A 72,089-nucleotide genomic window follows, 5' to 3' on the forward strand; every position below is an offset into this window, starting at 1 on the left:
GCTGCGCACATCTTCACGAAGGCTCTTGGAAGAGACTTGCTAGAGAGGCATCTTCATCGACTTGGCATTGGGCCAAAAAAGTAGTTCACTTACGGGTGGACATTGAGGGGGGGTGTTAGATATCAATGCTCCACTCTCATGTAACTACATGGGAACCAGCTAACTCTACCTGTAAGCCCCCCATATGAGGAGAAGGCATTTGAGTAGCTAGGTTATCTGGTAGGTCCTGGTTTGGACACCAGATGGGGGCCATGTGTGGCCTGATGGCTGGACGACTTCAGATAGAGTTGGCACACTGCCAACTAGGCTACATGCAAGTGCGGGAAGGCATCCCATGACTGACCGCACTGAGGGTAGATGGAGCATTTTACGGGACAGCCCGCTCTCGGGTTGCGGGGCCCGTTTGGAGCCCCAGATTATCTTGGATGGCTCTGGGCCGAATGGATACCATAGGTTAGTTGCTCTATTCTGTGCCACGGTTCTAACGTGTGGTCAGTAGCCCGAGTCGGCCATTTTGGGCCCACTGGGTCGGTCTCTCAATTGGGTCTAACCGACTACGACTGGTGGCTATATAAGAGCAAGCCCGTGAAGCCCATATTTATCATTGGCTACAGCAACCCTAATTCCTTAGCATCGAGCCTCCGTCCTCTACTGTTTCCAGCATGCCATCGAAGCTTCTCACACAGGAGCGCATGGCTAGGAGGCAGCGCCATCTATTGTATCAGTTTTACAGTTATCAAATTTTTGATTCTCCATACTATCTGCTTTTCTCTCTTGCATACGAGATCCTATTATCTGTTGAGCACAGATGTTGTATTGTTTTCTTACAGCTGACACCCCACATGGCATGGAAAGCCTTTCTATTTTATGTACCCTTTCTTTTTGGAAACTTTTAAAAGCTAGCTATCTTTTGATCCAATGCACGTATTCAAAAAAGTTTATAAAAGACTATGGAAGAATATGGTAGAAGATAAAGAGAATTGGAAGCAACGAGAGGACTTGATGTATGGAATAAAGAGGAGCATGTGGCCAATAGAGGTAAATGGGAAGGTGAAGCTACCAAATCCACCATGGGTTTTTACTCAATGGAAGATACGTATGTTGAAAGTGTGATTGTGAGCATGAAAAAGCAATAGGGTATGTGCATTCTTTAAAGGATGCTTTTACTTCCACAATGACAGAAGAGTGAGTGGCACATGATGTCCCAAGATGTTAGAGGTAATTGTAATCTATTTGGTGTATTTCACATTTTCATGCCATAAGCACCTCTAAATAATATCCATTGCCCATATATTTCTAATATTACTTCGAGGTTGCTCAACAAAGAGGTACCAACAAGCTATGCTCTTTTGTGAGGTGTGCATCTCAAAACGTGATTCATGAGCCGATGGCTGTACAACTTTCTGAAGATACTGATAGTTTAAGCTCTTTAGATCATTATTGAGACCTAGATGTGTGGGATCTAGTCTTTGATGATGTGAAGGACATATAAGACTTTATCATATGATGAACATGATGGTGTCGTGTTTAATTAGAAAATCCAAAGATTTATGTAAGGATTCACATAACTGACTATGCAACACAAATTTGTTATACCATTCTCATCTTTCAAGAGTTCATGTATTCATGGCTTATATTATGGTTTAAATCTAGCTTCCCTTTATTTTAAAAAAATATTTAGAAAAGCTAGTAACATTAGAGTTAGGATTGATATGAAATACAAACTCACATTGACATTATGATATTTGCATTGCCATTAATAATGTAGAAGAACTTGTTCTGCTTATGAACACAAGTTTTATTAATAAAATAAACAAAAGGAAGCCAACTTTCATTAAGAAAAACAGGTTGGTCAAGCCCAAAAATGCCCTATACAAAATTTGGCCAATATATGCAACACCCCTAGGTCTATGCTAAAAGCAAATCCAAGACTCCATAAGGAAAAAACTAATCCCCTAGAAATTGGGTCACATCCATCAGACACTACGATATTAGACTATCTGATTTTTTGGCAAGACCCAGTAGTATCGACCTAAGCAATCCCAATATGCTATTCTCCTTGTGCACCCAAGTGCATGGGTGCATGTGACCACACAACTTTTGGTGGACCATAGTTTGGTGGGAGTCTGAGCCACTCTTATAAATTTGTCCATTTGAGAATGGAGATATATCATTTTGTTAGTGTTATCTCTCTCTTGGTTCACAGTCTATTTACTGTGGCTTGCACACACTCATGGTTGTGAAGTACACATAAGTAAAGAAGTTTTGGATTCCATAGTTAATCACTTCCACGTGCATTGCTGGGACGCTCTATCAATCTTCTGCTGGGGGATAACTTGCATCGGAATCATTTCTAACATCTACAACACATATTATGTATTGCAAATGAAACATATGAAAAACTATATTGAGAAATACATAGAAGCAATGGATAGTGTCTTAGGAGTCATTGTTGTCTTTGAAATATGTTTGATATTTGTAGTTGCCGTCCACTAGTTTGCCTGGTCGATCTTCTTGGTGAGAGGTCACATGCAAGATCATTGGGTGAAGGCAATGGTAGTCAGTTGTTAGTGCAAGAAAGGATGTTGGCATTGCAATAGCAGTAGAGCGATAGAAGTTAATGTTGTAACACATGATGAGGCACATGTTAGTATAATGGCATAGAAAGACGTTGAGAATGATCATTGGGTGAAGGCATCCGCAGTCAGTTGTTGGTGCAAGGAAGGATGTTGGCATTGCAATAGCAGTAGAGTGGCAGAAGTTAATGTTGCGACACATGGTCAGACACATGTTAGTATAATGGCATAGAAAACCGTCGAGAACGATGTAGAAAAATGTCTAGAATATAATACCTAGTTAGAGGCAAGAAATGCATTGTGTTTATGTCTTCATGGATTGACTTCTAGACGAGTATGATACTCGCAAAGAAAACCACATCCAACCAAGCTTGTTCATTTTCATAAGAATAATTCGAAGAAGACTAGGGATAAAGTAAAGAAAATCCTTGACAAGCACAAATAAAACTACAATGTGGCAAAAGTCACATCGAAAAAGTGGGGCAATCCTAGTTTGGATCAGAGAGCAAATAATGATTTATGGAATACTTTGTAAGTGTATCTTTTCTTCCTTTTTCATACATATCTTTCTCTACATTTTTTGCCTTCTAGATCTATCTCAGGTGTCTCACCATCTAATGTTTCATGTGTATAAGTGGCAAGCCAAGACTACATGCCTCAGAATATAGGTATGCATTACCGATGCTCTCTTCCAAAGATTGAGCTCTATAGGTGAAGAGTTCCATGGTATTTTAAGAAATTCTTGAACCTTAAACTCAAACTTTAATCTATGCAGACATGCATGGTATCAAGAGAGCGTCTAAATATGTACAATTTGTGTCTTTCATGTGTAGACTCGTGAGGTCAACCTTCCTTCCATGAGTAATGGTTGGCAAACATGGAGAGCAATGGCTAATGTGGGTGGCCAAGGTGATGATGAGGATGAGTCGTCAACCTTCACATCCATGAGCAATGGATGGTGCGGGTGGCCATGGTGATGATGAGGATGAGTCTTGGAAGGAGGACTTGATTTCCAAGTGGCTTGAGTTAGACGAGCTACCCAATGACTTCAGCAATGACTTAAAGGAAGGAGGAGATGACTCCAATGAGGACTCAGAGGAAGGGGAGATGATGATGGCCCCAATTGTGAGTAGCAAGGATGTCATGCTACTTGGTGGAGTGTTTTAAGTGTGTAGCTCCTGTGGTAGAATAGGCTGACTTGTCCTTGAATGTATAACAATGTGCCTTTGAGCAATCCTTGTACACACACACACACACACACACACTTGCTATTCCTTTTTCCTTTTAACCATACTAATTATTTTTCCTTTTGACCATACTAATTATTTTTATCCTTTAAAAACATGTTTAAACTACCTCTCTCTCTCTCTCTCTCTCTCTCCCTAGAATTGCTCCCTCACTCTCTCTCTACCATTCTCTCCCCTAACTTCTAAACTTTTTTATTCCTTAATTTTTCCCTAATTGTCTCTTAATTTATAGTATTATTCCCATTCTCTCCCAAACTCCCATTAGTCCCACAATCTCTTCGTAATTGATTCCTACTTCTCCCTATTTCTCTTAAATTTTCCTAATTACTCTAATTTCTCCCTATTTTTTCAAAAAAAAATCCTATACTTTTCTTTATTTTCCCTATTTATCCTCCTTCAGAATTGCTCCCTCACTTTCTCTCTACCATTCTCTCCCCTAACTTCTAAACTATTTTTTTCTTAAAATTTCCCTAATTCTCTCTTAATTTATAGTATTATTCCCATTCTCTCCCAAACTCCCATTAATCCCACAATCTCTTTGTAATTGATTCCTACTTCTCCCTATTTCTCTTAAATTTTCCTAATTACTCTAATTTCTCCCTATTTTTTCAAAATCCTAAACTTTTCTTTATTTTCCCTATTTTTCCTTTTATCCTCCTTCTCTAGAATTACTCCCTCACTCTCTCTCTACCATTCTCTCCCCTAACTTTTAAACTATTTTTTTTCTTAAATTTTCCCTAATTCTCTTAATTTATAGTATTATTCCCATTCTCTCCCAAACTCCCATTAGTCCCACAATCTCTTCGTAATTGATTCCTACTTCTCCCTATTTCTCTTAAATTTTTCTAATTACTCTAATTTATCCCTATTTTTTCAAAAAAAAATCCTAAAGTTTTCTTTATTTTCCCTATTTTTCCTTTTATCCTCCTTCTCTAATTCTCCCTAATTCCTCCTAAGTTCTAATTTCTCCTAATTACCTCCCATTTTTCACTATTTAACCTAATTTTTTTCTAATTTTTTCCTAAATTCATCCTAAATTTGTCCTAACCTCGTCCTTAAATTTTAAAATAAATTTTCCAAAAAATTTTCCCTAATTTTTTGTTCTCTACCCTTCTACTCTCTCTCTCTCTCTCTCTCTCTCTCTCTCTCTCTCTCTCTCTACACTATTTTATTCTCACACTTTCTTAATTTCGATTACTAATGTCCCTAATTTTCTTACATTCTTGCCTCCTATTTTTATTTTTTTTTAAATTTATTCCTAATTATTACCTTTTTTAGTGTCCTTTCTATTCGTTTTTTACATTTTTCATTCTTTTTTCTTTTTTATTCCTAATATTCTTTTGTTTTTTCCCTTATTCTTTTCTTCCTATTTCCTTATTCTTACTTTACTTATCTTTCCTAGTTTATCTTATTTTTCCCTTATTCTTCCCTTATTGTCCTTTAAAAAAAAATTTATTTATTATTTTTAGCTAAATTTTTCCTTAATTTTACCAATACCATTAATTTTTCTATATTCTTTTTTCTTACTTGAATTTCCCCCGAGTTTATTCCTATTCATTCCCTTTTAATTCCCCGCCCCTCCCGCCGCCCCCCCCCAACTCCCTAGTTCTTCAACTATTTTGCTTCCCTGACCCTTGACCTTCACACACTACAAATACCCCTCTTCTCCCAAGTTCAAACCGACCAAATCTTGACTAGCTTTAAATACTGCCCCCTCCTCATCTCTTTCCTACCTATTGCCTGTCTGTGCTTGCTCTTTCAAACATCAAGTGTGCTGTCTACTACGACATCCTATGAAGTTTCGGCAGCATGCTACTACTGGCCCTTCACCCGATTCAACCACTCATCCTAGTTTCTCTAAACCCTTGGCCCTTATCCTCCTTATCTCCTTCACATCTTTTTACATTTAATTACCCCCTTCCCCCCCATTATTTTTTCATTAATTCCCCTCCCCCTTATTTTTACATTAATTCCCATCTTTTTTCCCTTTTTCTTTCTATTGATTTGTATTATATTTCCCTCTAATTTTAAATTTGGCTTGGTTGTTTAAAACTAAACCTGCTAGCATCACTATTCCTCTTCCACACCTCTTCCATGCACCCCTCCCCTTCCACATTCTTGTCACTTACCCCTTCTACTAAGTTTTAATATTTTATTCTCTGTAACCTTCAAACTCATTCCTCTACCCAAACAATTTTGTTTTTACATTAAGGTTGATAAGCGTATGGCCAAGTGTTAATTTTTATTGTGACTCCGATAACAAGGGAGGGGTGTTTATGACAACTGTCTTCCCAACTAAAGTTTAAACTAGTTCTTATTGTTTTGCTTGTTGGATGGTGGCAGGTAGGCAGACTCCCCTCTTCAATAAAAGTAATGCTTTTGCCAGGACTTATCCAAGCTAAAATTCTATACAATTTCTACAAAGTCATTTCTACAAAATAGCCCACTGTTGGTTTCCTTCATAAACAGGGATTCACTAACTTGTACAAACTTTTTCCGTTAATGCAATAAGTCATATTCCATTGTCTAGCTTTGCTCTTTTGTCTTTTCACTATGCAAAGGGGTGTTATCAAGTCTTCCACACACACACACACACGTGCGCATACATGCATGCACACATGAACTCATGCGTGCACATAAATTTACGGTAAATTTAGGCTAGTTTAGCCCCCCAACTTCCCCCCCCCTTTTATTAGTCAGTGTTGATATAACCACAAAAATGTATTGCATTTACTAGTAATAGCATCAATATATCCATTGATATAAGAATCGACATACAAATATATCAATGTTTGTATTTACAGTTATATTGATGATTATTTCGATGCTTCCTTAATGATGCTTATATCCACGCTTATTTTGGCACTTTTAGTATTTTACACAAAAAGTTTTTATATTGTTTCCATCAAAATAACCGTCACTAATGTTGCAAATGTCTGCAGTGCATGGAATCAACCGCACCACAACCATCTTTCTTGACAAAAATTGGCTTAGTTAGGCATCCCTAACCATCCCTAACCAAACCTCACAAAGCATAACCTAGTTAGGCATCCCTAACCATCCCTAACCAAAAATTGGCTTAGTTAGGCATCCCTAACCAAACCTCACAAAGCATAACCTAGAGCATGTGCCATGTTTATTGCAAATTCAATGAATCACTTTGCAATAATTGCCCATTATGAGTCATGAAAGAAACACTACATAATCATAAAAAGCTAGCCAAAACATGAAAGAAAGTGGACTTTGTAACATTAGAAATGGCTCTCATTGTCCTTCAAAAGGAGAGATATAAGTTATGTAATACCTACATAATCTGGTACCATGTTTGCATGATGCACTAATCTATTAAGTCACTTGGATCAAAATGGATATACCATATGGCCTGCATAGAAGCTACATTGCAATAATGTATAGTATTGTATTGCCTTCTTAGTGAGAGTATCCTATTAAAGGAGAGGTGGAAGATCGACATTTTACATTAAGGTAATAAACACAAACAATATTACTAGACTGGTGTTGCAAAGCTAACAAATGATCTAATTGAGTTTAGTGTTCAAGAAAGGTTCATGGTATTTAGTTGCTTTAAAAAACCATGAAATTCAAGAAGATGACCCACATACACTTTGTAAACACCTCCAACAAGTACTCATTTCTAGACTTGATGAAGAAAAGTTTTGACAAACTCAAGAAAGTCGATAAGAGATGTTTATTTAAGTCTCCCCCAAGATGAATCATTTAAAAGTTATATAGTTCCATAAAATGTAACTTTGAATAGATTTATGATAATGCAATCTTGAGTCCTTAGCTTGTCAATTGCATCTAATATTGAGAGCTTCATCATACGACCACTCCTAGATGCTTCCATACTATAGAGGATTTTCCCTTGGTGATAGGGATAAAATATCACTACTTCAAATGCATATAAAAAGCTATATAGAGGTAAGTGAATCCTCTAGAGTTACCTACTCCCATCACCTTGTGGTACATCTCTTATAGCTCCTATGCTGAGGGAATTTTGATCGCTAGTCAATTGCAACAAAATATCAACCAATTCTAGTGCATTTATTGAGCTATAGCCTAGCTTAGGCTATTGTGCCTTTCTAGTGTGATATTTTCATAATCCTTTAGCCTTGGATCTCTAATTAGTGTTTTATAATTTGGGACTTATTGAACAAATTTCTTGCTTTTATATGTGAATCTAAGGACATACAAATGCTTTTTTCCTAATGTAAGCAAAAGAAGTAGGAACATGAGAATAACTCAAAGCTATCTTCATGACCCATAGGATAATTCTATACTCATTTTAAGGATCTATCAAGGTGGGGCCCTTAAGAAGACTCTAAAATCATGTACATTTAAGTTGTAGTGAGCTCGTTATTCTAAAGAAGCTTACTTAAGACAATTATAAAGTGTAAGCAAGAAAACAAAAAATGGCTTCTCATGTACTCTCACAACTAAGCAAAGATGAAGTGATAGATAAGGTTAAATTATTTGATAAAAAGATTTTGAAATTAAGCTTCTTGAAGGTTAGGGAGATGTCCGACAAGAACTCCTATACACAATAATCATATCTCTTTGTGGTGAAAACCTAATAGGAGTTGAGTTCTTTAATTTGGAGCCTTCACTAATATTAAGATTGATGTAAGGGAAAAACACAATGTTCAAAGGAAAAATAGAATAATACTAGTTATTTTCCTTGCTTATAAGTAGGAATTAATGTCTGGCACAAGTACCTTGGTCGATATGGTTGTAGACTAGTTTCAATCTAAATGTTTGGCACAAGTACCTGAGTCGATATGGTTGTAGACTAGTTTGAATCTATTTACACTCATGCATAGGCACAAGTACTCTAGTCGATATGGTTGTTGACTAGTTTGAATCTATTTACACTCAGTGTAGGCACTATCTAGTTTGAATCTATTTACAGTCATGCGTAGGCACTATTTGGTGGATTTGCTTCAAGTGGATGGGACAATGGTGGCTAGGTGTCATCCCTAAGTGTGGGAGGGATGTGAGGAGAACCAACTTCCATTACCCAATCCACTATATGCAAAGTTGTTGGGCCATCCACAAGGTCATTGTTTCAATCGTAAGAGTGATGGGGTCCCCATCCCCTAACCCAATCATATCTTTGAGTAAAGTATGTCAATCAATGATTATAAGATATTGGACACGAGGTATCATGTTGATGTCTCAGTGCTTGGATGGCCTCAGGATGGAGGCACTTGGCCACTTGTCAAAAGGTTCCCATTCATTATTGAATGTATGTGTGCTATTATTCTAATTTAGGCGTGTGATCATAAAGACAAAGGGTTAAGGAAAAACCTCTCATTTTGCTCCTTTGTGTTTCCTCCCCTCTCTCCCCCTCTCCATATTCCCTTGCATTTGAATCCTTTCCCACCTCCACCCTCGTGTTGCGGTTCCTTTACTTCACGTGCGGGGTGCGTCGATCGAGTCATTGAGTTGTGAGAATACGAAAGTGAAAAACAGTAGTATTTACGTACGTGTGAGATACATTAGATAGTCTTGGCAAAGTCCATATTTGATTTAGGTCATCCTTGGAAACACTAGACTATTGTGATGCAAAGTCAAGCACACTAATGGTTGTACCCATGTCAATGTCACTGCACTGTAAGCAAGATAACTTTATTTAGAAATGTATCAAGTCCTTGCAATAACTTATCTAAGACAATAAAAGAGAAATCATTTTCAATTATAAAAGGTGTTCACTAGAAGAAACATAGCCTAAAATATCATACCATAAATGATTCCATGACAACATTAGCTACACATTAGGAACATCATTTAAGCTACCGTAATGAACCATACGACTAACCTAACACAACTACCTTAAGCTAAGCATACCATTAACTTGACTCTAACCTAAGCTATGAACGGCCATTGGAAAAATGAAACGTCGATAGTGCAGTTGAGTATCCACACAGCAAGGAACTCGAGTAGAGGAGCAAGACCCAAGAAGGTGAGCTATATCTAGAGTTGGGATGCCTAAAATCGAGAACGTATGTACATAGAGCAAAATATTTGAAGGGGCTAGCACATATTGAGCATCAGTCTGATAAGTGTAACATTTCCAAACACAAGTTGAACATGCTCATCAATCATCGTGAATGTCTGGCAACTTCTTATCATGCTTTAGAGCATGAGTGTCACGGTTGGTAACGATAGCAAAACACACACGCACACACTTTTTTTGTGTGGGGATTCTTCATAAAATTCAATCTAATCTCTCCTATTCACTCCCTAAAACTCAATCTCTCTCTCTCTCTCTCTCTCTCTCTCTCTCTCTCCCATTCAGTCCATAAAATTCAATCATTAAACTCATCTATCTCCTATGCTCTACCTCCCCCTGCACCCCTCTTCTCCCGTCCCTGTGCCCCTCCTCACCCCCTCATTGCTCCCTCTCTCACTCTGAGTGCTCCCTCTCTCCCCTCTCCCTCCGCTCAGCCCCCCTCCCCTCTCTTCGCCTTGGCTCTCTCTCCTCCTTCCTGCTCTCTCATATATACACCCGCTGTGGGTTGTCTTACCTTATTTTTTGCCATTTTGCGATGGGGCCCCCCACTACAAATTGTAATGCCCATTAGGGGTGTGATGGCAATGAACCATGGGTTGGTTAGGTGAGAGCTATGGAGCAGGAATAAAAAATGGGGAAAAAAAGGAAAATGGAAATTGAGAAAGGGGGCTTGTCTGCTTCTTCTTTTTTGCTGCTTCTTCTTCTTCTTGTGCTCTCCATTTCAAGGTAAGCAAGCTTCCTTGGCTATGGCGATGGCCATCTTCCTTTCTATTCCCTCTTCCTGCCCTAATGTAGGTTCTCCTCCTCTATTCTTCTTCTTCATTTGCAGGTCTGCATTGCCTTCCTTCAAGAATTCGCCACACTATGAGCCACCCTGCTGCCGAAGACGAGGTTTCGGGCCGCCCCAAGCTCAGTTTGCAGCCCCGCGGTACCTCCGTCGACTTGCCTTCTCCTACCACCCCCAAGTCCTCTAGGGTACGCATTTCATCCGTCCGCTTGAATTTAGGTTTTTCTCCCTGCCACCCCTTGCCTCCGACATGCAATAGAATTCGGTTTATTGCTTTCCTTTTATGCGTGTAGTATTCCGGTAAGTTTTGAAGATCTGGGGACCTCTGGGCTCAATGGGGTCTCGCAAAAGGGTTTAATATCTTTCGAGAATACCGTTCTTTGTATTTGAGATTTGTTATCCCAACAATGCCGAAGGTGGGTCTCTTGAGAGCTTCGGCTATAACGTAGTACCAATCCTGCGCTGGCTAGGCACAAAGCATGGCTCGTGAATTTGTTGGTCCTGCTTCTTTGAGTGACGGACAATAAGAAGACAGTCACGTGTGAACGAACTAGCGATGTTACGCGAGGTGGCGAGAGAGGCCAAAATCGCCGTCTTCGCAGAGACACCGCTTTGTGTAGCTGCCTAAGATTTTGACCGTAGAGGCCGGGGCAATTTATGTATAAGAGCTGATAGTAATCGTAGGGGGAGGATTTTGCCTGGGTCGAGTCGACCTGAAGGAGAAACATCTTATATCATCCGAGACACTTTCAAGAATCGATGCCCTGATTAATCTTCTACATGCGGCAAAACTTCACCGAAAAATTAAAAGTCCAGAGACAAGTTATGTGAACTTTGCAGTACAGTATGGTTTGAACGACCACAGAATTTTCGCATGGGAATCAAAGTAATAACCTGTCTAGCCCTTTGCTGCAGCTTGGTCTGTATGCAAACACATTATCGAGCATCTCTAAGTTAGGGACTATCGTGAGATTGAAACTGCACTGTGTTGTGTTTTAAGAGGATGAGTTTGGGAATGTTCCTGGGTTCATCTAGGTATATGTCTAAGTTAGTCTCGACTCTTGCCATTCTTCATTATCATTGAATTCAGACATAGGCAGCATTCAGTTTTTTTGATAAATTCTAGTCGAGTTTATGCTTAGTCAGAGCATGGATGGGTCGCCTGTGTGCGTATGGGGGGGAGATTGTGGACTCCTCCATGATGATTTCACGCCATGGCTGCCCTGCGATCGTTCTCACACTGATGAAAATCCTCTAAGTTTGGAATGATTGAAGATGATGCTTCCAGTACCATGAAATTTTGCTTGATGCCTCTAGCTGCAGAGCACTTCGAAGAGAGAGTGATATCTTAGCGTTGTTGTAGAATGCAAGAAGAACTTGAGAACTGGTAAACATAAGTTTTGAAATGTTCACACCTTTGTCCCCTCTCATATGTTGATATGCAGTTCTGTATTTTTAATTTTCATATGTTTTGAATCTTGAGAAGTTTGTAAATGGAAATGATGGTGTTGTTGAATTTCTGCTTTAGGAACAAACGATATTGTATTTGGACAGAGTAGCCTCTGCCCCTTTGTCCTTCTTTACTTAATGAAAACAGTCTATGGTCTCTCTTGTTGGAGCCTCGGCACAATTTCTGCAAATTAACTGTCTTACGAGTGACTGTTGGAGTTCATATTTTGGGAATTTCTCACTAGAGAAATTTTACATATCTACTCATGACTCATTATATATTATTTGTCTTAACAAACTGCAATTCTATATGATTTTCTTATGAGCACATGGTACGACCTTTGCATACAAGGTACATGACGATCAATGCTAATGTTTCTCATGCACTCTAGAATTAAGGTGATAGGGATTTCAGGGCAAACGATCTACTGCTTGGCAGGTTCATTAACCCCTCATGTTGAATGTACTTGGCATGTTGATTGATATGCTATATTAGTCAGTAGATTGCAATTTCAGCGAGGGAGACATAAATATGCTGGGAGGGGCCATAAATGGCATGCTTCTCAGTCTTTTGCAAGTGGTACAGTACAATGCATAGAGCAATAACCTTTCATGAAAATGGCCACTGTTTACAGGCTCCATTTTTTTAAAAAGTTGTTTCCTGCACTGTTGGAAAACAACCCTGCCCTTGCCTGTAGCATACCATAGGCTCCTCTTTTTGTAATAGTTGTTTCCTAGCATACCATAGCTAAACATAATGCGTTGATAGAAGAATGTCCTTGCAATAACCAACTATGAATGCAAGACACCTAGTGGAGAAGATATGCTGTGGTACAGCACTCACATATCTCACTTTGAGAGTTTGGCAGATACAAGAAGATATAGAGAGCACTTCAAATCAGAGAGATAATATATGCAGATGTACAGCCAAAATAGGCCTCATCTATCGATATAGATATCTGTACAAAAGAATCTCCAACACCTGCAGCAAACACCTGCAGCAGGTGTTTGCTGTACAAAAGAATCTCCAACACCTGCAGCAAACACCTGCAGCAAACATCGGCTGATGCATGGCACCAACATGAGCTCTGTTTTCTGAACCCTCTGCAGTAGAACCCCTCCTTGATCACCATGTGCTTCTTGTAGGCTTCAGTTGCTTGCTCCAGGGTGAGCTTTGCATGCTGCTCCCTCCTGAACCAGCTCTGGTGGCCCACGTGGCTACCCTAGGAAGACTTTTGATTACTGCCCATGTGACAGTCTCTCTCTGCCCCTACACGTGCCCTGTGGCACAATCTACATCCAATATCATGTGTTGTGACAAGCCTTGTTACTCTCATTTGGCAGCTGACAGGTGGGGCATTGACCCTAGACTTCCAACATGCGGACTGCTTTTTGTTCCATAGATGCTCATGCTTGCCCATCGTGCTACACTAGAACTTATATTCTTCCAGTTCATGTGGAGAGAGACCCAGGCCTTCTTGAATATTGATCTTGAATCAATCAGATGGCACCCAAGGACATGCAGGTATTGGATCTCGGTGACTTGGGTGGCAGAGTGTTTTATGCTTGTACTCTTTTTGAGGCAAAAAAAGTAACATCCTGCAATATTCGGAACAGAGCCCACAGTGACTGACGAACTGCTCCCAATTATTAAATAAAAGCGTAAGCTATCTTGACTAGCACTTGAGAGGCAAGTAGCGTTATAGATGCAAGCGTTAGGGGAATTTTGGACTCAAAAAGGGCCTCATAAGGGGAGGATTAAGGGAAGATTAGGGAAAGGGTAATCTTCTTAATTTGAGGGGGAAAATTCAAATTTGAGGGTGGTGAAATGTGTTAAATAAAAGAGATTCTTACGATTTTTGGGTGTCAGGACTTATGTGGCATTGTTTGGACGGTCGAGATGGAAGAAAAGCTTTGATCCAAGGGAACAAATGCATCAAAGATGCGCGTGAATGGAGGCCCTTAGATCATTTTTCATCGAAGGGCTCGCAAGGAGCGCCTGACAAGTGGCCCTTAGATCAAATCATTGATCTAAGGGTGGAGAGGCGCAACTTTAAATGTGGTTGCGACGCGTGGCGCCATGGCAGTGGACTACCTAGAAAGGGCTCGCAGCCCTTGAATGGAACTCCGATCAACGGTCCACGCGCAGCGCTGAATTCCCACGATCCGATCTACATGCACGATTTGACGGCGCGCGATTCACACCATTCCTCAACCATTAGATCTTCTCTTGATCTAATGGTTCCTATGCCCTGCTCGCGTAGACTGCCACTTTCATTAAAATAGCTTACCATGGCCGTTAGATCATGTATCATCCAATGGATCTTATTGATCCAATTTCAAAACATGTAATTTACCATGTAAATTGGGTTGTTTTGGAGTCGGTGTCAATGGGACCATGTTTCTCCATGAATCAAGAGGAAGGAAAAATCCTCCATGTTTTTAATGCTCCTCATTGGCCTACACCTTAATCCACATTTTTAAGCCCCTAATACAAGAGGCCCTTTCTGAGTCGAAACCTCCCCTAATGCGAGTCCACCTCTGAGGGGCAAACAATGAATTTCTGGGACATTGAGTAGTTGGGCCAGTTGAGCAGAGATGCTACCTTAGCGTGCGTGAGCTGGGAATTGCTGGCTTCTTCATTGAATTCATCCCTAGTGTTAAGCATGAAATTCACATTCTATGAGGGTGTACCCATTTGGACCAAGTGTGGAATGATGAAGGTGAGCAAATAGTCATTAAGGTGATTGCCACCTTGGTTGATCTTCAAAAGAGCATAGGCTTGCCGTGCAGCAATTTTGCAGCATGGCTGAGCAGAGATTGTGACGACCAAGAGCAGCAGTTGGATCAAAGGAAATGTGGTCTAGGAGACCCACAACGTCAAGAAGGCGGAACAAAGGCATAGACTTGAGTGCACCCCACTAGATATCTCATTCCGGAGGAAGCCAAAGGGACTCTCGGAAGACTGAGAAAGTGAGCACCCAAAAGAGTTTGAGTACTCGGAGAGGTCAGTTCCAAACGAGAACCCAAGAAGTAGCCAAGAACCTATCCACGAAGTATAGAGTGAGAGTGAGCACCGGAGTATTGCATTGTGCCATGAGCAGCTCGCGAGCCTAAGCCTTGGATGTCGAAGCCGATTCGAAAGTGGCACCACAAGTTAGCAAAAGCAACATCGCCACTATGGATCAAGGTGAAGGTCCAAGATTTTAGGGGGTTGGAGGATGAGGATCTTTTCAGCCACCTCTAGAGCTTCTATTGGGTATGTGCTATCAATGCATGTAACACTGGGGGGGAATACATGAGCTTCTATTGGGCATGTAACATTGAGGGAGACTACACGAGCTAGTTCCCCTGCACACAGATTTTATTCTTGTTTTGATTTGTTTGTTTATTTTTGCTACGTTACCTTCTTCCTTTCTTGTTATCTTTCGCTTTTGTTTAGTTGACATATTTTAGTAAGCATTGGGTTTGCCCAATATAGCTTCTTATGCTTGGGCACTGGTGACAACATAAGCATTGCTTTGCTTGCTAAATATGTCTACCTTTTGCTTTTCAAAAAAAATTGTTAGCTCATGTTTCTTCTCTTTCGTTTTCTCTTTTATTTTCAGTAGAAAATATTGACTTTAGAACGACAAAAATCTGAATTTGTACGATTGGATATATTCTAGTTTTACAAAGGTATATGCATATATATATATATCAATGAAGGAGTTTTTTGAGGCACCTTTCCTTACTGGTTTTGCATTTTGGTAATTGAGTAGGTTGAATTTTTGTATATGTGTATGGCTTATGTGTCTCAAAAGTTTTTGTATCATTTGGGTCTGTCATGGTGTATGCGTTATCTGCATACAGTTGAAAAGTTATCTTTTGGTTGTGTATGAGATCTGATTTTTGTGTCCAGCCAAGTCCTTTTGGGGCCGCCCGCCCGAGGGAGCAAGTGATAGCAGAGAGAGAAGGCAAGAAAGAGACTGAAGTATTGAAAGAGCAAGCAAAAAAGGAATGGAAGCCTCAAGTAAGCCTTTCGAAACTTGTCCTTTATTGCAATTTGACTTTCTCTTTGCCAGATTGTTTATTGTTTCTCATGAATGCTTAGAAATATGTCATCATCAGAGCTGCCAACTGAGCATTCATATAGTCAGCATTTTTCTACATTGGAAAGGCCAAGCATGCTGCCATGGAATGTTAAATTTATTTTTTGGAGTTGATATATTCATATCATTGAGGGAGCTGCTATGCATGAACTAGATGAAAAGACCAAGTATGCTGCCGTGGAATGTTAAATTTGTTTTTTTTGGGTTGATATATTCATATCATTGTGGGAGCTGGTATGCATGAACTAGATGAAGCAGTGATTTTTGGCTTTTACTGCAGTTATGCATGGATACAATGAATAAAAGTTTGTTAGATTACCTTCCCTGACATATATAATCAATGGGAAAAAACACTTTAGGCTGTTTTGATTTTTGTTAGAACATTGTTAATTTTGGTACTTGTAGTAACATCCAATGGACAAAAAGGGAATCTTTTTGGTACTTGTAGTAACATCCAATGGACAAAAAGGGAATCTTTCAGGTTAAAAAACCATTTTCCTTTTTTAATCAAAGGTCCTGTCAAATCTCTCTCTCTCTCTCATTTGCTGCACATGTGGACTTGGATGTGGTAACTTGTTACATACATCCCCTTTTTCTCTCTCATCATCCCCACCCCATAGCGCAGACACAGTCCCGACGCACATCCATGTAATCAGGGCAGAATTTGGTTCCCCTGTCCTCCTCTTCTGTTTGTTCCTTCTTCTCGATTATTGCCTTTGTTTCTCAGCACTACTTAATGTGTAAGATGTGTATGTCAATCTTGCAAAGGTATGTGGATTCTGGAATATAGACTTGGTGCATGGATGGAATTTGCGTCTCTAAAATCCAGGAAGACTGTTCCAGCATGTCACATTTCAAGAGAGAGTCCAGGGCATATCTTAAAGTTCTCATTGTGCTAAGAGTTATGACACTTTAATAATCACTTGTCGGTGGTCTACAGATTGTTTTTACAGAAGCACAGCGTGAGGAGAAGAAAGCAGCTGAAGCAGAACTGGCTTTTGCAAAAAGTGAGCTAGAGAATGAGGAGGATCCTGCAAAAGCTACAACGTTGCGTGAAGAAGTAGCACTTAAAGAAAAGAAACTTGAAGAATTGCTAGCATCGTTTGAGGTTTGACCTTCTCTTAATCTTCTCCCTATGTTCTGTGGTGCTATATCTTCTGTCACTGCCAAGTCCATCTGTCTGATCATGGTTATTTTGCACTTTTATTGCTGTTTTCAAACTGAATCAGAAACTAGCTGTTCAGTCAGCTCAAGGTGGGGGCACACGGCGCCCATTTGAAAGGAGGCGAGATGAAAATCCCTTGCCTAGTCCCTCTATGCCATATGCCGGTGCCTATGGAAGTAGAGAAGTTGCATATGGCGGCAGAGAAGGCGCATATGGAAGCAGAGAAGGCACATATGGAAGTAGAGAAGGTGCTTTTGGCAACGATTTTGGGAACTTCAGGAGTCGCGGTGGACGAGACACTGGTGGTGATAGAGTTGTCTCCTATGGAGATACTTGGGGAGGAGCAAGAAAATCTGGAGGGATGTCTGAATGCTATACTTGTGGAGAGGTGAGCTTTTTCTGTATAATCGGGTTTTTTGATAATGAAAATTCCTTTTAAGACTCCTCTTTCATACATTCTTGTGTGTTTTAACGTGCACATCACAATGATGTTTGAGCCAGTTCTTCTCTTGTGCCTCTTTTCCTCCTGGTGAAGCAAGTAGGCTATCAGTATGAAACTTAAGTATTGGGATAAGTGCTGCTCAAGTACCAGTTATTTATACAGCTCTCCTGCTTCTGTCGTCCTGAGTATGCAGTCTCTAGCAAAGGGCAGGATTAGTTAGGATAAGTCTAGCAGTATTCTACTTACGTGCCAGTAGCACCAATCCTAAAGATTATCAATCAGATTTGGGTGGCAGAATGGCTGTTGGGTTGCTTCAATCTTTCGTCCTAAGCAGGAAAAGTTTCAGCTAGGAGGTTGGTATGGGAAGGAGCACATGGAACCTTGCATAATTATTCTATTAGACGAATATTGCCTCTCGCGGCTTAGTCCAAGTTGCGGCCTGCTGGTATTGCGATAATTCTTTCTATCTTAAATGGTGTGTTGCCCTATCAGCTAGATTTAGATGCTCGTTTGGGAGACAGTAAAATAAAATTGTTTAGACTTCACAAGCAGTTGTAGCTTGAATGAAGAGATTTTGGACTACTTTTTTATTAGCCCTGCTATGCATGATGGAGTTTATGGTTCTCAATCTTATGAGTGACTCTCGTGAGATTGAAACTGCACTATGTTGTGTTTTTAGAGGATGAGTTTGGGAATGTTCCTGGATTCATCTAGGTATATGCTTCTGCCGTATTAGCGGACATGCAAATTTCACCTTGTGAAGTTTTCGTCCAAGTTGCGGCCTGTTGGTATTGCGATAATTCTTTCTATCTTAAATGGTGCGTTGCCCTACCAGCTAGATTTAGATTTAGATGCTCGTTTGGGAGAGACTAAAATGAAACGGTTTAGACTTCACAAGCAGTTGTAGCTTGAATGAAGAGATTTGGACTACTTTTTGATTAGCCTTCTCCTTTAGTGCTAGCCTTCGTCATGGCTGAGTTTGCCCTTCACCTCCAGAGTGCCGACAGAAACTCAGTACGAAGACTTTGTATAAATGGATGCTTAAGTATGTGTGGGTGTGTGGATTTGTATGTGTGAGAGCATACTTTTATACTATGGTCTACACCCACTGTTGGGCGCTGATGACGTCAGTGGGGATGTCATAGTAGCTAGTCCCTGCTATGCATGATGGAGTTTATGGTTCCCAATCTTATGAGTGACTCTCGTGAGATTGAAAGTGCACTATGTTGTGTTTTTAGAGGATGAGTTTGGGAATGTTCCTGGATTCATCTAGGTATATACTTTTTGATTAGCCTTCTCCTTTAGTGCTAGCCTTCGTCATGGCTGAGTCTACCCTTCACCTCCGGAGTGCCGATAGAAACTCAGTACGAAGACTTTGTATAAATGGATGCTCAAGTATGTGTGGGTGTGTGGATTTGTATGTGTGAGAGCATATTTTTATACTATGGTCTACACCCACTGTTGGGCGCTGATGACGTTAGTGGGGATGCCATAGTAGCTAGTCCTTACTATGCATGATGGAGTTTATCGTTTTCAATCTTATGAGTGACTATTTTGAGATTGAAACTGCACTACTTTGTGTTTTTAGAGGATGAGTTTGGGAATGTTCCTGGATTCATCTAGGTATATATATATATATATATATGCATCTGTTACACACACACACACACACACATTTTTTTGGTAATATCTAGTGCATATATTTATATGATCATAAATTTACATGATGGGAGGTCTCCGAAATGGAGAGTATCCCAAAGATCAGAAACATAAAAAGAAAAGCTCTATGCAAGAGGCATCCATATCACCCTCATGGCAGGCATCATATAAGGATTGCCACAATGAGGCTTGGAAAGATTCATATGACTTGTGAATCTGCCGACCCAAGTATGCCAAATTATGCTCACTCCAGATTGTCCAAAGAGCCCAATATCGCACCTAAGAGAGAAATAGTGAGTATTGAGACAAAGACTTCATAAATCTGCCAAAGAGCTAGAAATGTTTTCCAAATCTGTGACTCGGGAAACGGATCCGAAGATAATCTGAAATTCTCCTGAGGAGGATCTTAGTACACGGGCAGTGCCAAAGCAAATGAATAATAGTCTTTGAAGGAGCCTTACATCTTAAACATGTGGATGGTGCAATGCGACGTTTAGCAAGTGTGACCCCCACTGACAATGTACCTGTCATACATCTCCAAAGAAAAAGTCTTTGTTTCAATGGCATTTTACACTTCCATAACATCCTGAGATTCTTCCGCCACCATGAGAGGGGCTTCCTTATGTGCCACAGAGAATTAGCATATTGCTGAATCCATGGAGCAGGCTGAAGAAGCCTATAGGCTTTGATGGAGGTTAAGGCAGGAAGAGGAACATGATGAGTGCATGTAGCAGAGGGTTGCAATTGCCAATCCGTAAGCCTGTCTGTGTCAGCCACAGGAGGAGCAGGTAGAAAAGGATGTAATAAATCAGCAATTTTCTTCCATATAGACCTATAATGCATTCCCAATGCATAGGAAGCAGTGGCCTGAGGAAAAGATAAGACATATCCCTGATCATCTACCACATCATGTATGTATCTAATTCCCAATTTCATGAGATTGTATGTCCGAACAGGTTCCTGTAGAGCGAGCGGAATGTCAAAGATGGCACTCCAATGAATACTTTCTTTCCTCATTGAGTTTGTTCCCGAGTAATTATCAGGAGCCCATTTGACCTTAGAAAGTACTTGTTTCCAGTTAAGTATCAGAGCAGTAGAGAAAGGACAGCCAGGTATCTTCCCTACAAATCTGCCAATGACAACCTCCCAATGATCAGTAGTCCAATGACCATAAGCACAAGTCCTCATGTTGACACACATGGATGCTAGCATACAAGTCCATGGCTGTTGTTGGCGGAAAAAAGTATGCAGCATAGTCGCCTTTCTTGCAAGCACATGATATCTTATATTGAGGACATTAAGTCCACCATGCATCCTAGGAGAGCACACCATTTCCATCTTCATCAATCTCAATGCTTTCATAGCAGTTTTTGTCCTCCATAACATCTCCATAGCTTGAGACATAAAGGCTGAAATATCCGTGGAGGACCAATGCAGCAAAGGCAAATAGAATTGGACATAGGACATTACAATGGACTGCACTATTTTGAGCCTGACATGAAGAGGCCAAGTAGAAATCTTCCAGCATTCCAGTTTATGTTGAAGTCTTTGGAAGATCCATTTTAGCTGCTGCTTCCTGGTGATATGCCATCCTATGGGATATCACAAATGCCTGACTACATCTTTGGAATGCACCACGTGACCTGGCCAAAGAATAGAATGTCAATCACATTGTTTTAGGGGAAGTAATTTAGATTTGTCAAAATTGACATGCAATCCCACTGCCAAACCATACAATGAAAGAGTGGTCATAAGCATGTGAACTTCTCGGGGAGAATTCTGCGGCATAAAGAAGGAATCATCAGCATATGCTTGTGCCAAAAAAGATGCAGCCCCAGGGATTTTAAGACCAGTCATCTGTCCTGTGTTTGTAATATGATCAAGATACATCAAAAGGGGATGGGTCGCAATGGCATAGAAGAGAGCACTAAGAGGGCAGCCCTGTCTAACTGATCGACCTAATGTCCATGACCGAGACAGATGACTCCCAAGAATGCACTGAGAAGTAGAGTCAGAATAAAGCCAGTAAACTGCATTTGCTATCTTGGGACTAAAGCCCAACTTTGTCATGATTTGAGAGATAAAATCCCATTGAATAGTATCAAATGCCTTAGCAATATCCACCTACAATATAAGGACATCTTAATGCGAATACTTAGCATATTCAATTGCAGTCAAGGCATTGGAAATATTGTCATGGATTTGTCTTCGCGGTACAAATCCATACTGATGAGGATGAAGTCCCGCATCCAGTATCCTGTGAAGCCTATGTACAATCATTTTGGTAATGAGTTTGTAAACTACAGGCATCAAAGTAATAGGCCTCCAATCTGTGTCACGATCTGTGACGTATTCCTTTCTCTTTCTAGACTTATGGATGGTTTGATGAATGGACACTTGTGGAAGGGTATGCCCTTTCGACGGGACACTTCCTAATGAGGCATAACCCTTCACAAGAGACATTCTAATGAAGAGACATTCATATTGTAATGTACCCTCTCATCAAGGGTCACAACCTTCACAAGGGGTACACACCTCTTCATGCACATACCCTTTGGAGTACACACCTTTTCATGTGTGACTCTTCACTCTCTATATAAGAGAGGCCCAATTGTATGGATGACATAACATCCACCCTACAGATATTCAAGCAATACAATTATTCTTTGTTCTCTGCTATCTCAGTCTCTTTTCTGTTCCTTAGCATATTTCTAAATATAGTAAATCTAGGATTTCTTACAGTGGTATCAGAGCAAAATTCGCTCCTGCTTGTAGGAAATGCCCCCCACCTTCTAGCGCTGATTTGATACATTTTTGCCGCTAGAAGGACATCCGTGCACATTGTGCATGGAAGCGATGGAGAGGATGAGCGTAAAATTTTTAAACGCCTACCCGGCCTAAAGTCATCCTGGCCTCTCCATCTCCCTCACATCACAAGTTGATGTGAATGGACACGACCAAAATTGTGTCTTTTCAGGTGCTTGGGCTGTCCCAAAACCAAGGGACGCACCTTTTCCACCATGGGACACACCTTTTGGTGACGAGTCTCGACTCCTCACTCATGGGACATACCCCATCGTGGACAAAAGGACATACCTATTCATGCAGGGTCACACCCCTTTTAACAATAGGGACATATCCCCTCATGAACAGGTGCACCTATTCCAAGGGTCACACCCCTTCGAATAGGCACACCTCCTAGGCCCCAAGTACCTACAAAAGGGTACCTAGAGGGGTAAAAAAGGGAAAAAAATAAACCCATCCCCTACCCCTGGGTTTACCCTAGCTACCTAGGGTTAACTAAACCCCCCATTTAATTTTTGGGGCAACTAACCCATTAGGCAGCCCAACGAATCGTCGCAGCCTTTCCCAAAAAAAAAAACTGCTACGTACGGAATTTTCGGCCAGCCCTGCGCAGCACCTGCGTCAGCCGTACGGCCAGCCACCAGCCTGCGCCACCCTCGCCATTTCTTCCTGCGCAATTCGACCGTACAGTCCGTACGGTACCTCCCGCCAGTCTGCCGTACAGGCCGTACGGTCAGCCAGCCTGCACCGTACAGCCTGCGCAGCTCTGCATCAGCCCTGCGCTATACTGCACGACCAGCTGCCCCCCCCCCCCCCCCCCTTGCGATATCATTGGCCTCGCCAGCCCCCCCCTCTTTCCTGCGCAGTCCTTGCCAGCCAAGCCTCGCTCCTGCCTTTTTCCTACGCAGTCCAGCCCGCAGCCCTTGTTTCGCCATTTATTGGGACCTGCCAAATCAGCACCAGTTGCAGCTCTTCGCGCGATGAAGACAGCCTGTTGACAGCCTGGACCAGACAAGTATCAAGCACTCCTCGCAAACCATTGCACCATGGATCTCCGGACACCGACTTGCAGCCTTCTTCTACGCAATAACTTGGCAGATTAAAGTATTGCCAGGTGGAGTCTTTCCAATCTGCTTTTTAAGGATTCTCTTTAACAAATTACAGCAAATGAAAGAATCCACATTAAAGCATGGAAACCCCTGGTAATTCACCCGGCCTTTCAAGGACACCTTAGGCATCTGCTACTACACAATATCGTGTTCAAATTGCACAGCCAGCCCATTTTGGAGCCTTTGCATCTTGGGTCTTCTGTGTCACGTGCCCTCCTAGTGACTTGGACCACATCCTCTACCTTCTGCGTGAGGCACCTCAGTTACATTATTTCCTCAGCACAGTACAGGTTGTGTTCCACGAGACACGAAGATATCCGGAACACGATATTTCTCAGGAGTTTGCTGTTCATTTTTGGAGAGAATTTTACCCTTCACCTTTGGCATCTCCAGGGTACTCTCCACCTCCTTCAGCTCCCAGATATCCTCCTCTACAGGTTTTATCTTCTCCAAGTCAGTATTTACACTCTGAAGGCACTCCCTCTCCTGGATATCCTCCTCTTCCGACAGCCGCTCCTTACCCTTTTTCAGATCCGTGGACTCTGCTACCTACCCCTGTCCTATCACGAGCAGTAACACCACTTTCAGCATCACCAGTGTTACCTCAGACAGGACCTTCCTTACCAGATTTCCACGGGTGGTTCCATCCTGCCTCGCCTGCCCCCTCCAACATGAGCAACCTCAGGGAGCAGCCCGAATCCTCTTCCAGGAATGGTACAAACTAGAGCGCAAGTTCGCGCTTTTCTCACAGGGAACTCCGACATGTCGCACCGCTCGCGTGAAGCCTCTCCAGAGATTAAAGAATCAAGTCCCAAAAAGACCCCTGAAGGCAATGTCCAAGGTGAATCACTCTTGCAACTTCAAATATCTCAGCTTCAGGACAGCATCTCCGACTTGGTTCAAAAAGTTCAACAACTTCAAGATTCTCGAAGTCCAGCACATACAGAGGATGATGTGACGCAACCAGACGACGATGCGGACTCTTTCCCACCAGAGGTAGAAAATACTGAACTACGTGCCCTCTACCGATTACTTCAAGCTTCCAAAACTAAAAGACTTGACGTCAAACTTCCGGAAGCCTACACTGGTCAACGCAATCGCCGAATTGTTGACCAATGGCTCGCTAAAATGCGCATGTATTTTGACACTGTTGACCTCACTGAAGGCAAAAAGATCGCCTTGGCAGCCTCCCTCTTGAAGGATACAGCATTTCTATGGTGGCAAAGACGCTTAAAGGACGGAAAAAGTGTGTCAACATGGGAACGTTTTGAACACGTGCTCCGTAAGCAGTTTGTACCTGCCAATGCGGACTTCCAAGCACGTTCAAAACTCCGACAGTTGGAGCAAACGGGTTCCCTGTCTTCCTATATCTCTCAGTTCACCACATTGGTGCTGGAGATTGATGGTTTAACTGAGGATGATCGCCTTCATGCTTTCATCTCAGGCCTAAATCCCTCGTTACGCATTGATGTTCTTAAAGCAAACATCACCACCACAGATGGCGCTATTGCTTACGCAGAGCGCATTACAGATGTCCTAAACACAGGGAAGCAGAGTGCTAATCACACACAGAACTCTCCTATGGCCAAAGGTGCTCGCCCTCAAGATAACACCAGGTTTCGAAAAAACTTCGGTAATCAAGGTCAGCGACAGTCTCAAGATCCCCAAAAGCCTCAGAAATCAATTGCTGGATTCCAACAGAAGCACCCCTCCAAGGATCGCGCTTCTTCTTCTTCACAAAGTCATTACCGACATCCCCAACATAAAGGTGCGGCTACTGACAAGAAGAACAACTCCAGCTCAAAAGGACTTTGTACCATCTGTACAGGCGACCATAGATGGTTCGATTGTCCCAAGCGACAAAGCAAAATTCCAATATGGAACCTAGCACTTCCCAAAAAGGAGATGCTACCTCAGCACAAGACAAGAAAGGCAAAGCTGTTCGAATGGCGAATACCATCCACCTGAGCCTTGCCAGCAACCCCGAACCTTCCCTGGCCACTCAAGTACTTTGCGTTCAAGGATCGATTCGTGGAACAACGGTCACCATCCTCATCGACAGTGGCTGTTCTCATAATTTCCTAGCCAGTTCTGTGGTCGATAAACTTCGGTTGACCACCAGTCCTAGCCTCATGGACTATCAGATTGAACTCGCAAATGGAACAACTTTCTTGTGCAACACCAGGATCAAAAACTTGTCTTTTCGCATCCAACATTATACGGACAAGTTCAACTTCGACATCATGCCTCTTTCTCGGTACGATGTCATACTCGGACAACAGTGGCTCTACGACTATGATCCATCAATCAGTTTTCGCAGCCATACTATCCAGTTTGTCCACCAGGGAAAACTTATTGAGCTAATTGGTTCTAGGGACTCTCCTTCAACCCCAGTTGCCTCTGCCCTACAAGTCAAGAAGTGGGTTCGTAAACGCCAAGCAAAGACTTCACTTTTGTTGGTTACGGCAGTAGAGGAGACACCAACAAAGGATCCTCCTGAGTACCTCAACCAACCTTTTTTCCAGCCTTACCTGGATATTTTTCCACAGGAATTGCCAAAGCAGTTACCACCTCGACGACGAGTGGATCACCCAATCGAACTTATTCCCGGCAGTAATCCACCGTCGAAACCTCCTTATCGGGTTTCTTACACTCAAAATGAAGAAATCCAAAGACAGGTCACCGAACTACTCGACAAAGGTCACATTCGGCCCAGTCGCAGCCCTTTCGGATCTCCTGTACTACTTGTGGAAAAAAAGAATAAGTCAATGCGCCTCTGCATCGACTACCGAGCCCTCAACAAGCTCACTATCAGAAACAAGTATCCATTGCCTCGCATTGATGATCTCTTCGATCAACTTCTACATGCAACACACTTCTCCAAGATTGATCTTCGTTCAGGTTATCATCAAATTCGCATACGAGAAGGCGATGAGTACAAGACAGCTTTTCGAACAAAGTATGGACACTATGAATGTTTGGTCATGCCTTTTGGGTTAAACAATGCCCCGGCCACATTCATGACATTAATGAACGACATCTTCAGGCCTTTCCTCGATAAGTTCGTCATCGTTTACCTCGATGACATTCTCGTTTTCAGCAGATCCCTACATGAGCACAAACAACATCTTCACCAAGTTTTTGAAGTTCTCCGCGCAAATTCTCTATACATCAACATTGAGAAGAGTGAGTTCAAATTTGTATGATTGGACTTATTCTAGTCTTACAAAGGTATATTGAGAAGAGTGAGTTCTTCAAGACCCAACTCGAATATTTGGGACATGTTATTTCAGCTCAAGGCATCTCTGTGGATCCCAAGAAGGTCGAGGTAATCCGAAACTGGCCTACTCCTAAGAATGTTCATGATGTCCGCTCTTTTCTCGGATTGGCAAACTTTTACCATACAAAGGTCTATCAGTTTTTCGAAAGCGCAGCTCCTATGTCCGAATTATTGAAAAGCACATCAATTTTTCAGTGGCTTCCGGAAACAGAGTATAGTTTCCAACAACTCAAGCAAGCACTCACTACCACACCAATTATGGCTATTGCTGACCCCAACCTTCCATTTGAGGTCATGACCGACGCTTCCGACATCGCTACAGGAGCAGTCTTGATGCAAGAAGGCAGAGTTATTGCTTTTGACAGCCATAAACATTCTGATATCCAAACCCGATATCCGGTCTATGATAAGGAGTTTCTTGTTGTTGTACATGCTTATCGCTCTTGGAAACATTATCTCATGGGAGCCGACTCCACAACAATTTTTCAGTGGCTTCCCAAAACAGAGTATAGTTTCCAACAACTCAAGCAAGCACTCACTACCACACCAGTTATGGCTATTGCTGACCCCAACCTTCCATTTGAGGTCATGACCGACGCTTCCGACATCGCTACAGGAGCAGTCTTGATGCAAGAAGGCAGAGTTATTGCTTTTGACAGCCATAAACATTCTGATATCCAAACCCGATATCCGGTCTATGATAAGGAGTTTCTTGCTGTTGTACATGCTTATTGCTCTTGGAAACATTATCTCATGGGAGCCGACTCTGTGGTCAAAACAGACCATCACTCTTTAAAGTACATCTTTACTCAGCCAGTCATGAACGCTTGACAAGCACGCCGGGTTGAGTTTCTGGCCAACTTTCACATGACCATTGAGTATATACCAGGACTACGCAATGTAGTTGCAGATGCTCTCAGCAGGTTACCTCTCGCATCAGCCATGGTAATCTCTACATTATCTGTGGATGTTCCGAATTCATTCAAAGGAAAGTATTTCAATGATAAAGACTTCGGCACAGCAGTACAGGTTCTTTTAAAAGATCAACCTTCGACTTCCGAACAAAAGATTTTCTCATCCTATTCTTATACGGACGACCTTTTGTATTATCAAGATCGCGTCTGTGTACCACATGACAAGGATGTTCGACGTCTTTTGTTAAAAGAGCATCATGTAGTTCCTTATGCTGCCCATCCAGGCATCAACAAGACTTATCGGTTACTCAGTGCAACATACTACTGGCCTCAGATGAAAAGCGATGTCATGAAAATGGTTACATCTTGCTTATCTTGTCAACAAATGAAAGCAAGCCGACGACTTCCAACAGGACTTCTTCAGCCTCTTCCAGTTCCAACTGAAAGGTGGGAAAGTATTTCCATGGATTTTATTACAACACTACCACGATCTTCCCGAGGTAACACTCAGATTATGGTAATTGTTGATCGCTTGTCCAAAATGGCACACTTTGTTGCTTGCAAAAGCAGTGCACAGGCTTCGGACATAGCCAAACTTTTCATACAACACATCTTCCGACACCATGGATTGCCCAAGAATATCATATCCGACAGAGATCCTAAGTTTACCAGTCACTTTTGGATTTCACTGTTCGAATCTTTGGGTACAACTCTACTGTTCAGTTCAGCTTACCACCCAGAGTCAGATGGCCAGACTGAAAGAGTCAACCAAGTTCTGGAAGAAATGCTTCGACATTATGTTCAGTCACGCCTTGCAGCCTGGGAAGAGTATCTACCACTCCTTGAGTTTGCTTATAATAACTCTTTCCATAGCGCCATCAGCATGACTCCATTCCAAGCAGCTTATGGACACACTCCTATTGTACCCACAAATTTTGTACTTCAACATCGAGTGGCCCTAGCTGATCAACTGGTTCAAGAAATGCAAGACATTCTACTGCAAGTCAGGGATCATATGCGAAAAGCGCAAGAGCGGTATCAACGGTCTGCCAACAAACATAGACGTCACCTGAAATTTAACACTGGTGACATGGTGCTTTTATTTGTAGCCCCACATCGCTATAAGACGGTTAAGTCTGTGTTTCCTAAGTTGCGACCCAAATACTATGGGCCTTTCCGGATCGTCAAGAAAAATTCACCTTTAAGTTACAAATTGGAGTTACCACCATCATGGGGTAAAATCCATCCAACATTTCATATTTCTTGGCTAAAGACGTACATTCCAGGCGATGAAGCAGTTCCTCCTGTAGGTGATTATGTCCTAGAAATCGAAGACGATTATGTTCTCCTTATTCCTGAGCGTATTCTGGACCATCGACAGCGAGAGACTCGACATCGACTTATCACGGAATTCCTTGTTCTTTGGCGAGATCTGGACGACTCCGACGCTACTTGGCAGTCTGATGAAGACTTACAGCAGTACCCTGATCTTTTACAGCAGTATTTTCAGAATTTACAGTGATATTTTCTACATCAATTCATTATCTCCACCAGGGTCTTCTTTTGAGTGGGAGGGTCTGTGACGTATTCCTTTCTCTTTCTAGACTTATGGATGGTTTGATGAATGGACACTTGTGGAAGGGTATGCCCTTTCGACGGGACACTTGCCCTTTCGACGGGACACTTCCTAATGAGGCATAACCCTTCACAAGAGACATTCTAATGAAGAGACATTCCTATTGTAATGTACCCTCTCATCAAGGGTCACACCCTTCACAAGGGGTATACACCTCTTCATGCACATACCCTTTGGAGTACACACCTTTTCATGTGTGACTCTTCACACTCTATATAAGAGAGGCCCAATTGTATGGATGACATAACATCCACCCTACATATATTCAAGCAATACAATTATTCCTTGTTCTCTGCTATCTCAGTCTCTTTTCTGTTCCTTAGCATATTTCTAAATATAGTAAATCTAGGATTTCTTACAATCTGACATATGGTCACACAGATGTTTTTTGGGCACAAGTTTGACTATGCCATGCTTCCAAGAGTGCGGCAATTGATTTTCTTGCCAAGCAACATTGATCATTTGCAAGAGGACATCTTTCAAATCATCCCAGAAAGAAATATAAAATTCTACTGTAAGGCCATCCCAGCCAGTGGACTTGTATTTGCTGAGGTGGAACAATGCATTATCAAGTTCTGTTTTAGTAAAAGGTCTCTCCAAGGTAAGAGCATCATCCATTTCCACTATTTCAGAAACATATTGGAGAAATTCAGTCCTCGCATCAGTCATTTGATTTGATGGGGAACCAGGAGCGGAGAACAATTTCTGGAAATAATTTTGGCATTCATCTTGGATCTCAGAGAAAGAGTGCGTCCAAGAGCCATCTAGCTTCCTTACCCTTAGACAGGAGTTTTCTTTCGAGTAGCATGTAGGCCCTGGAAAAAGGCTTTTGATGAGCAGCCCTTATCTATGAGGGGCTTCATTCTTGCTCTAATCTGCCACTTGTGCAATTTCCTCCGATCATTAACAATCAATTTAATTTGAGCATGTGAAAGGGAATCATTTTCTGAATCAGAGAGAGGCCTTAACTAAGAAAATTCAGTCAATTTTTGTGCAGTCCTTTTTGCCCATTTAACCTCATTCCTCCATTTAGTCATATGCCAGTTGACATACTCCCTAATGATATTTTGCATACGAGAGACAAAACTGTCCCAAGCATAATCCATGTCCTCCTGGGAATGCAAAGGCAGGGGATGAATTGCAAGTCTGATCATTTGCTGGAAATAGTGATGCCGGAAATAAGCTTGATTAACATGCAATAATCTACTGGAAAGGGGTGGCAAATCATCCAGAGGCATACCAAGGTGCAAATTCATCCACAATGGGGCATGATCTGACAAGCCCAATGAGAAATCTATAAGGAGATGAGGGCTAAAATTTGCAAATTGTTGTGGGTAAAACAAATGCCATCTGTCAAGCCTTGCCCAGTATGTAGTAAGTGCATTATGATGAAAAGTATATCCAATGATAGCATATGAGATCTTGAAGTGGTGTTATCTCTTGGCATAGGGAAATTATTAAAATCTCCACAGATTAATGCATTGGATATCCATGGATATCTGCATAAAGAATCCCATAATGAAGCCCTCATGGTAGAGGTCTGGGAGGCATAGACTGATGCAAACTCAAGAATATCACCATTGACATTACATTGTATGACCATCCATTTGCCACTGCTGTCATTGAAGGCTAACTGAGGCTCCAGCTCATGTCTAACCAGTATGCATACACCTGAGTAGGTAGTGGTACCAGCATAATATATATCATAACCGCCAAAATAATCATGATGACCAACCTTTAGTGTTGATTATGCTCTTGCAAACAAACAATATCTGGCTGCACACACACACACACACACACATACACACACACACACACACACATACACATATAATAGATGCGTATAATTGCTAAAGATGTGCTCCCCCTTCCCTTTTTGTATATGAAGAGTTTTTTGTGAGAATTTCAAAGTTTGGGATGAAACCTTTGGTGGACAAGGCAAAGGTCGAAATTCCTACCTCTAAGGAAGACACACTGTACGCATGAAGAAGCTTATTGAAGATAACAGTTATCTTGTAAAAGAGGTATTAATCTCTCTCCAGCAAGCAAGTGGTGCATGAGGCAAAATGGATGTGTTTTTATGTGGGAACCAATAGAAAGTTGACAAGAATTGGCTCTTAGAATTTAATCAGGTTTACTTCATTACAATTGATGATGTCGAGGAATGCATAGAGTTTGCAAGTGCTTTTAGGTTTGGGAAAGTATTAGTAAGAATGCAAAAAGTAATTGCTGCATTTGTATATCCTTTGTGGTTCTTTTAGTCTAATCCTAGTTAAGCAGCATATTGACGAGCTACCTAACGTTTAAGATATGGAAACATCACAAGGGTTACATCAGGAATAATCTGAAATCAAGGAAGCTCACAATATGCGCATCTTGAATCTTTGAGGACAAGTCCAAAGCATTAAAGAGAAGGTGGACAAGCTGACAACATGGCTGCAAACTACTACAGTTGAGAGTTTTATCAGATTGCATGAACTTAGACAATAAGTCGTGTCTATGGTCACAACCTTCATCTCTACCAATTTCTGGTCCTCAGGGAGCTACCTTAAACCATGTGAAAGAGCCAATGTTTTGGAAGATTTACAACCTCTTGTAGTCGATGGTGGGTAGAAGGACAAGCATAACTGTTTTGAACACCTTTCTACATAAGTAGATTGTAAGAAGATCTTCTCATTTGAGAACGCTCCTTCCGAATTCAATCTTTTGAAGCCAAATCGTTTAAAGTCCACATGGCAGCTTATGCATGGGTGTTGATGAGAAGACAAGCATAGTTTTGCCTTCTAAGTTCTTTTTATTTTTCTTTTTAATCCTTGTTTCATAAACTCTTTCTGACATTATGTGTACCACTGTTAATAGAAAGCAATGAAATCATAGGATTCCAATGGCATTAAAACCTAGAAAAGAGCTAGGTGTTGCTTTGGTTACCAAATACTTTCTTTCAAATTTTTAGGTTTACTTTTTCCTCGTTCTATGTTGGTGGAAGGTCCAACGACGCTTTGGATCTCATATTGAGACGGTCCTTGTGCTTTTGGTATAAGGACAGTCAAAGAATCAAGCCTTGTTACGAAGACATTCAATCTGTGGAAAGTGTAAATCTGCATTCTTAGGCTAATCCGCTACGCTTGGGGGTGATTTCTTACATACTTTCTCGATGCTTAGCCTCTTTATTAAGTCTATAGAAAGTTCCAATGGCTTTTTCTTACCTCTTGTTGTAGGTTGGAAAGATTCCTTGAGGTGATGCCATAAGGATGCCAAATTTCTCTCAAGCAATACTATTTAGGGGCATTGTGTGCTCGTCTATGGCTACCATATGCTTGTGTCACGAGGACGTGAAGTTATGGGACTTTTGATTTGCGACTCCTGTAATTTGCGCGTGACTGCCTTGAGCCTCTGGGGCTCGAGAGTCTGGCCATGGGGCGGGACTTGGGGAATTAAAATTCCTAGTGGACCCTTGGAAATAGTGAATGTGCGCCTAGTTACTAGGCAATTAATTCCTGGGGCCAAAGTGTGCAACACGGGGCCCAAAAGAGTGGTGCAATTAAAAAACACTGCTTTTTGGAGCCTAGGGCTTTAAAAGGGGAGGGGGAGCCCTTCTTTTAGAGGTAGTTGGCCAAATCAGTTCCAGAGGAGCTAGATCACTAGTTTGGAGCTGCCAAAGCTTGCCAGGTGCTGCTAGAGTCAAATCGCTTTTTACTAGGAGGTTCTAGAGTCTGCCAGGAAAATTCGTTTTTACCCAGGGGCCAGTTTCAGGTGATCCAGGACTTGCCAGGGAAATTCGTTTGTAACCAGGGGCCAGTTCTAGGTGATCCAGAGCTTGCTAGGGAAATTCGTTTTTACCCAAGGGCCAATTTCAAGTGATCTAGGGCTTGCCAGGGAAATTCGTTTTTACCTAGGCGCCAGTTCTAGGTGATCCGGGGCCTGCCAGAGCAAATCGCAATTGATCTAGGAGCTTGTTGCAAGTGGCGATTTTTGCCAGGGTGTCTATTCTAGTTTGCAATTTTCTTTTGGGCTCTTCCAAGCTGTTCCAGGTGCCTGCGATTGGTTCTAGGGCTGTTTCAGGAGTTCTGGACTTGACTGGGCTGCTCCGGGGGAACTGCGACTTGCTTTTTCAGGCTTTCAGGCTCTATAGGAGATTTCGACCTGATTTCTAGAGCTGTCTGGGTGTTGTGGCTGGTTTTGATAACTTTCCAGGCGTGGGTGTTCGCTTCTAAGCTGCTCTTGCGGCTGTGCCAAGGTAGAATCAGCTGATCTCCACAAGATCTAGGGTTTTTCAGCCCAGGTGACCTTTCTTCTGTGGATTCCGGGTAGAAGAAGGCTTGTCTTTGCATGTTTTTGCTGTTCCCTGATTGGTTGCTGGCTAGTTATTGCGTTTGGGTTTCTTTCCTCGCGAAGTAGGGTTGATTTATGTTGTTGGGTAGTGGCCAAGGAGGCTATAGATTGAAGCAACTCGTTGGGAAGTGTTTGGTTGTTTGATTGCACCAGAGTTCAGCTGTTGAGGAATTTGTCTTGCAGTTGTTCAGCCGTGTTTGGCTGGTTGGCCACTTGGATGTGCGCCAATCGGTGTCTTGTTTCTGAGTAGGAGCGCTCTAGCTCGCGTGTGATTTGTTCTGTGGTGCATATTTACTATCTTTTTACTGTGCATGCTGTATTTAAGTGGATCCTATCACCCTTTATGTTGTTGAGGCGGGTTTCAGTGGTTCCATTGTTGGGATCCACCTAACTTCTTCAAGAGGGGAGCCTGTGGTTTGCTTGGTGGAAGTCCAGTAGACTAGGTGAAGAAGACATCATACTATTAAGTAAATATGTCACAGAGGGAGAGATATGTGAGCCTTTGTGAAGAGGAAGAGCAGATGTCTCAGTCTCTTGGAGGTGACCAGGGTGCAATGAGTGCTTTCACATAGTTCACACAGGATCCTCGCTTCCAGAAGATGATGAACTCAGATGCGCAGCTGAAGAAAAGGAGGCTTGATGATGGGGATAGGGATGTTGAAGCTAACAAGCGACCACATGTCACTTTTCAGGATCAGCCCTCTCAAATCTCCTATGAACAGCAGTCGTCTAACACAATTCCGGGACCGAATCAAGGTAATAATTTTCAGTCCATGGGTTTCGGGCAGCAAGGAGTTTTGGCAAACCCGGTTCAGCTAGGTTATTTTGGTGGTGGTTCAGTGTTTCAGGCTATGGTCAGCCCACAAGCCCAATTTTCGGGTATGCTTAGTAAGTCAAACAGTTGGGTTTCAGCCTTGTTTACAGCCCACGGGAAAGAACATGATGTATGCCAATGTTGGAGCAGCCCCAGGGATGCAAACAGGTATGCCTAATGCAGCAACAGGTAACCTTGCTTTGGGAAATATGCAAAATTTGGGTGCTGGTCTGAATATTACACCTTTTCCTAATGCTGGTAGTGTGGGGGATAGAGTGAGTGCTGCTGGCCCTTTTGCCCAAGCACCTGTTTATGACAATTTGGCACCTGAAGGGAAGTTGAAGGACTTTAAAGAGGCAGTTGCAGCCGTGAAATTTGAGACATTCAGTGGGGTGCAGGTCAAACTCAAGGCCTTGACCTTGCAGCAGTTCGATGCAGCCTACACAGGAGGGAATTTCACAAGAGTCATCCAAAGTACGCTAGGCTGTAAGTTTTCTAAAGGGGAATGCACTTCAGTGGTGGACCACTATGCTTATGCAAAACACTACACCAAACACATGCGTAGGTTTTAAGCAGGTGTTTTCAGTTGCGTGGCTTAGAACGACCTTTGAAGTAGATATCATGATTGCTTGGCTTGAGTTGAATTCCATTAATTGCCGCAATTTAGAGGAGTATAACAGCAAGTTTTGGGCGACTTTGTTTGCCTGTTAGCTCCTACTGGATTGTTTCTTTCACTGAGCAGGTTGAGAAATATTGTTGTGGGCTGCCTAAGGAGTTGAGAGACTACTGCACGAAGACTCAAGTCTCCAATATGTCTCAGTTTATCGAGAATGCTAGCACGGCATATGCTTTGATGCAGGGGAGGACTTCTGGGTTCAAAGGTGGACAGAAGCAGGAATCTAAGAATGGATCTTGTGGGGATAAGGATGAATGTAATCGTTTGTCTCCAGAGGAACGACGTGCTTTATATGAAGCTGGCAAATGTTTTATTTGCAAAGAGGAGGAACATCAGTCTAGAGATTGTCCCAATCGTAAGAGGAAGGAGCCGCCTAATCACACGGATGAGCCACGGAATGTTCCAAAGGACAAGAGTTCGTGATTCGACAGCGGGTTGTTTATGGTGGTTTTGTATAGCACGGTATATAGGTACTTGTTAAAGGAATTTTGTATGGTCTATAGAGTTTGCCACTCTTTTTGGCATCCGATTTTGGATGATGTATACGGTTTGTAGGATGGTGTTTTTCTTGCTACTTTTGTCATGAGGTTTCGACAAAATGAGATTGCTATTTTTATCATGAGGTTTCGACAAAAATAAGAATGCTATTTTTGCCATGAGGTTTCAGTAAAATATGCATGTTATTCTTGTCATGAGGATTCGACAAGATGGGAATGCTCTTTTTTGTCATGTGGTTTCGATGGTTTGCAATGCTATACATATTTGTTATCTGCAGCTCTACAAATTGTATATGCATTGTTGGTGATTTGTTGGCGGCATGGTTGGCTGTCCACTCAGATTTGGATTTGATATCTCAGGTACTTCGGATGTTCATGATGTACCACTAGTGTGGGTCTGAAGAGATGGCCATAGGTGGGTAAAGCATGCATGAACTATCCCTGGGAAGTATAGTCTGAGTATTTGTGTGCATGCATTAAGTGTTTACATATGCTCATGATGTACCACTGGCAGTGGGTCCTTAGGGATGGCCATATGTGAGGTGGATTGGACATCGTGGGGAGCATATTGTTTGTGAGTGCTTGTAAGCATGTATGTGGAATGTTTGCTTGTCTTTTGCCTAACAAACATTGTAGTGTTTCCACATGGTTTTCTTTTGCAAGCAATCGAGGACGTTTGCTTTCTTTCAAGAGGGGGGTCTCTCACAAGGACGTGAAATTATGGGACTTTTGATTTGCGACTCTCATAATTTGTGCGTGATTGCCTTGAGAGTCTCTGGGGCACGAGGGTTCGGCCATGGGGCGGGACTTGGGGAATTAAAATTCCTAGTGGGTCCTTAGAAATAGTGAATGTGTGCCCAGTTACTAGGCAATTAATTCCTAGGGCCAAAGTGTGCAACAGGGGGCCCAAAAGAGTGGTGCAATTAAAAAACATTGCTTTTTGGAGCCTAGGGCTTTAAAAGGGGAGGGGGAGCCCTTCTTTTAGAGACAATTGGCCAAATCAATTCCAGAGGAGCGAGATCATCAGTTTGGAGCTGCTAGAGCCTACGAGGTGCTACTAGAGTCAAATCGCTTTTTACCAAGAGGTTCTAGAGTTTGCCAGGGAAATTCGTTTTTACCTAGGGGCTAGTTTCAGGTGATCCAGGACCTGCGAAGGAAATTCGTTTTTAACCAGGGGCCAACTCTAGGTGATCCAAAGCTTGCGAGGAAAATTTATTTTTACCCAGGGGCCAATTTCAAGTGATCCCGGGCTTGCCAGGGAAATTCTTTTTTACCCAGGGGCTAGTTCCCAGTGATCCATGGCTTGCAAGAGCAAATCGCAATTGATCCAGGAGCCTGTTGCAAGTGGCAATTTTGGCTAGGTTGCCTATTCTAGTTTGCGATTTGCTTTTGGGCTCTTCCAGGCTGTTCGAGGTGCCTGCGATTGGTTCTAGGGCTGATCCAAGAGTTCTGGACTTGACCGGGCTGCTTCGGGTGAACTGTGACTTGCTTTTTCAGGCTTTCAGGCTGTGTAGGAGATTTCGACCTGATTTCTGGAGCTTTCTAGGTGTTGTGGCTGGTTTTGGTAACTTTCCAGGCGTGGGTGTTCGCTTCTAAGTTGCTCTTGGGGCTATGCCAGGGCAGAATCAGCTGATCTCCGCAAGATCTTAGGTTTTCCAGCCCAGGTGACCTTTCTTCTGTGGATTCCGGGTAGAAGAAGGCTTGTCTTTGCATGTTTTTGCTGTTCCGTGATTGGTTGCTGGCTAGTTATTGCGTTTGGGTTTCTTTCCTCGTGAAAAAGGGTTGATTTATGCTGTTGGGCAGTGGCCAGGGAGGCTATAGATTGAAGCAACTCGCTGGGAAGTGTTTGGTTGTTTGATTGCACTAGAGTTCAGCTGTTGAGGGCTTTGTCTTGCAGTTGTTCAGCCGTGTTTGGCTGGTTGGCCACTTGGATGTGCGATTGTAGGAGCATTAGGAAAAAAGGGAGCTCATTTTGGGGCCCTGTAAGAAATTCACTATTTTCTCTTTTCTCTCTCTACAAAAGCAAGAAAATATGGATACTTGCGTGAGAAATGTCAGTGTGAAAAGGAATAAATATATTCTTTCACATGCTTTATATTCAATGTTCATATAAGAACAACACTTTTCTGTGCAGAATTTGGTGATTCTGACACCGCAGACGTGTCCAGAACGGCCCAAAACCCCAAAAACGGCACTGGAAACGCTGGAATCGGACATCCAGAGGCCCGGAAACGGCCAAAAAAGGCCGAAAAGTGAGATTTGCAGCAAAACGCCATTTGGCACCTTTTGAAATCGCGTTTTGCTGCAAATCTCACTTTTCGGCCTTTTTTGGCCGTTTCCGGGCCTCCGGATGTCCGATTCCAGCGTTTCCAGTGCCGTTTTTGGGATTTTGGGCCGTTCCAGACGCGTCTGCGGTGTCAGAATCACCAAATTCTGCACAGAAAATAAATTTTTAAAAGATTCAAATTAGATCACCTCATTAATGTGACATGCTTCTACGAACATATAGTACTATTTCTTTTTCTTATTTTCATCTTCTTTTGTTGAATTTTCAACGTTACGTTGGCCCACTCCTGATTGGTTGAGAGCCTATTTTCTCTCTCTTCTAAAAGGCCTCAAAATGAGCTCCCTTTTTTTCTAATGTGGTTCAGACAGTGGATGCTATTGGGGTCTCTGTTGAATGCTTTGGTTGGCTGAGGATACAGGATTGTCTTGTGATTAGATGCTGTTCACCGTTTGAAGTTGAGCAGGGAATTACAGGGTGGGTTGGACGGGGAGTCTACGGGCATTGATTTGCCTATGATGCAGCTTCCTAGAGACCTTTGTAATCAGCCGCTTGGGGGCGCCAACGTTTGGGGCCAATCGGTGTCTTGTTTCTGAGTAAGAGCGTTGTAGCTCTCATGTGATTTGTTCTGTGGTACATATTTACTTGTCTATTTACCGTGTATGCTGTATTTAAGTGGATCCTACCACCCTTTACGTTGTTGAGGCTGGTTTCAGCTTGACACTCACCTTGCATCTCTGCTCTTTCTTGCAATCTCCTTGTCTCACCTGTTGGGGCAGCTTTATGTGAAAATGGGGTACAACATGTTCTCTTTTCTACAAATAATTTTATTTTAAGACTGCTGTGGATGTGTGTGTGTGTGTGTGTGTGAGAGAGAGAGAGAGAGAGAGAGAGAGAGAGAGAGAGAGAGAGTACAGATGCTTCAAATAAATAACTGTATGTTGCGTTCTCATGGGACTTGCTATTTGATTTTCATCAGGTAGGGCATTTCTCACGAGAGTGTCCACGTGGCGGTAGCTATGGCGGAAATTTTGGTGGGGGAAGAAGTGGGAGCCGTCAATGCTATACGTGTGGTCAGGAAGGGCATTTTTCGCGCGAATGTCCACAAAGTGGTGGCTATGGGCCTCGTGGGGGTGCTTATGCTGGATCCTATGGTGGCAGTCAGCTTGGCTATGACTCGAGTGCTTACGGGATGGGAGCTGGGGGATATGGTGGCAATGGCTATGACAATGCTGGTTATGGGAGTGTTCGTGGATCTAATTATAGTCCGCGAGAATACACGGGTCAAGGAGATCGGTAGCATGATACACTTGCTGTAGCCATAGAGTAGATGCAGATGATGAGACGATAAATGGATGTACAGTAACTCTGCTTATGTTTTGCTGGAACTTTTGGAGCTTTACCTGTTAAGAACGGCTGGGACATCACATCTGATCATGGTTCAGCACAGCCTGAGCCAATTTTCTGGATCCCTTGATTTCTTTTTGTTTTCCGGTTTCACTGATAACCCAATATCACAGGTAAATTTCTTTTGGGTCATTACAAGTTATTTGAAAAGGAACGATTTCTCATGCATTTTTCCCTCAATATTTGTCAGACTCACAGAGCTACTGCAGTGATCCAGGCAAGTAAGGCAGCACAATGTGTGTGTGGGTCTCCATGTATGTCTAAACTCTTTGAATTGAGTTCATGCTAAATGCTTTGCATACAATTGTGTGCCCTTTTCTTAGGGACACGCTCATGGTAGTAGACCACTGAGACTGTACTTGTGAGCTTTTATGTAAGAAGATCCTCTCTCTCTCTCTCTCTCTCTCTCTCTCTCTCTCTCTCTCTCCCGCCCCGCCCAAATGCCCATGCCCACCCGCACATGCACTGACGCATGTTTGAGGGGTTTATCTTGAATCTAAAGCTGTTCTAAATTATCAGAATCAAATGCAAGTTCTTAAAGCCTGTAAATTCCAAGGAACATGATGAGAAAAATGATTTGTGATTTTTGAGGCAACAAAAGGAGCTGTTCGCAATATATTTGGACCAAAGGAGCTACTCATGATTGCATCTATTTTTATGGTTTAGTGTTGATGCAGTATTCACAAATTTGAGATAAAGCACATATGAATATCAGTATAAGAACTCGTGTTTGTATAGAAAACATGAGCAAGCTTTATGGAGCAATATGGAAATGCAATCATGGGTTATAGATCGGGCGACGTCAGTGCTCTCCCACATGCCAGAGATATATATAATGGGATGTGATGCCATACAGGAGTATGCAATAGGCTGGGTTTTATTAAACTCCTGTTTTCACTCTCAAAGTTGGTGTTATAAGACAGAATGGGCTATCAAAATGGACATCATGGTATGGACAGCAGACATAGTGTGCTCTTTCTTGGCATCATGGAATTTCAGGATGCAAAATTGCTTTGGAAATTTTGTTTAATACTAAACTCCCTCAATCTTGCTCGAGGTATGTGCATTTGTTAGGGCTTGGTGCATGAATTTCAAAGGTGATGTGTACATGCCCTATGTGCGTGATAATTGGTGGGTGATTATTGTTTATATGGAGGTGATAATAATGAAGTTATGTTCTCTCGCTTCCAAATACGGACCGTCTGGTGGCATCTCGGCTCTACTTGGAGTTCAAGCTGTGCACTTTCTTGAACAATTCACATATTGTCCTTTTGATAGATTAGCATCTTGCGGTGTCATCATTTGGGTTCTTTGTCTAGGGTTTCCTTGACATTGCCCTCATGGATAGGACAGAGCATCAGCTTGAGGAGTTGTGAACTATTGGCTTAACATTACCCTTGTGGATTGGGAGAGATGTGTAGCCCCTTGAACGGTGCAAGGTAAGATGTTAACCACATGGTTGATGCTAAATTGAAATTCTCATTCACCTCATTGACTATGATCAACATCTCCTTTGCTTTATCGAGCTCATGTTCTATGTATATCCTATTGTATAAGCACGTGTTTGGAGTCTCTGTTTAGTCCTCTTAGATCTCTTGGCAAGTTCACAAGACAATGTGTTGCATCCAACATGAAAGAGAGAATGCCAATTTTGCGAACTTCATGATTGTACATCTTTAGAAGGTGAAGAGCGATAAACACACGTCATCGAATTATGCATCCTCTTGGTGGTTGCAAAGGATGGTTGTTTTAATATCGACCTCACAGGTAATACTGTGTGTGTGTGTGCGCGTGCTTTTGCTTTCACTAAAAAAAAGTGTGTTTTTATTTTGTTTGGGATACCTTATTTATCTTAAATTGGGCCAATTTTGGGTCCTTGACATGGCGCATTGATGTGTTTAAAAAGTATATTGCTGTGTAAAAGGGGAGAGATGCTATTCACACTTTTTGCAGTGGTCATTCTCCTTTGTTGTGGGAGACAATAATATTTTTTGTTGGTAGAACAATCTACTAGGATTGGAGTAGATAGTTTACGCAACTGTTTGATTACCATATTAAACATTCGTGACATCATTGATATTTCATTTATCAATATGATATTTGGTGTTTGCAATGTAATATAACAATCATATATTTCTGACAATGAACATGTTTAATTTCTTTGGCAAAGAGAACTACTGGTGCACCATGGTTGCTAAGCAATTCATCATTGTGGTTACTTTTGGTGGTTGCACACAAGATTTACTGATTTCTCATCTTGATTGAATGATATGTGAAATATGTTATCAACAATGATTCTGATGACTTAGGTGTGACACATAGGATGTTCAAACTTAATGTTTTACTAACATATTATCATATAGTTTTCACATCTTTGTTGATTTTGAAGATTTATGAACTTTCAACATTGTTACAAGAGATGCAAATAATGTATTACAAGAGATGCAAATAATGTATATCCAGTTGGTAGCACATGATAGCTAATCGTCATGGACTCGAAGCAATTTTTTTTAATTCAAATTGTTTTTTAGTTTTGCAAAATGCAAACATAACTTCACTATTGATATCAACAAAGTTTACATGCTAGGTCACACAAATTTGTAAGGCTTAAAATTAAAATTGTTTAGAAAATGTTGTGGAGTACATGAGTTACGGCCTTATTGGCCTTGCCTGTCCTCGCAGAAGGGGAGCCTAGTAGAAATGAAATTGGTTTTATTGTATTTGAAAATGGAGTGTGCTATTTTGGATGGCTTTGTGGACATGTTTGGTTGTTTTTGAGTGGGTTGTCGACAGATGTACATTAATGTGGTTCCCACGAGGCATGAGTGCAATTTTAAATTGGAGATATTTCAATTGGAAGAGTCGTTCCACTAGCCATTCTAGTTTGTATACGTAAGAGCCGTCACTCCTTCGTTCACAGTTTTTATTTCGAGCAGTCCATGTAGAGGCCAAGTTTCAGGTGCGATTGTGGAGCTTACATAGCAATTGGCCAATTGTTAGGTTGTTGGGGTGTCCATGGACAAGGGGAGCGAATTTTTTTGAAAAGGCCGTTCTTCGTTTTCTAGAATTCTGATTCATATTTCTACGACTTCCTTTTCTCGATTTTTCGTTTAGTCCTTGCAAGAGAACCTTAGGTGTGTGTATTGGTTGCTTGTAGAGATGGATAAGATCGGGAAGAGTGGATGCGATCCTTGCGTGGACGATGCGAGCTCTACCAATGCTAAGAAAGAAGCAGGGATGGGGAAACCGACCATGAAACCAGGTGAGTGGGAGGTTCTGGTATCGTATGCGTCTTCCATCTGGGGTTTTAGCAGCAAAGCCCTTTGAGTAGCCAAACGATGTGGGTGATGGCATGAATACTCTCCATTAATTTTTACTGATTATCGGCACGTCAACGGAGTTTGTTGACGCTACGTACTTGCTTGAAGTAGTTAGGGTTGATCGTGGAGTCTTATGTGTAGGAGGTGTGGTGTTGTGCTCGGCCACTTTGTATCATTTAGTCGTCTCTTCCCCGTGCGACAATCAATGTTTACATGGCTCTGACCGAGAGGAAGATATCCCAGAGGGATGGCACGTTATAAAACTTTGAATACAAAAGAACTCCAAGAGATCGCTCCAAAAAGGGTTCTAGGTTGTGGCTTTTCATGCGTATGCTGAGGGTGAGGATTGTGGGATGGTTTTCGTGTTCTTTCAAATTCTGTGTTGTGGTATTGCTCGCATCATTGTTCCATGTCGCACGGTTTTTCTTTGGTCGTTCTCCAGTGCGCAAAGTGTTGGCCAACAGAGATATAGAAGGTAGTATTAAGTGCATCATAAGCATATATGCAAGACACGCCTGCAGAAATCTTGGTGAGGAAGATGAAGGGAAGTAGCACCCCCTATCGTGAGACAATCGACGGCCAAATGTCTTAATTTATGATGTGCATAGTTTGGTGACTGATCTGTGGTGTATGTCAATCCGTGAGAAAAATGTCGCTTGGACCATGGGTAACATAGCTATCAAGAAGTGGGAATTATATGTGGATTGGAATTACATACTAATGTTGTGTGATTAAGAGAAAAAGAGAACCAGACAGATTATCAGAGGGATTTGCGTTTCTGTGTTACTCTGTATAGTGTCATGCATCACTTCCATAATAGTATTATCATTGGTGGGCCATATTATAGAACTTTGAAGCTTGGAAATGTTAGCTAGCAAAGAGTAAAATCTAGACCAACATAGATTACATTGACTTAGGCTATAGCTGAAATGCGAATTTGCCAACTGCAAATAGATGTCGTATGATGTGGCTCCAGCGGATCGACAATTTGGGTAGATATTCAGTGGAGAGCAATGTACACGCAAGAGGCATCGCTCCTTCATTTGCAGTTTGTATTTCGAGCAGCCCATGTAGAGGCCAAGTTTCAGGTGCGATTGTGGAGCTTATATAGCAATTGGCCAATTGTGAGTTTGTTGCAAAGTCCATGGACAGGGCGAGTGGAAAATTTTGAAAAGTGCCGTGGATGGTATCGTTTTTCATTTTCTGGAGTTCTAATTCATATTTCTACGGCTTTCTTTTCTTGATTTTTTGTTTAGTCCTTGCAAGAGAGCCTTGGGTGTATTGGCTAAATAAGATTGGGAAGAGTGGATGTGATCCTTGCGCGAACGATGCGAGCTCTCTCGATGCTCAGAAAGAAGATGGGAAAACCGACCATGAAACCAGGTGAGTGCGAGGTTCTGGTATTGTATGCGTCTTCCACCTAGGGTTTTAGCAACAAAGCCCTTTGAATTTAGTATTGCAGTCAAACGATGTGGATGATGGTGCAAATACTCTCCATTCATGTTTACTGATTGTCGGCGCATCAATAGAGTTTGTTGATGCTACATACTTGCTTGTAGTAGTTAGGATTGATTGTGGAGTCTTATTGTAGCAAACGTGGTGTCATGCTCGGCCACTTATGTCATTCAGTTGTCTCTTCCCCATGTGACAATCAATGTTTGCGTGGCTCTGATCGAGATGAAGGTATCCCAAAGGGATGGCATGTTAGTACGAAAACTTGGAATCCGAAAGAACTCCAAGAGATCTTTCAAAAAAGGATTCTAGGTTGTGGCTTCTCAAGTGTATGATGAGGGTGAGGATTGTGGGATGGTTTCTGAGGTCTTTCAACTTTTGTGTTGTGGCATTGCTCGCATCATTGTTCCATATCGCACAACTTTCATTTGGTTGCTCTCCAGTGCACAAAGTGTTGGCAAGTAGAGATAGAGAAGGTAATATTAAGGGCATCATAAGCATAAATGACACACCCACAAAAATCCTAGTGAGGAAGATGAAGCAAAGTAGCGCCCCCTATCATGACAATCGACATAATAATTTCTTTTTACTTATGATGTGCATAGTTTGGTGTCTGATTTGTGGTGGATTTCAATGCGTAGGAAAACTATCGCTTAGACCATGGATAATATAGCTATCGAGAAGTGGGAATTGTATGTGGATTGGAATTCCATACTAATGTTGAGTGATTAAGAGAAAAAGAGGAGAAACACATAGGTTATCAGAGGGATTCGTGTTTCTGTGTTACTCTGTATAGCATAATGCATCGCTTCGATATTAGTATTATTATTGGCATGCCATATTATAGAACTTTGAAGTTTGGAATTGTTAGCTAGCAAAGAGTAAAATCTAGACCTATGTAGATTACGTTGACTTAGGCTGTAGCTGAAATGCGAATTCGACATGATCTTGTGGCTTAATATGACATGAACTGATATTGTTAACAACCATTGAGCATGTTGGCAGATCTGGCCCATCCAAATCCTACGGGTTTTGAGCCACAAATGGCTCAGGTCCGAAGTAGTTATCAAGATCTTATAAATTGGTATGGATAACACAAGAGCCATTTGGTTCTCGTATATGGATAACACAAGAGCCATATGAGGATAGAGGGAAGGTTGTGAGAATCAGCATATGCCTTGGTGTGACATGGGCCCAAGCGTGGTTGTAACAAAAGAGAGAGAGAGAGTGGTACAAGGAATAGGGTTGGCCCTCCCTTCAAAAGGTGACTTGCATAAAAGGCCAAGTAGTTGACTTTGGTCTTGATTGTTGTATGCAACGCTTGAGAAATACAAGCTCTCTTCTTGCTCATGTCTTGAAATTGAGGTTCACTTGCTCTCCTTGTTTGCCTTTGGTGTTTTTCATGATTCCCCTTTGCCTTGGTCCCCTTCCCCCCCTCCCCTTCCCTTCTTCCCTCTCTCTCTCTCTCTCTCTCTCTCTCCCTCTCTCTTCCTCACCTCCTTCTTCTCGGTGGAAACCCCATTGCAATGGTATGCACTCGAGTGACAAAAGTGAAGGCTTCACTACACAAGGCTCCATAAGGAGTAGCACGGGAGTGAGGAGTTCCATCGGCACACTTTGAGCATTCCTGCGACATGTGTGTCTCCGCAAGACCATGCTTTTTTGGCGCCATTGCTGGGGAGATATGAGGTATGCTTTTGCATTTGTTTAGCTTCCTCCCATAAACAATCCATTGTACATGACCTTAGGCTTTGTTAGTGGAGATTAGGAGTGGATTTGAAGTGGAAAAGAGTGATTTTATAGTAGAAAAGCTTACTTTTCAACTTTCTATCCATAAAGCCACTTTCATGCATTTGAACTTGTTTTTTACTGTTTCTTAATGTTTGTTTATACAAGAAGGTAGCTAGAATGATTGCCAAGCTATTTGTAGTGTCAAATACAACTACAAACACATGAAAATGAAGATTGGAGTGGAATTTCGAGGTTGTTTTGTGTGCTTGATAGTTCAACTTGTAGAAATCACTCGTTTGGGTGTCAAAAGTTATTGTTTTGTGATGTTTTTTGTTAGTGGTAGGTAGTTTAGGTCCTTAACAACCCCCTATGCACACAAACCTAGATTAGAACTTGAGAAACTACTAGGAATCATCAAAAGAGAGTGGGCAACACTGTGTGTTCTGAGACAGTTCCTATCTTGCCAACCCATCACCTTAGTCCTTATCCTGTTGATGACTGACACATGTCAATCACCTAACCCACCGCCTTAATTATGATATGTCAGGGGTTTCTATCCCATCGGCTTGATAAGTGTTGACCTGATAGCATAACCACGTATCCCTCCGATTGGTGCCATTCTAGTATTCCTCCGAGGTAAGATATCCCACCGGTTGTTAACCCTCTGACCAGTGCCATCTGTCCACCCCCCAACCTGAGATATCCCGTCATTTAGTGCTTTAACGCTAACCCACCAACTTGGCGGCATATCAACCCAACCCAACTTGGTTCAACTCCAACAAGGAATTCAATTCCAAGCTCTCATTTAGAGTTAGGGCCCGACGTAGTGATCCCTCTAGTTCAGACAAGATAGAGAGCTTGAACGAGAAAATGTAAGAACCAACTAGCTCGAGAGCCTCCAAAGCTCCCTACATAAGCAAAGCTCTACCTCATTGTGCTGCTCCTTTTGTAGCCTCTAGATTAAGGGGGATTCAGCAAAAATGGAGAACCCTTTCTCCAATATGCCCATGGAAATGAGGGGCCAACAGCAACAACCAATACTTGAGCCACTAGTAGGGACTGAGGCCATTTTTATGGACTCAAGACCCATACTCTTCACTGGACACCCTGATTGAGAGCGCGTGGAAGACAAGGACCTGTGGATGAGGGACTTTGCTAGAAAAAACTCTGGGCTTAGAAACTCACGGAACTTCCAAGAGGGAAACCCTTATGAGCCCCCAACCTTCTATGTGCCCCCAACATTTGCTCTGTTAGGCCACGAGCCATTGGTTATGTGCCCTTCCAAGTTCCACCCTACAAACCAATGTAAGGAGTGTCCATGTAGATGCATGGTAACCCGCTTCCTTAGGGAATCTAATAGTTTACCTCGACAGTTACATCCTTGATGTTTGGGGAATAGGCTTCATAGCCTCAACATCGGCGTCGGCGAGCCAATGGACCTCACTGCCAGGGCAAGGCCTGAGGCTGCTGCCTCTACATCCTATTAGGCCCACAACAATGCCGTCTTCTCAAGCTTCCCAAATAGTGTTATTAGATGAGGCGATGCGTATCATAGTGGAGACACTAGGAAGGGGGGCCGCTCCATCCTCGACTGTACCCGTATTTCCAACAAGGAACACCAATCCCTCTAGGAGTCGACCCATAGCCATCTCCAAGTTTATAACTAAAATCCTCGGAGAAGGAGATCCGGTCTCCCATGTTGAGCAGTTTGAGCAAATATGGAAAGCATTTGGTGCTCCTGGAGATCTGGAAATAGTTGATGCCTTTGGCCTCAGCCTAGATGGCAAGGCAAGCCAATGGTATAGGGCCCTCAGCCCTGAGGAGAAAGTCAACCGAGTGGCATTGTGAAAAGCCTTCATTGTCGGGTTCACTCCTTGTGGTCACAAGTGGAGCTCGATTAATCAATTGTATGAGGTGAAACAGAATGAGAATGAGTCCCTTCGAGACACATTGCTAGCATCAAACACCTCAATTTCGTCTACAAACCACATGAGAGGATGAGCAACGAGCAAAAGTTGCCATGCTTCCTCATTGGATTGGCAGACCTGAAGCTGCATGACCATCTAATGGTTATGAACCCAACTTCTTTTGAACTTTGTAGCAAGGTAGCCATCTATATAAGTGACAACATGATGGATAAGGACATCAAGGACAAATCTACAACTCCATTTGAGGTATCACAATCGTTAAGGTCTTCTTGTATGGAGCCTAACAAGAAGGAGGATAAAGAGTCTAAGGGTTTAGATATGGATGAGTTGGCCTCTAATCTACTGAATTAGCTAGGCCAACAATGGAGGGTAGGAACATCCAAAGAAGCACCGAGTAACCACCACGTATTCCCTAGAAGAGATAATGTTTGAGGTAAGCAATGACAATCATCCCTCAAATGAGTGCCCTCACCTTAGGGCGAGGCCATCACTCTATTGTGCACATTGTTATAGATGGGGGAGCCACGACACCTCTCAGTGCCAATTTTTGAAGGTCCATCCCCAACCGATCTAACAATCAAGGCCCCAACTGGCCTTGATGGTCCCACCCAACTTGATGAATGCTAAGGAGCACCTCTAGCCAACCCAGGGCAATATAGGACACAACATGTTCCATTACTCTACCACCCATACTAGGTCCATAACCTCCCCCACCCCATATAGCCCCAGTCAACCAAGTGTTGGTGGAGGAATCGCCTAGTGATTGATAAGAGTCTGAGCAGGATCACGGCCATTTCGACTATCATCCTTACAAGGAAGGAAGTGGCATCATAAGTCACTACCTTTTACATGAGGATCAACATGTCCCAGTATATCAGACAGCACTCGTGGCTCTGAGGGTAAGGGACATGAATTTCTTGGCATCGAGGCCCCCAATCCAATGCTATACATGTCAAGGTCTAAACAAGGCGAGTGAATGCCCATACAAAGGCATGTCGAACCCTATCATATCATGCTTTAAATGCCAAGGCCGCACTTTTTAAAGGATTGTCCTTATAGGGATCTCAGCCCAGTGGTCCCATCCACAACAAGTCCCATGCCCTTGTGTACTGGGTGTGGAGTAGAACACTTATTCAAGGATTGTTCCCTGAGGAGGCCGATGACTCCGACCACCCCACTTAAGAGCACTAGCATCAATTTGCTAAGCATTGAACAAGGTCAAGTAGCAATGGTGCCCTTGAAGGTCATCAGGAGGATGCATGCAAAAGCCCTGGGCAACAAGATGAAGAAGCAAGCAAGGACATGGCTTACACGTCTCAAATTCTTGAGGCACACAGTCCCGCAGACGAAGCCCAAGAAGGTGACCAGAGTGGGACAAGGAACAAATTGAGTACTCATCCAAGATGGTTCAGATGAGGAGACAACCACCCTAGCCACCTCCTCTACATCTGGATGATCCCCTTCCCTGGATGATCCTAGTATGCCCCCATATCTGGAGGTAAATTAACCAGTTCGAGCCCAAGGTCTCACATCCCCACCTACTCATAAGGGAGCTTATCCAGACCCAGTTTTAGATCAACAATGCTTAATAGATGCTCAAAATTTGGTACGGGAATGCCAAGTGAAATTCGAGAATACCATCCACCCTGACCACCTTAGAAGAAGAGGAACCACCTAGCTCTGATAGCTCAGAGGTCCTGGACCTAATGCAACAGATGTTTCAAGAGGACCCAATGTTGCAAAACCTAAGAGAGGAGGAAGACCTCTATAGCTTTGAGGAGCCACTATCGGGGAGATGGGATGCCTCCCAAGAACCACGTGATATTGCTGGGTTAGCGACCTTCCTCTCCACAGAGGTCAAGATTCCCACCCTCTGCTAGACCTCTCAAACTAGATGAACGGGCAAATCCTTTTACCAGAGCCTACAAACCCCAATGAAAACCAACTATAAGAGGAGGGTCAGAACCTACCTAAGGTTCCCATCAATAAATTATGGTAATACTTTGAAGGTGATGACACTAATGTAGCTATCCCCATAATGTACCAAAACCAAAAGGTTGAAGCCAAGGCTAGAATGGGGAGCACGTGTAAGTGTATGTACCAAGGAATGTTGGGAAATGTCGGGTAAACCTTCCCTCAAGTAAACCCATCTCGTAGTGAAGCTAGCCGATGGTAGAGCTATTGAACCCCTGGGAGTTCTCCTAGGTATTAACATTAAGGTGCTTGTCTTCACATGCCCCATTTGATGAGTGGTAATGGACTTCACCGAGCAATCTGGATACAAAGTCATCCTAGGTAGACCCTTTATGCAAATGTCTAGACTCGTACATGATTGGCGCACGGACAACATCTGTTTACACCATGAGGAGAAAATCATGCAAGTAAACTTGTGCACCTACAAGGCCCACCCACTATTAGGACACCTATTTGCCACAAAATCTGACACAACATATAGGACAACATCTCTGAAATTGTTCCAAACTTGTGAGAAGGAGTACAATGGGAAGGAGGCAGATGAGATTTGGTATGCACCTCTCCCCAAACCTGAGTTCTCTCAAAATTGGATGCCATTCTAGCAAATATTGAAGTCCTAGAAAGAATTGGGTTCTAAATAACAACCCGCAAGTGAGAAGAGTTGAATATGATGGTACCCCTCCAAATGTTTAACATGCTCAAACTTGGCGAGGTGAGCAAGGGGGAAGTTAGAGTCACATCGGACCTCCATTGGTTGACATATTACGGGGCCACTACTCGTACCATGAGTTTTATTGCAACTGGGGAGTCGGTTGAGTAGGGTTATTGCTCCAATAAGCTCCATTATTACCATGGAGGAGCCCGCTTCAGATTTGAAGCTCCGAAGTTCCAAAATCCCAAAAGCTTCCACCAAGGGCAAGGGAAAAGCAACCCAAAAATTGGTGGATGAGGATGAAGAAAAGGACCTGCGATAGGTTCCTTCTCATTATAAGGCCTACATGATAGAAGACCACAAAATCTTATACTAGCAGGCCAAGAGAACCAAGGAAGAAGGTTGCTTCCATGGATATGATGGCCCGACCAAAGTTAAGGAAGTGAACTTGGCACCAAATTGGGAAGAGCCAAAACCTATATACATAGTTGATGACCTCATCCCTAACAAGGAGCGGGTTTTAATTGCTCTCCTATGAGAGTATAAGGACTGCATGGCTTGGAAGTATATAGACATGAAGGGTATGCCTGCTAAAGTCGTACAGCACACTATACCGATGGTAGATGGCATCAGGACAATACGGAAGTGTCCCTATCCTATGAATCCAAAATACACGCTCATACTGAGGGAGGAGATCCAAAAACTCATAGATGTAGGATTCATCTATGAGATAGAGCATAAAGACTGGGTGTCACCCATTGGGATAGTCCTAAAGAAGAATGGAAAAATTTGAGTATGCATGGAATTAAAAAACGTCAATGCCACCACATGGCATGACCACTACCCATTGCCTTTCACGAAATATGTTCTAGAAAGGGTAGTCAGGAAGGAATCTTATAGCTTCGTAGATGGGTTCTCAGAGTACAATTAGGTATCCATCACCCCACAAGATCAACATAAAACTACCTTTGCGACTGAATGGGGTGTGTTTGCATCCAAGGTGATGATATTTGGGCTCACCTATGTGTCAGCCACATTTCAATGGCGGTTGATGATCACCGCCTTCAAGTACCTAAGAGACTTTGTAGAAGTCTTCTTGGACAACTTGTGCATTAATTCCAAATGGGATGATCATATGAAATACTTGAAGTTAGTCCTTGAGAAGTGCATATTGTACCAGATATCCCTAAATCCTCTCAAGTGTCAATTTTGGGTCAAACATGGAGTGATTCTTGGTCACATAGTGTCCAAAAACGAGATATCCATGGATTACAATAAAATCAAACTCATTCAGAAGCTACCCCCACCCATGAATGCCAAGAGAGTGCAGGGGTTTATGGCCTAGGCCATATAAGTTACTATCAAAGATTCATCCTGTTATATGCGAACATAGCCCGCTGACCATTATCTAAGTTGTTGATAGTATTTGAGTGAGTGTCAGAGATTCTTTGAAACCCTCAAGCTAGCTTTGGCTACATCATCGGTATTGTGGGCCCTGATCTGGAATCTATTATTCCATGTCCACATAGATGCCTCAAACTTTGCCATAGGGTGTGTGTTAGCCCAACTAAGGGAGTACAACTTGGACTGTCCCATGTACTTTGCTAGCCAAAAATTAAACGGCAGAGCTGAGATTAATTCCACCACAATCAAGACGGAAGGTCTAGCCATGGTTTATGTAAATAAGAAGTTTATGCATTACTTGTTAGACAACAAGTTTGCCATTTTTTTGTTCATTAGATGTTGCTATATTTGGTTAATAAGTCCTACATGACAAGACACATAACAAGGTGGATGTTAATCCTTCTGGAGTTTGACTTCACAGCTGCAGTGCATAAAGGAAAGACCCTCGTCCTAGCCAACCACCTCTCGAGGATTCCCAACGGAGAACCTGTAATAGGAGTCAAGGATGATCTTCCAGATGCTCCCTTATTTCTTATTGACATAATTCTAGAATGGGCAATTGAAATAGGCCATTACTTGGCAAAAGGGTTACTAGTTGATAAAGTCCTAAAGAAAGACAAAGCCCACAAACTCATTAACACTAGTTTGGTACAAGGTTATAAAAATGTCCTCGGACACTTTTATGTCCTGTTAACTTAGCCACTTCCTAGAATTATTCAAAAACATCCATAAACTATTTTGGGGTTTTTATTATCTGCCATAATAGCTTATATGCTGAAAAAAAATTGGAATGATTGGAACTTGCACCTATTACTTTGAGTTCTACCGAAAGTTTTAAGGTCAACCTAACAATAAAATCTCAAGCTGTTTTCTAAGGTTTTACATAAAATGGTCATACTTCTTCATTAGAATGAGCTTTTTTAGATTTTGTAAGTTGTAAGTCTAAGGATAACTATAACACATATGTTTAGATTGCTTTGGAGCAAGATAATCATACTTATTATGATTCATGGCCTCAACTGTAATTTTAGACAATGCTGGATAGAGCAAAATTTGTTCTTTTACAAATTCTTTGACACATATAACAGGTTCCAAACTCAGCCATACTTTCTATATGTCTTGAATAGGATATTACGGAGTAGTGTGAGTTTTAAGGGGACCTAATATCATGTAGAACACCAAATTCAAACCATATTTTGATTGTTCATTATGATGTAATTCATGCTAAATTCAAGGTACAAGGGTTAAAGGGTATCATAGGAACCTTAAAGAATTTAAATTATACTTATAGGGTTCCTCTAATCACATGAATGAGTGAGACCAATCAAAAAAAGTTATATGCTAACACTTATATGCAAGATAATTCAAAACTATAAAAGCGAGGTCTAATATGGAACCTATTTTGGTAGTTGAGATTATGAGCACATAATCTATTTTAGTTTTAGCCTTTACTGTGATGTGGTGACTTCCCTTATGATATAATATTTTTATGGTTAAGGTATGACACATTGTGGCTATTATGTGTAGTATATAATGATGCTTCATTATGAAATGCGACTTACAATGCAACCTGTTAGGCTAACCACTCTTGTTAATTGCTAAATCAATCTTGCCAAAATGATTTTTTAATAAAATTTTGTCACTCATGTGTGTTTTATATACTCTTAAACACTTTGTAAAAATGATAGCTCATTGAAATCATTTTTATTTTCAGGCATGCTAAATAAAGTTTCAAATCTGAGTACTATTTGTGTGAAATGCTATGTTACCATACATTTGTGAGGATTTTGTTATCACATGTAATAGTTTTTTGTGCTCCTTATATTTTTAGAAAATCATCCTATGAGTCTACCTTAAGCTCAAGAGAGGAAATCACCAAAAAGGGCATCTACATCAAGTTGTATTTTTTTGCCAAAACCTCAAAAAGACACTTCTATGTCTTGTTATGCTACCAAACTAGTGTTAAAGATGCACACCATACAGAATAATTGCATGCCAACTCTATCACATGGTAAAATATGGAAATATGTGCAGATATGTGTGTGAACACGAGTATGTGGACATGCTCGAGGAAGCACATTTGGGAATAATGGGCAGTCACTTTGCCCTACCGACATTATAGCATGTAAGGTGCTATAGGTAGGCCTTTGGTGGCCAACCCTCTTTGGAGATGTAACCGAGTTTGTCAAACGATGCAAGCCCTATCAAAGAGTGAAAATTCCCCATAAAGCGGATATGATGCCCCTAACGGGAATATTAGGCAATCAACCTTTTGAGAAATGGGGCATAGATTTTATTGGTCCTATAAGCCCAACAGCTAAAGGAACAAGGGCTAGGTACATAATCCCGGCTATCAATTATTTCACAAAATGGATGGAGGGCTGAGCCACAAAGAAAGGTGATCCATAATCTACAGCTAAGTTTTTATATGAATAAGTAATCACGCCATTTGGATGTCCCTTAGAACTAGTCAACAATCGAGGGACTCATTTCCTCAATAAATCAATAGTGATCCTGTCTAGAGAATTCAAGATCATACATAGGAAATCTACATCGTATTATCCTAGAGCAAATGGCCTAGACAAAAGCTCAAACAAAATGTGCTATATGGTTATAACTTGTACATTTGAAGCTAGTTGTATCGACTAGGAGCATAGACTCATTACAACATTGTGGGCCTATGGAGTGTCTTACAAAGTTGTGACGAATTGCACCCCCTTCAGCTTTAGCCTTTGGGGTGGAGGTAGTTATGCCAATGGAGTATGTAGTGCCCACCTTTCGCATCATGGTCAAGGAAAGGCTCACAAAAAATGCTTTAGTTGAGCACCTAATCGATCTCGAATGGCTCGATTAACACAAACTCATTACAACACTATCGGCCTACTGAATGTCTTACAGAGTCATGATGAATTGCACACCTCCTTTCGGGTGGAGGTAGTTATGCCGATGGAGTATGTAGTGCCCAGCTTTCGCATCATAGTCAAGGAAAGGCTCACCAAAAATGTTTTAGTTGAGCACCTAATCGATCTCGAATGGCTCGATGAGACAAGATTGCATGCAACGTATTGCCTTCAAGTGGAGAAGGCAAGGAGCTAAAAATGGATGGCAACCTTAAGGATCTTGAGGAGGGGGACCTGGCGCTCCTCTATAGTGTCAGAGCAACACCAAGCACAAACTTAAATATAGGGGCATGGGTCCCTACCACATAGTGTAGATTACTCCATAAGGCGCATGCCAAATAGCCACTCTAGATGGAGTCGAGATGGATGGCTACCTCAATGGTAGCAAATTGAAAAGATATCATGGTTTAGTCACTCTACAAACCCTCTAAGCCATCACCGAGACAAGGATCTCCAAGCTGAGGTAGCTTGTGGATGAAACACCAAGCCATCAAAGAAGCCAAGATACGTAATGCCAAAGTCACACAAAGCTACAGTAGAACACCTAGGCCCCGCGATTAATGAACTGACAGTAGATCTGGCTAGGTTGAGCATCCAATTGTAGGGTCTGAGTACAAGCGTCAAGGTACTCGTGGATCTAGGGCGAGCCATAACTTCATCTCTCGTGTGGTGCTAAAGGTACCCGTCAACCCTAATGTTGCTTCGGTTTGGGTTATTAGTGGTCAAATATTATAAGTACATTGGGGTATGTGGACTTGAAACTAATCGTTGCCCGCCAGGTGGTAGAGACTCGTTTTTATGTTCTTCCCATAGAGATGATCGATGAGCAAATGTGATCCTGGGGAGGACCTGGTGCTATGCCATAAACTTCCAAATTGATTGGAGAGTGCGAAATGCCACTCTCGCATACGGTGGAAAAACCTCAATAATTTTGCTCTATAAAGACCATTCTACTATGTGACCACCTTTAAGAGGCAAGGAAGTCTTAAAGGGAGGTAATTCAAAAGATCTAGAGATCTATTGTGCTCCCTGGTCTGGTCCCCAAAAGGAGATCCCTCCCAATGCCGCTCAAAGTCCTAGCCCTAATCACAATAAAGGCAAACCTTCATCACTGCAAGATACTCTCTTGCCTCTACTTCCCACACCCGTTGCCATGAGCAAGACCAGAGATTCTGTAAATAGGCCATCCTTCATGCACAATGCTACTACAAAAAGGAGGACAACCTTGGATTCCTGAAGCCATAGAAGGGTTTCTGATTCCTCCTCGCCCCGTGCCAACATGAGCAGTTCCATAAAAAAGCAGTGCACGATGACATCAATCGCCTCACCAAGTAAGGAAAAATTCCAGTACTCCAAGAGTAAAAGATTCACAAGCATTGGGTTGCAACAAAGCTCCTGAATGCCCAAGGCCACTATTAAGGTGAGCCATATGTTTTACCCTCGCGCCCAACACAACGGACCATTCTAAGAGCCTAAGAAGTATCATGATCCCATGCATAGTATGGCTCAAGGATAAAGTTGCCAAGGTCATCAAGGGAGCAATACAAGGACCGACCCCTAAGTGGGGTAGTTACACAAGAACCTTCCTCTAGGCCTATGTGAACACCATCAAAAGTCAACATACCAAGGGTAGCACCTGCAATGTCGTCCAGACCTTCTTCTCCTGTCAAGTCAAAGGTTGTGGTACCACAAGAATGTGCCTCCACTTGAGGTACAACCACATAAGAACTCACACGCCTTGTTTTGATCAACTTGAATGCAACAACGTCAATCCACACCTGACAACTAGGATGATGAGCAAAATCAACACATGCTCTACATGGCTGACGAGGCATGCTGCTGTTCGGAATTCAACTCCATTACATTCCACATAATTGACCCCTCATCACGTATGCGATCATCAAGTCCAGGTCTAGGTGAGTCTGTATGGTAGGCATATCACCCACATGCACCACTAGCTCATAAGTCCTTGGTAACCACAATGCACCCACCCAAATTCACTGTTAGCATTAGGTGAATATGGCCAATACATTTTTGCATTCTTGGACACTGACGTTATAGGTCTATGCATCGCCAAGTCTGTCTACCCCATTTTCTCTCTTAGGCAGCATCCTCAACATGCGACAACCCCCTCAACAACTTCGACAACTATCAAAATTTCCATTTTGAAGCCTACTAGTACCTAGGTGCCTTAGCCAACTAACTTGCCGACCCCATGCCTTAGCCTGCCATCCCTCTGGTCCGTGCCATAGGGACATCCTGCCAAATCAGCACCTTACACTGTCATCCCACCGGATCGTCATCATACTTCCATCTCACTGAATCGTTGGCACACTTCAATCCCACCAGATCATCACCATACTTCCATCCCGTCGGATTGTCTCGCCATGCTGCCAACCCATTGACTATTGCCATAACTACAAGCCCCCATACCCACTGTCTTAGTCATCCAACCAGCATGTCACCATAATGCTATCCCCTTGGTTGGTGGGATACTGAAAACTATAAAAGGACCCTTTATCCCCTCGGATCATCACCTTAGCCAAAATAGCCAGACTCTGTCTGTTTTTTGCCAAAATTACTACAACTCCTTGCCCCCTTCCACACTACCCACTAGCTTCCAGTTGAATGTCCTCTGCCTCGTCCTTGTCCTCCTTCTTCCCAATGGATCCCAAAAATGAATTCTTTGAATTCGAAAGGGAACTCAACCTCCACCCCCAAAATCCATCACCTGCCAATTCATTGCCCACCAGTCCATCCGAGTCCGAGAGCACTCCCTTAGTATCAATTAGGATGCCTTCTAACATACTCTATCCAAACTACAAACTGAAGAGGAGATCAATACTCAGCAGACCACTCAAGAGTCAATAGCACCCAATCGTCACTCCACCTTCTTGATCATCCAAGAAGTGCACGCTAGCACCAACACATGGAGAATACAAGGCCATCAGGATACTAGCACACTCTCCGCTTGGTGAAGCCTGGCTCCAACAACTCAATGGCTGCTGCACCATCCACTCCAAATATGCTTATCAGGGCCAAGATTATACCCTCTATTACCACAACACAGTAGCCTACTGCGCTGAAGGATCGAGAGATACAAGCATCATTGGTAATGACAGATCTAAAGCCAGTAGCGGACCAACTATCTTGCCACCTTGATATGAAGTTGCGTAGGGAGTTCATTAGCACATACAATATAAATTCACATCCTTGTGTACTCTGAGATGCAATAAGGACCTCAATGTGGATGTAGTGCATGTAGCCTTCAACCTACTAGTGGTCTCGAAAAAGTATACACAGAAGAAGAAGATGGACGAGCCCCTGAGCAGAATCTGCAACTATAATAAAAAGAAAAGCAAGGTCCGCATCAACTTTTCAAAGCTCACAATGCCAGAACTAGACAAATCAACAAGAGTACTCTAACTACTAACATAGGTCAAGCATATGGATCACCACCAATCTATAGTGTTGAACATACTCGCCAGGCTGGTAGAGCCGCAAGTCACAAATTGGGCAGATTATTTCTACACACAGATGATGGAGGACCTAAAAACACATGGAGATGTCTTGGGCAAACCAATGCTCTACATGCTTGTCATCTACCACATGTTGGAACAATAGCAGCTGCTGCTAGTAAAATTTGGGCTAGCCGACAAAGAAGCCATAGATTAATTTTTGGCTAAAAGAGAGCCAATGGTGCCTGAACCCAAGACGGTCAAGCCAAGTATGACCCATCAATCCACTCTGATCAACAACCACTCACAAGCCAACTGAGGGGGCAATATCAAGACTGTGAAATGCGGGTATCCTTGGAGTGACAAAGACGTCTCGAGGCCTCCAAGCGCCAACCCAAAGGCAAGGAAATAATTCAGCCCCCCATTGATGTGGACATGTTTCAAGAGAATGATAAAATTAATATCGGCCTCCACCTTGGGCAAGAATTGGTTCCTCCCACCTCGTCCACACCCTAGGATACAACCACTACCCCCCTACATGCCCAACAGCCATCTTCCTTTGTGACCGGTGGCTCCTCATCCTCTCCATTAGCAGGGCTCACAGAAGCCTTAAATTTTTGTTGTGCACCTGAGTATTGAGTGCTTGGAGGTTACAGCATGATGTTTGTCGAATAATTGTCAAAGGCATTATGGAGCTCCAATTACTGGATGCCATGGCCCAATTCCCTCAGGTACTTCACACCATTTTGCAGCAAAGGAAGAGCCTGCCACCCAACTATCCTCCCCTCTACTGTAGGCTCAAGTCAGGGCATGTGAAAGCCACACACTCATGATCACCGCATAGGCTATCGGGGAAACTATCCTAAATAAAGCCTAAGAATACAGGGGAAAGGTCGAGGACCTAGAGGTGACTATTATAAATGTCAAGGATGAGCTCCTTGTTGCAAGCAAATCCCTAGTTTAAACCATGATGGACTAGTTAGACAAGGCAGAATCGAGCCTCAGAACAATGGAGGAATGACTCTGAAACAGACCAAGGAAACATATGCAAGGCATAGTGAGGGATGCAAGCACCAAATATAGATGCTCCAGGACCTCCTCTCATAGGAGCAAACCCTCACCATCATGGATGTTTTTATCGAAGCTATGCTTATATATAAATATAAGATCTTGGCGAAATTTTATCGAGCTTGTTCTTTTAGTTTCATAATATTGATAGGATTTAGTACACTTTTATATATTCTCTTTTGAATTTTGAAGTAAACAATGTAAATGCTGGCGAAACTTTAAATTTTTTGGCATTAAAGATTCAAATCTTGGCGAATCTTTCAAATGTTTATTTTTATTAGGGTATGCAAACTTTCAACACCAATATAAAAGTTTAGCTTCTTAATGAAACTAACTTGAAAAAATCATCCATGCTCACCATCACCTTGCAGACAAAAAATGAACAGTTGCGTACCTCTAGATGCCTAGAGGAGTCCACACTAGAAGATCAGGAATAGCAGGAGTTCACTATGTTGCGAGATGTGTGCATGGAGGTTGCGAGAATTGATTTTATAGTTTCATTCAAAACGTTCAATATGGAGGCACCTCGGTCAAAGTACAACTTCCTTTTGGGAAGACCCTATTTGTGATATGCAAAGGTCAAGCAAAATTGGTCCCTTAATCAATACGCTATTGGTGCAATGAGGTAGATACAAGGTCTGCATGCCAATGGGGTTGGTTAATGGGCTTGAGGGGGCAGTGTGACCAATCATGGCTAGATGACCTTAGCATGTTTGAAACCAATTCCAATCACTTGGATCATCTTGTGGCTATGTTTTCAATGCTGCAGAGTAGTGTCTTTTAGCTTGAATCCAATGAAGTGTGTATTTGTAGTCCAAAGTGGTCGCCTGATGGGGCATGTGATCACAACACTAAAGGAATAGTGGTGGAACCTGATAAGGTGGCAACAATCATGCAGGTGCCAACACCAACTAACCCGAAAGAATGCCTGCAGTTCGTGGAATAGATAAGATGGCATGGTCACCACCTCTAATTTTTGGCTCACATGGCCATATCCCTAAATGCTTTCGTGCATGTGGAGCCCAAAAATTTTGTATGGTCCACAGAATGCGAGAAGGCGTATCAGCCAGTTAAAGGTACAACTTTCCCGGGCACCTATCTTGATCCCTATAGATTGGGAGAAGACTTTCCATGTGTTCATGGATGCCTCGGATGGAGTGACTGGAAGTGTTCTAATGCAATAGGATGAGGTGGGGTGGTTTCGACTAGTCTATTATGCAAGTCGCAGACTATAACCGACAAAGCGGAATTACTTAGTGATAGAACATGAAGGCCTAGGTATGGTTTTGTTTATGAAATTCTGCCACTATCTATTGGGGTGCCATTTTACATTTCATGTCGACCATTCGGCATTGTTGTACTTGGTCAAGCAACAGAACTTGACTGGAAGGCTAGTGGCAAGATGGATGCTACTGATGCAAGAGTATGATTTCGAGGTGGTACATCGACCAGGATCCCAGTGGTGGTAGACTAGGCTATCGTGCCTTGAAACATGGGAACCCACAACCGACATTAAAGATGAGTTCTCGAACATGGATCTCAATGCAGTCATGGTAGCAGTTGCTGAGCCATCTTAGGGGTTGGTAACCCAAGGTATTCCATAGTCATGGTATGATAAGATGATCCACTTCATGATGTCTAGGGATTATCTCAACAGCGATCCATGGAAGCAGTTAGCACTCAAAAGCTACAGATTCGAAGTAGTAGTCAGTCAACTCTACCGTAGACACTTGACAAATGTTCTGCTTTGGTGTCTGCTACCACACAAGCAGGAAGCGGTGCTCATGGACGTGCATTGCAAAGTGGAAGATGGTCACTTTTCCGGATCAGTTACATCCAAGGAGTTGCTGCAACAAGCAGGGTTGTGGTGGTTGACACTACAAAAGGATGCCCGCCATTTTGCATTGCTGTGTGATCTATGTCAACGATAGTTGGGGTAGCCTTCAGATTGGGACTGTATGCCGATGCAACCGGTGCTTTCTTTGGGTCCTTTCTAGAAGTGGGGATTGGACTTCATGGGTCCCTTCAAGCCTGCCATTGCATGAACCCAAAATTGCTATGTGTTGTGGCAGCCACAAATTATTGCACCAAGTGGGTGGAAGCTTGGGCACTGTGGGACAACACCACATAGTCCATATACAAGTGTTTATACAAGGATGTATTCTATCCATTCGGCTGTCCGATTGAGCTAGTGAGCCTACAGGGGGAAGCATTTTGTGGGATGTGCACAATTTTCGAGCAAAAACCTACGAGCAGAAAAGTTCAAGTGATAATTTTTGACACCAACCATGCTACTATATTTCTCAAAGGAATACACAATTATTTCTTAATTTCTCATTTATGGAACCATATACCTACTTATTTTTCATTATAACCCTTATTTTAGAGAAAATCATCTATATATGAACAAATAATGAACACTTTAGAAACTCCTATAACTACCTCCCTACCATACTCACTTTTGAGGATTATGGTAATTCAATCAATTTAAAAGAGTTTCCCTAATCTTTAGCAATCCCATATTTGAAGCTCTCATATAACAATGTATACCATATTCCTTAGATGAGTAGGAAAAAGATATTGGAAACCTCATACTTGAAGCCATTATAATCTATCATAAATTAATCTCTAATATGGGAAAGCAAGGGAGGGATTTTCAAAATATTCCCAATTCTCCAAACCTAAGTACTTTTAAGGAAATGTGGTCCCTATTGGACTCCTTCCTACCATAATATGAGTTAGGGAGAAGTTGTAACTCTCATATACATCTTGAAAATTTTAATTTATCTCTTTTATATATATTAAAATTATAATTTAAACCTACCATTGCATAGATCAGGAAATTTGGAACATTTTTCCTTTTAACAACTCCTCAATCTGAGCTAAGGAGCAAAAGTTATGACCCCTTCTGCATAGGCTCTCCAAGGGTATTATGCCGGCAGAATAGGGTTGGGGCAAGCTCTTAAAACCATATTCCTCTGGTAGAATACACTTAGAGGGTCTATTAAAAAGGCAATATATATTTTTCCTAGGTCATCCTGAGGAACTGTAAAGAGGATGTTTGCTCAAAATTTCATGATCCAACCAATGGTGAAAGGAAAAGAAAGGATTTTTGAAAGTCATAAAATAAGTCACCACTTGGACATTATATATGTATATTATATAAAGGTATATTTATATCTATATTTATTTATCAATATTTCATATTTACTTTCATATTCCTTAAAATAATTTGGATTTTTTTGCTCCCCAAAAATGACTTGAGCCTATATATTTTGACCCCTCCCACCTTTTTTTCGCTCATCGTTCGGGGGTTTTTGCTCAGAAAATGGAAACCCCTGCATTTTGTGGTGCAAGTGGTGAAGGAAATGATGACTTTCTACATGTTCATTCACAAAAAATCATCGTCTTACTACCCGCAAGTGAAGGACCAAGCAAAGTCTTCCAATAAATAGTTCAAGCAAATTACCATGTTACTGGTGAATAGTCATTGCACGGATTGGGATGAGAAGCTCCTTTTCGTAGTTTGGGCATACTGCACATCATTCAAAGTCACCACCGGCCTGACACCGTTAAATTTGGCATTCAAGGTGGAGGACATTACATCAGTGGAATATGTTGTGCCAAGCCTCCGCATTGTGGTTGAGGATAGGCTGCTCCCGTAGGAGTCCATGGAATTCTGACTCGATGGAAAATGTTGTCCATATGACCATAATGCACTATACTTTTTGTACTGTAAAAGAGCATCATTAAAACAATGAAGATGCATCTATTTTATACAATATATTGCCACAAATAATTACTTAATTACGTCAAGAGGTAAGGAACTTACATGCATCATATATCCAGATAATAACTCTTGCTCGCACTCGTTTATGGTCTCTCCATCACGTTCGGCTTTACGTAGAGCCAGTTGTAGCCAATCAAGTGACATGTGAGTGGGGAGAAGGGCGAGATCCTGTGGATATGGTTGCGATCGCCTGTACATTACTCTGAATCTCATCCTTGCATTTATTCTTTCTATTTTGGCCACTTCATATCTCTCAATCCATTTCTACATCTCCTTGGTATTGAGGATACAAAACTTATTGAATTTCTCCATTTGCTCTTCGCTCATCTTTCTTTCAATCCCTTTTCCTTGGGAAACCTCGCCAACAATGCGATCATCATCGTTGTTATGCCAATCTTGTGGCATATCGGGATTCGTGGATGCAAGAAACTCTGTGATATATACTAATGACTCTTGCACAAGCCATCCCTCTACCATGCTTGCTTCTGGTCTTGCTCTTTGTCTTACAAATCCCTTCAAAGTCTTCATAAACCGCTTGAGAAAAAACATCCACCGACTATGAATAGTACCTGCAATGGCCACCTCATCAACTATGTGCACAAGCAAGTGCACTTGAGTTGTTGTAATGCTCGAGGGAAAGTGCTTTTCAAGCAAGCATACGGCTTTGATGGATTCCACCCTAGCCTTCTCGATGCTCGATATGGAGATCTCTTTTTCAGGTATCCACCTATATCACATGCCCATGTAAGATATATTTATAATCAGTCTATAGATTATTCAGCTTAAATTGAAGAAAATGCAATCAATGCGATTTGATAGTAAGCATACCTCACAATACCACTGATCTTGAATATAGAATTTCTAACATCTTCTTGTAAGCACCCTTTTATTGTAATTGGGAGGATGAACTATCAAAGCAACAAAGAAGTCATGTCAACAATATAACATAATCATAATTACACTAACACATCACGATTATCGATACACTAATCCTACAGCTTAGAATACTTGTAAGACCTTGTGCCAATCATGGGACTTGAGCCCACTAAGCTTATTATCCTGTGAAAATGCTCCTTTTAAGCAATACATGTACCCTGTGGGTGTTTAAAAAAAGGTAATGTCCGCCTTGACCGCTACCTCCTCTCTCGTAAAGAGGACCCATGTTGCTTTCGGGAGGATAACTTTTTCTAAAGCATGCACTTTCAGCCACAAATGAGACATCCTATTCATAGCACGCAAGTCTTCTTGCACTCCTCTAGAGTCTTTGGAACCAACCAAGTGTGCCCAAATAGTAGCCCCCACATTTTTGAAGATATGCATGGGATCCAAGAGATGATTGATTTGTAACTGACCCCAATAAGGAAGCTTGTGAAAGATCGATAGCCTCTTCATACCAGGAGGAGGTTCCTCTCCATTCGTCCTCCAAGCCTAAATCCAGTCACTTGCCTTCAAATATGGTGGTGGTGGATCAAGTTGACCTCCACACGTGAGATCGTCTAGCGGAAGGTATCGAGCATGACCTTCATAAACATTTTTCCTCATATGTTTGGAGTATCATGCAAGCGATTTCAAACCCGGTCCACAAACAGGACAAGCATGGTACCCACTTGTAACAAGTCCTGCACGTGTGCATGAATGTGTTAGTATAAGACATGCATGCGAAAGAGAGTCATAAAAGCATAATCCTATATTATACATGTAAAGACACAACCACGTACCTCCACACTCTCCATATCTTGGGTAGTCATGCATGGTCCACATTAAGATACCCCTGATCAAAATATCATTGGTATGTCTAGGAGCTCTAGAAATATCAAAGACCTGCACTCCTCTCCATAAGATCTATAACTCCTCTATCAAAGGTGCCATGTACACGTCCATACTTTTGGCCTTGTACTTCCCTGGCACAAGCCTGTGCAAGCATGCAATGTCCCTTCTTTATTGTTAGCCATGGTGGGATATTGTAATTCACCAAGTCTATGGGCCATGTCGACCAAGATGTCAAGCATAATCTGAAAGGATTCATGCTGTCCATGGCGAGCCCAAGATGTAAGTTGTGTGGCTCCCTCGCAAAGTCCAACCACTGATTGTCTATGTGCTTCCAAGCTACACAATCTGCGGGAATCCTCAATGTGTCATCAGTGGACCGATGAGATGCATGCCATGTCATCAACTCCGCTATGGATTTGCATCAGAACATGTGCTGTATTCTTGCAATGATGGGAAAGTGTCTCAAGACCTTTACCGATATTTGCTCACCCTGCAAGTCATCTCTATATCATTGTTCTCCACACTTCGGATAACTAGCCAAATCTCCATGCTCACGACGAAAGAGAATACAGTCATTATGGCAAGCATGGATGGTATCATAATCCATACCCACTGTTGTTAGCATCTTCTTCGCTTCATCTCTTGATGCGGGCATGGTATTTGGTGCAGGCAACATCTTCTGGAGCAACTTGTCACAATTCATACATAGGCTTCAAATAATGATGATTCGGTACACTAATCCTACAGCTTAGAATCCCTATAAGATATTGAGTAAGCTTAGAATCTTACAACCTGACATTGAGCAAACCACCCTAGGCTCCTGCATTCTTTGAATTAGAGTGACAAAAGTCTGTATCTGTTTGCTCAATAGTAGGCTATTGAAGCTTCGCGTGGGAGGAAAGAGAGGAGAAAAGAGAGGAGGAAAGAGAGGAGAAAAGAGAGGAGAAAAGAGAGGAAAAGAGACGAGAAAAATGAGAAAAGAGAGGAGATAAGAGAGAAAAAGAGAGGAGATAAGAGAGAAGTGAAAAGAGAAAAAGTGGGGATAAAAGAGAGAAAAAGTGTAGGAGCTAACCTCATTAAGGCCGAGACACTTGTATTCGACCACCCATACTTTGCTTGCAGATTCAAGATTGAGAGACAAGCCTGTTTAGACATCCTAGCACCCTTGTACAACTATGTTGATTGCAACTCTCACATTTTGACCTCAGACTCTGACATCACGTGTACATGTGATGTAGTGCCCCTAAAAATAGAATACATCACGCCCACCATATCCTCATCATCATCTGGGAGACTATAGTCTTGCTCAAAGTGTGAAGCTATATGTGCACCCTCATCACCCTCCTCATCCTGTTTCAAGATTTCGTGTAAATATAAGATCTTGTCTCAAGGTTTCATGTCATAGTGGTATCCAATATTAACCATGAACTCAAATAGCATTGACTTACGGTAATCCATCACCATGTGCAACACCAACGGTGGGTACTGGTTCGGGCTCCTCCCCATACATCCGCAAGTGCCGCATGATAATACAATGCTGATGTCATACTTCTGGCTTGCAATGAGTGCAATGACAATACAACCTCTCCGTAAGTCACTCTGTGCTCCCAGGCATTGGCGCATCATTTGACGAGCTTTCACTCATCCCTTCCATCTACACACTTCCAAAATCACAACATGAGTTGCAAGGAAATCTATTAAGGTCCAAAAAATAACCACCCATGAGCTTCTTTTTCCTCTTCTAACAATAAGTGCCCTAAACTGTCGCTATATAGCGATGCTTTGCCCTGTTCCATCGCTATATAGTGATGCTTTGCCCTATTTCATCGCTATATAGCGACGCTTGTTGGATATAAGCGTCGCTATATAGCAACTGACCAATGTCGCTATATAGCGAGGCTAGGGGCTTAAACCCGAAACCCCGCGCGAGGCTTTTTTTAGCATATCTATTACGAGAAAAGCAAAAATCTCTCCTCTCACCTTATATTCGATGACCTCGCTTTCCTCCTCTCTATTCTCTACTCCTCACCACTACTCGGCCCCTCTCCTAACACTTGTGCTCCCTCTCCACCCTTCTCCCTCTTTGCTTGTGTGAAAAGAAGTTTTTCAAGAAGGTGAGTCTCTTTAAGCAATGTAGGTTCGTTTTTTGTGAAAATTTCATTTTGTGAGTGTTGAAGCATGTTTCTCCTTGTATTGCTAAGGCTATGTGCTAGTTTTCATGCTTGATTTTCAAGGGTTAAAGACAAAATGAGATTTTGTAAAAGAAAGAAGACTCACCTCTTCTCTTTTTGGTATTTCTCTTCCTCCTCTTTCTCCTTGTTTGTAGGCTTATGCTTTCTTCTTGTTTGTAGGCTTATGCTTGTCTCCTCAATCCAATCCCTTTGAGAAGTTGCTTCTCTAAACTCCTCTTTCCTCTAACTAGTTATTTGAAAAATGGTATGTTTCCTCTCTTTTGTAGGGCCAGTCCAGAAAACACCGAGCGGGACTATTCTAGGTAAGAAAGTCCTTCCTTTTTTTTTCCTTTTGTTATTTTTGTTATTTGCATTGGCCTGCAGCTAGTGCCTTAAGCGCTAGCTGTAGTGATGGGCATAGGAACCCTCTCTTCCCCTCTCTTCCCCTATTCCCTCTTCTTTCCCTCTCTTCTCTTCTTTTTCCCTCTTCTTTATCCCCTTTTTCAATCTCTTTTTCTCCTCTTCCTCCTTTCCTTCTCTTCTTTTTCCCCTCTTTTAATCTCTTTTCCCCTCTTCCTTCTCTTATGTTTATGCTCTTTTTCCCTCTTCTTTTTTCCCTCTTTCATCCCCTCTTCCTTCTCTTATGTTTATGCTCTTTTTCCCTCTTCTTTTTCTCCTCTTTCAATCTCTTTTCCTCTTTTCCCCTCTCTCAATCTCTTTTCATAAGCATATGTATTTGCTTGTGCTTATGCATGAGCATATGCTTTTCCCCTCTCTTTCCCCTCTCTCAATCTCTTTTCATAAGCATATGTATTTGCCTATGCTTATGCTTTCTCTCTTTTTCTTTTATGCTCATATGCTCATGCATAAGCATAAGCATATCCTTTCTTTCATTTTCTCTTATGCTTATGCTCTTTTTCCCTCTTCCTTCTTTTATGCTTATGCATGAGCATATGTCTCCTTCTCCTTCTCTTTTCCTCTCTCTTTCCCCCTCTCTTTTCCCTCTCTCAATCTCTTTTCATAAGCATATGTATTTGCCTATGCTTAAGCTTTCTCTCTTTTTCTTTTATGCTCATATGCTCATGCATAAGCATAAGCATATCCTTTCTTTCCTTTTCTCTTATGCTTATGCTCTTTTTCCCTCTTCCTTCTCTTATGCTTATTCTTATGCTTATGCTTATGCTTATGCTTATGCTCTTTTCCCCTCTAAGTCCTTCTCTTTTGCTTATGCTCTTTTTCCCTCTTCCTTCTTTTATGCTTATTCTTATGCATGAGCATATGTCTCCTTCTCTTTCTCCTTCTCCTCTTTTCCTCTTTTCCTCTCTCTTTCTCCCCTCTTTCCCCTCTTTCGATCTCTTTTCATAAGTGTATGTATTTGCCTATGCTTAAGCTTTCTCTCTTTTTCTTTTATGCTCATAAGCTCTTTTATGTCTCCTTCTCCTTCTCCTTTCTTTCTCTTCTTTTTTCCTCTCTTTTTCTCTTCTTTTCATAAGCACATGCCTATGCCTATGTTTATGCTTATGCATGAGCATATGCTCATATGCTTATGCATAAGCATAAGTATATGCTTTTTCAATGTATTCTCTTATGCTTTGTCAATGTATTCTCATATGCTTTCTCAATGTATTCTCTTGTTTTTTGCTTTTTGTCTTCATGTTTGTGTTTACGTTAGACATGGGATCACGTCGCACGTCCGACAAGTACGAAAACCCTCATAGGAGGAGACATTATGATCTCTATTCTCCAGAGGACCTTGATTCCCCTCATGCGATACCTCAGGGGCCTACCCCTGTGACTACCCCTAGCCCGACTCCTCTCAGATGTAGCACTGCGACTACCCCTCGGGGAACTCCTTTACTAGTAGCCCATGGCTTTGTTAAGAGTCCCGATGAGTTTGTGGCATAGATGACCGATGAGGAGACAATGAGATTCTTCTCTTTGCTATCCCAGAGGACCTCAAAAATTCCCCCTCCTACACCGACGGTTGGATCTACTATCTAGCCGTCCCTTGGTGCCCCTTCGACTGAGGGCTCATCATTTGGGTGTGCCCATTGTAAGGGAAGGAAGAGTAGGAGGGGTCGCTTATGTTGTGCTGACTCGGGAGATGTAGACGAGCCAGCACACTCACATCCCTATAGGTCTCCACTTGGTCCTGAGACCCAATACCAGTCAGGTCCCTTGCCCTCTCCTACTCCCACTGCTACTCCTTGCTCCAGAAGTACTCGCACAAACACCACTCTCTCTGACTCTACCACTACCATGACTCCTTACCTAGTCGAGGACCTGTCCTATTAAATCACGACTGCTAGAAAGATAATAGAAGATAAAAAGAGCAAAGCAGTGATGGCCACCATGAGGCGATTGATGAGTCACCACTTCAAGAGTGGCATTGCTACTGATTGGTGGTATCAAGATGACCAAAAGAAGCAGGCGGTCATTGATGAATTGAAAGCAAAATACCCTAACCCGCCAAATTGGGAGTTCAATGAGAATTACATGTGAGAGCGCATGGGTTTGGTCTTGAAGCATCGAAGATCAACCTTGCATACTTCCATCGCAAAGGGGAGGGCTAAACCCAACTGGGTAGACAAAGCTGATTGGAAGTTTTTCAAGAAGTAGAACAGGGACCATCTCGAAATGTTTGAGGGTCAAAGGAGGGCTGCGAGGAAGACGGTTGTGGATGCCGTAGGTACTTTGCACTTTGGTGCAGGCGGACGGTTGGCATTAGAGGCAACCGTGGTAAGTCTACTTCTTCTCATTTAATGTATTGTTCTATTTGTTTTACTACACATTACATGCACTTTATCTAACTCTTATAAATTGGGTCCATAGCAAGCTGCAATGGGTCATCTTCCTACTGATGCAGAGACGAGATGCACATTTCGTGTAGGAACAAAGCCGTGGTTTATTGAGAAGGAGGCAATGGGAGCGACGGTCGATTGGGCTGAGGTGGTTGCTCGCATGGTATAAGTCTACTCCTACTTGTAATCTCACTTTTTAAATTGTTTTATTCTTCAAGTTCCAATCTAATTTCCAATTAATATGGTTTCACTCTTGAGCATCCCATCACCAGAGGTGAGCAGTGGCGAGGGCCAGGGATTAGGCACAGCTCATGAGGACCAGGGATCAGGCACAACTCACGAGGGCCAAGGATCAGGCCAGCAAGACGAGGACGAGGAGGATGATGACGATTCGAATGAGCAGTAGCAGTAGTAGTTTGCATATACTTCGGCATGTATAGCCTTTTATTATCAGCTCGTTTGAGCAATTTTGTATCACCCTTTTCAAAAGGGTAATTTTGTAACAAACAATGTTGTATATCTTCGACACTTTTTCAACGCTTATAATGACGTAAATAACGACCTTTACGCTTGTCAAAAAAAAAAAAGTGTAAAAAATGTCCATGTTTTCGTCGGAAAAGGGCCTTTTCCTTGTAGTGAGTTATGTCTCACAAAGAAGACTTTGTCTACTTTTTTGAGGATATTTTCATCTTTTTTAAGTAGATTTTTCAATAGAACCTTCATTATCTGGAAGAAAATGTTTTCTATTGATAGTGCAAATCGATGATCCACATTGACAAGCTCCCAAGAAGCAATGTCTTGGTATAAAGTACGTATGGGAATGTTGGAGGATTACTAGAATTCGAGCGACTGCGTTTGAGCGAGGTTGTGGTTCGAGCGAGGAATTTTATAACTTTTGACATTCTAGTGTGATGTTTTATGTTCAAAAAGTAGCATTCATTGCTTACTTTTACAGTTGTTGTCCTACCCATGATATTGTGAGTAATCAATTGTCTTATAGACAAACAATAATTTCTGAAACTGTTTGGCAATGTTTTTCAAGGGTCAACAAAGGAGGGGTGGAAGAAAGGGGTCAAAGTATGTGTTTTTCTTGTGCAATTTCCATTTTCAAGGCAAAAAAATAATGGGAGGAGGAGCCTCCCTAGAGGCCGCGATATCGCGGCCTCTTGGGAGGCTCCTCTTGCCAATTTTATTTGGGCCAGAACTTGGTCAATTGGACTCCAAATGTGGTCATGTTTGTAGTCAAAACGATCGGAATGATATGAATGAATACATTTATCATGTTAAAGTGTCAAAAATCCTAGATCTTTAGAAAGTTTATACTTATCTTTGTTTCATGAGGGTCAGACCTTATCAAACTCTATATTTAATTATGACCATGGATTTTTCTCATATAGAGTCTGGGTCCTTGGTTTCCTCCCTCCATCCTAGAGGTGTATACATGGTCAAGGACATATGAAGGTGATCCATATTTAGTTACCATCATCATGGTCATAAGGTGATCAATAATTTATTAGTTCCATATAGTTTAAACATTTTATTCATGTGATCATTTTGTGTACAAAATGGATCAAATCATGTCGGTAGCATAAAAATCGATGAGCTACAAATAGTTGTTTGTGAGAGATTTTGCTAGGAGGAGCTTCTGTATCATCGGTGGGACTATTGTTGCCATGTATGTAACTCCATAAAATAAAGAAACCTATTCAACTCACATGCTACCTTACATGATTTTGAGTAATCGCCTCGAGCTGTAGACATTGCAACATTTTTCCTTTTGTATCTATTGAATGATTGCTAACTTGCATGTATTTATTATTTATCGAAGAATAGGTTTTCTCTTTGTACGTTGCAAGAATTTTCCCTTTGGTATTCATTGAATGATTGCTGACTTGTATGGATTTATGAGTTATCCAATAGTAAGTTTAATCTTTGTAAGTTGCCAAGAATCATACAAAAAACGATTTAAAACAATCTGTAATAGTGTCATGTGAATGATTTTGGTCTAAGTCTGGATGGCAAGGTAGGACAGTGGTTCAAAGACCTGAACCCAAAGGAGAAGATCAACCAACCATTTTTACTAAAAATGTATTGCTCCTACAGGTTTAGACAAAGTTCCTCATAAGTGTCGCTCGAACTTTGGGCTCGCTCGATGTTTTGACTTACCGGGAATGTTGTAGTTTCGTTCATTGCCATAGAATAGCCATGGGTATGCTAGTTCCTTGTAAATTTTGTCTTTAAAAATGCTTAAATGGACAAAGCCCTCAGAAGGAGCTACAACGATTGTTTGATCTTCGAAGTCAACAACCCGTTGGCTAGTATATATTCCATGGACCAAATTGTCTATGTCCAATAGGTCATTGTCCTAAGCTTAAATGTTTTCTTGTTCATTGTCTTGATGATCCTCTCTCTTTCAATTGGTAGAGATTTATGTGGTTTTCCCACAAAGAGTTTAGTTTCACTTTGTAT

General features: G+C 42.0%; 1 protein-coding gene and 1 long non-coding RNA gene across 3 annotated transcripts; both read left to right on the forward strand.

Moving 5' to 3' along the window:
* Positions 1-10,524: 10,524 nt before the first annotated feature.
* On the forward strand, positions 10,525-40,145 carry LOC147886205 (uncharacterized). 2 transcript variants are annotated; one of them, XR_015543349.1, is made up of 7 exons: positions 10,525-10,580; positions 10,684-10,829; positions 15,992-16,102; positions 17,122-17,289; positions 17,411-17,734; positions 38,774-39,314; positions 39,868-40,145. XR_015543349.1 is itself a non-coding variant. In XM_087395938.1 (6 exons), the coding sequence occupies exons 2-6, from the start codon at positions 10,719-10,721 to the stop codon at positions 39,092-39,094; spliced, it is 1,035 nt and encodes a 344-aa protein (XP_087252064.1). In that variant the 5' UTR covers positions 10,525-10,580; positions 10,684-10,718; the 3' UTR covers positions 39,095-39,369. The 2 variants fall into 2 exon arrangements, 1 of the variants encoding a protein (XP_087252064.1); XM_087395938.1 differs by lacking the exon at positions 39,868-40,145 and having other exon boundaries at positions 38,774-39,369.
* Positions 40,146-42,115: 1,970 nt separating this feature from the next.
* On the forward strand, positions 42,116-43,027 carry LOC147886206 (uncharacterized). Its single transcript, XR_015543280.1, has 3 exons — positions 42,116-42,160; positions 42,359-42,463; positions 42,663-43,027. It is a non-coding gene; the product is annotated as an uncharacterized LOC147886206 (long non-coding RNA).
* The last annotated feature ends 29,062 nt before the right edge of the window (positions 43,028-72,089 follow it).

Source organism: Dipteris shenzhenensis, chromosome 24, assembly GCF_047967505.1.
Source record: "Dipteris shenzhenensis isolate YYH24624 ecotype China chromosome 24, Dip_SZ_1.0, whole genome shotgun sequence".
Lineage (NCBI taxonomy): Eukaryota > Viridiplantae > Streptophyta > Polypodiopsida > Gleicheniales > Dipteridaceae > Dipteris > Dipteris shenzhenensis.

What these genes read in the sequence shown, in the direction of transcription:
- LOC147886205 (XM_087395938.1), top strand. Translation starts at nt 10,719, where the DNA reads ATGAGCCACCCTGCTGCCGAAGACGAGGTTTCGGGCCGCCCCAAGCTC. An exon ending in CCACCCCCAAGTCCTCTAGG is followed by an intron (nt 10,830 to 15,991) that starts GTACGCATTTCA and finishes TTTTGTGTCCAG; the next exon opens with CCAAGTCCTTTTGGGGCCGC. An exon ending in AAAAGGAATGGAAGCCTCAA is followed by an intron (nt 16,103 to 17,121) that starts GTAAGCCTTTCG and finishes GGTGGTCTACAG; the next exon opens with ATTGTTTTTACAGAAGCACA.